The sequence below is a fragment of the Cornus florida genome, unplaced genomic scaffold (assembly GCF_030987335.1).
Source record: "Cornus florida cultivar Cherokee Brave unplaced genomic scaffold, ASM3098733v1 CherokeeBrave_3.0.0_Hap2_Chr10, whole genome shotgun sequence".
Classification (NCBI taxonomy): Eukaryota; Viridiplantae; Streptophyta; class Magnoliopsida; order Cornales; family Cornaceae; genus Cornus; species Cornus florida.
In genome coordinates, this window is record NW_026775580.1 from 112,741,834 (window position 1) to 112,813,922 (window position 72,089).

The window sequence follows — 72,089 nt, forward strand, 5'->3', positions numbered from 1 at the left end:
ATTCTCCTAGATCTCTATGGGTCGAAGCCGTTAGCACCTCATGCTATGTTATAAATAGAGTCATTATTAGAAAACTCCTTAATAAGACTTCTTATGATCTTTGGAACAAAAGAAAGCCAAATATTGGATACTTTAAAGTCTTTGGGTGTAAATGCTTCGTGTTAAATGACAAAGATAATCTAGGAAAATTTGAACCTAAATCAGATGAAGGTATTTTTCTAGGATATTCTTCTCGTAGCAAAGCATTTAGAGTGTTTAACAAAAGAACACGAGTGGTTGTGGAATCAATACATGTTGTATTCGATGAATCACCATTACCCCCTCTTAGACGTTCATTAGATGATAATGAAGATGTGATTGAGATTGAAAAGAATATTGAAAATCTTGATTTAAATGGTTCTTCTCTTGAAGATAGCTCCAAAGATGTTCTAAAAGAAAGTCTCTCTCATAAAGACACTCTTCCTAAGGCTTGGAAGCAAGTGCCTAATCATCCGATAAATCAAATCATTGGCGATCCATCTAAAGGAATAAGCACTAGGTCTCAAACGAGCAACATCTGCAATTATGTGGCTTTTGTTTCCCAACTTGAACCAAAAAATATTCATGAAGCCGAAAATGATGAATCTTGGCTCTTGGCCATGCAAGAAGAACTTAACCAATTTGAAAGGAATAAAGTCTGGAATTTGGTTCCAAAGCCTAAAGATAAAACTATCATTGGCACAAAATGGGTATTTAGGAACAAAAAGGATGAATCGGGAATAATTATGAGAAACAAGGCACGGCTTGTTGCTCAAGGCTATAATCAAGAAGAAGGAATTGATTTTGAGGAGACCTTTGCCCCCGTAGCTAGACTTGAAGCTATAAGAATGCTCCTTGCTTTTGCATCCCACAAAAACTTTAAATTATACCAAATGGATGTAAAAAGTGCTTTCTTAAATGGATTCATTGAAGAAGAAGTATATGTAGAACAACTGCCGGCCTTTGAAAGCTACATTTATCCAAACCATGTTTACAAATTATCAAAAGCTTTGTATGGTTTGAAACAAGCTCCAAGAGCTTGGTATGAAAGATTAAGTGGTTTCTTACTTGCTAATGGTTTTGTTAGAGGAAAAATTGACAATACTCTTTTCACTAAAACCATTGATAGCAACCTGTTGGTTATTCAAATTTACGTTGATGATATTATCTTTGGATCAACCAATAGTGTACTATGTGAAAAATTTGCTTCTAGCATGCAAAATGAATTCGAAATGAGCATGATGGGTGAACTTACTTTCTTCTTAGGATTGCAAATCAAACAAACACTTGATGGCATTTTTGTTTGCCAATCCAAGTATGTTAAAGATTTGCTAAAGAAATTTGGCTTGAAGGAAGTCAAACATGCCAATACTCCAATGAGCTCATCCTTGAAACTTGACAAAGATGAAAGGGGCACTAATGTAGATATTAAAAAATACAGGGGTATGATTGGTAGTCTTTTATACTTAACCGCAAGTAGACCGGACATCATGTTTAGTGTATGCTTATGCGCTCGTTTTCAATCTTGCCCTAAAGAATCTCATCTATGTGCCGTTAAACGCATCTTTCGCTATTTAAGTTTTACTACATTCTTAGGGCTTTGGTATCCTAGGCATACATCACTTGAGCTTGTCGGTTACTCGGACGCTGATTTTGGAGGATGCAAAGTTGATAGAAAAATTACTAGCGGAACTTGTCATTTCTTAGGACAATCATTAGTATCTTGGTCCTGCAAGAAACAAAATTCCGTAGCTCTATCAACGGCAGAAGCTGAATATATTGCAGCCGGTAGTTGTTGCGCTCAAACGCTTTACATTAAACAACAGCTTGAGGATTTTGGACTTTACTTTGATCATGTTCCTATTATGTGTGATAACACAAGTGCAATATGTATCTCAAAAAATCCTATTCAGCATTCAAGGACAAAGCATATAGAAATTAGGTACCATTTTTTTAGGGATCATGTCTCAAAAGGAGACATTGAGCTTGTATTCATTAATACTGAAAAACAACTAGCAGATATTTTCACAAAACCACTCCAAGAGGACAGATTTTGCTTGCTCAAAAGAGAAATAGGTATGTCTGCAGAAGAAGAAATATTAAAGTAGCTTTAGCAGCTAAAGAGCCAGCTCCATTCAGAAAAAGAGCTGTCTCCACACAAAGCAGAGCAGGCTTCACAAATGATTTCAAAGTGCATACTCTCGGGATCTCTATGTTTTCAAGAAAGAGCAGTTTCTACAAACTAAGAGAGCAGGCTCTATAAAACAAGAGACGGCTCCTAACCTAAACCATAATCTGCATACACTTTTGTTGCTCTCAGGATCTTATGCAGATTTCAGAAAGAGCAGTCTCCAATTCTACAATGAGCCGGCTCACACACACTCTTTTAAACACTCAACTCTCGGGATCTCATGCAGGTTGTAAAGAGACGGCTCCAATTTTGCTTGAGCCGGCTCAATACACATAAATGGAGACGTCTCTCTTCAGAAGGAGGAGCCTGCTCAATTGATGAGTTTCATCTCATTGCTCTCGGCATCTCACATCTGCACTTGGATGCAGGGCCAAAGAATGAAAGAGCCGGCTCCATGAAATAGAAGAGCCGGCTCCAAGAAACATCATTGAGCCGGCTCTATGAACTAGTGAGCCGGCTCCAAGAACCTTCATTGAGCTGGCTCTATGAACTAGTAAGCCGGCTCAATCAATGAAACCCACAGATTCTCGGTTTCATTTTTAAGTGCACAGTAGGCTTTCATATTCCATCTCGGCACCTTCCCTTCAGCACACTGACTCCATTCTAGACATAACAGAGGCTTATTCCAGAGCACTCTCTCGGCTAGAATTGAAATATTTCATCCATTGGGCATCTTCACAGGTAACTCCCTTCCTCAAATTCCATCTCAAAGTTATGAGTTCTTGCATTTTAGTTGATCTATTTTCAACAAATTTCAGAGTTCATTGCTTTTTCATCTCTCATCCATGAAACCCTTGATTTCACTGTAGACTATCTCCTCACATGGAAAGAACATAATTGAGTAGAAATGGCTACTCTCTTGGTTTGTTAATTCAATTTTCTAGTAGTTATGCATTTGTCTTGTGATTAATCTATGAATTTATTTTATCAAATCTTAGAAATATATTGCATAACTTTGGTTATCAAACCCCTTTTAGTTTGAATTTATCTTTGAATAATTTGTTTATAATTCATCTGGGCAGTACATTTCAAAATTCTGTTGAATTTCAACTTTTAAGATGAATTTGTAAACTTTATTACATAGATCATATTATTTGATTTTTTTGTTTTTTTTTTTTAAGTATAAAACTTAAATTGGTACATTGGTTCAAAATCATTCTCAATTATAATCATTAATTCTCAGTCAAAACCAATTTGAGCTTTGAAATTTCCAGTATATGATAATTGAATTTTTTTTTTTTACTCCAAACAAATTTAAGTGAATTTTTCTTTAGATATGTGTTCTAAGTATTCCTTCTGAAATTTCAGTTTCAATTTCTAGAAATGTCCACGGCTTCATCCTCTCGTAGAAAGAATCCTCCTCGTGGTCATAAATGGAACTCTCAAAGATCTCAAGATGTTGGTTCAAGTCCTAGTCCACAAACTCAAATATCTGTTACCATGCTTTATAGAAACCCCACCTACAAAGTAGCATTTGACACTATCTATCAACATAGAAAATTGGCCACAGCAATGGTATTGTCCACAAAAATTTGCGATGATCTTCATCTCAACACCTATAGATTGTTTGACGAAATTGGCCTAGGAAACTTTGTTGGGTTGAGTACCAAATACTATCCAAAATTCGTAAAATTATTTTACACTCACCTTGAAGAAAGTCCTGGAGAAGACAAACTTAATTGTTATGTAGCTGGAGTTCACTTTTACCTTGATAGAAGTAACATTGCTCGAATTTTCAAACTTGAGGATGGCATCTAATTCTATTCTCCTTCCAAATGGTTTATTGGACACGGCTTTGACAAACTCACAGCTATTCAGCAAATGAGTTATGATTCCTGTGTAACCAATACAAAAGTGGTAAACACCAGGCAATTAACCATGGAAGCCCGATTGATTCACAAGATCATCATGTACTCCATTCTTCCAAAATCCGGCAGTAGATCCAAAGTCACTCACATGGACGTCTTCCTTATCTGGTGTGTCTTAAATGGAAAGCCCTTTGATCTTGCATACATAATATTTCATCATTTGCTTGCTTGTAAGAGAAAGAAAAAGGTCTCTCTTTATTATGCCATGGTTCTCACTCACATATTCATGGATATGAAAGTTCCGCTAGATAGTTCTGAAGCAGTTAAACCAGGGTCAAGACACATGCTCACTGCTTTAAATCTTACGTCAATGGGGCTAAAAAGGGATTCAAATGGTATGTGGTTCTATCCTAAGCAACGGAGGTTTGAAGAGGCTCGAGATAGAGGAGAAAAAATTGAGGAAGTTGATGATGAGGATAAAGAAGAACATGACAGTGATGACAGTGCTGAAGAGGATGAAGTTCCAGCTGAAAATTGCACCAATCGTGATCTTTTATTGAAAATTCTCGAAGCTACTCGTCAAAATCAAGCCACTCTTGAAGAACAACAAACCACTCTTGCACACCAGCAAAGACAACTTGACAAAGTGCATATGTCCATCACTTATCTTAATGAAGATTTTGAAGCATTTCGCAAAGGAAATAGACCTCCTTCTCCTTAGCACAGTATCACCCCCGTCTAAAACCTATTTTTGTGGTCTCATTTGCTATATTTGCTTTAGAGAATCATATTTTTCGATATGTTCTATTTACTTATGTTATTTCATTTTGAACTCCTTATCATGAACTCTGCTTTTATCTACTCATATGGTAGTTGTCTTCTAATTCTCCTTCTGTTTTCTATACACTGCCATCTTTGCTATTTAATTGCTCTTTTCTTTATCCATTTTGATATTTCATGCAAAGGTCAGTATTTCCCATTGATAAAGGAAGATTTTTTTTTGATATGACAAAGGGGGAGAAAGATGTGTTCTATGCTATATTGTGGCTATATTGTGTCTATTCTATTACATTGCTATTTTTGATAGACGCACATTGATAGGGGGAGACATATTTTTCTTCAAATATTTGTTGTTGACATGAATTCAAGATATGCTTATTGATAGGGGGAGCATTATTTCAAAATGCAACTCCACTTTGACAATAAACACATCAATGTTTTGTCATCATCAAAAAGCGGGAGATTGTTGGCCTAAGGATTTAATCTAAAGGTCAATCTTATATTTTGATGATTACAAACCATTAATGATGTTTATGTACTAATATTTTCCTTGAGTGCTATATAGTTGATCAATTAATTCAATCCTCAATATTGAGCCAGAAGCATTCCAAGTACTCAAGCAATGGATTCAAGGAAGCATTGAAGTTGCAAGAAAAGATTATTCAAGTACTCCATCAAAGGCTAACCGATCATGGTCAAAGATTGAAGAAAATGGTAGATTAGATGGTGAGAGCTTAAGATTTAATGTCAAAGTTAATTTGAATATATTTGAAGCTCAAAATTCAATCCATGCATTGCATTCCCATTTTATTTCTCAAAGAAAATAAAATCAGCTCATGATCACATTCACAGGACTTAAAGAATTTCATATTAAGTATCATAATGTGAGATGGAGAAGGCTCCATAAAACAAAGAGAAGGCTCTTTTCTCTTATTCAGTGAGCTCTGAGAAGATTCTTTTCTTTAACTCCAGTAAGTCTTTGAGAAGTATTTAAGAAAAAGAGAGGGCTCAATCAAAAGAAAGAGAGGGCTCTTTTTGTTCCAAGAAAGCTACGAAAATGGATCTTCAAAATAAAGAGCAGGCTCACGTTTTTATTGAGCAGGCTCTTTCCAAGGAAAATGAACAAAGAGCAGGCTCTTTGGTTTTCAAGAAACGGCTCTCTTTAGGGTTTTGAACTGTAACGTAAACATTTTCATTAAATGTTCTCAACAACCTCTAACAGCTATATTGAACTCTGTTTATTCTATAAATACTGAGGTTGGTCTTCAAACTAAATGATCTTTTTTAACAGAGAACATTCTATCATTCCTTGAAAAGCATTAAAGAAGTTTTCTGAGCTTTCATTCCCTCTCTGTTATTTCATATCACTGTAATAATTCTGAGCTGCACGTATATTCATCTTTTCAATAGTTGTGAGCTAAACTCTGTAATCTATCTTTGAGAGATTCTTGTACACTTGTTTCTTCAAATTTCAAAGCTATTGTAAAGGGTTGGTGTAACCCAAAAGAAAGCCTAGGAGAAGGGTGTTCTCCTAGCAAAGAAGAGAAGCAAGATCTTGTTTTAAAAGTGAAGGTTTGCTCTCCACCATTAAGGAGAAGCTCTAGTGAATTTGGGAAGTCTCAAGGGGGATCTTGAGCCGAGGAGTAGGAGTTTCCGAACCTCGCTAAATCACCGAGTCATTGTTTGCAATCTCTTATCTCTATCTCTCTTATTTTTGTGCTTTATTTTGCTTGAATATTTCAATAAACTGATATTCAACAGCTTGGTAGAAATATAATTTTTAAATTGAAAAAATTGCTCCTTGACTCTATTCACCCCCCATCTAGAGTCAATTAGTGACTAACAGACTCATTTGAGAATGATAAATTGCTTTGAAATGTCCAAAAATCAGAGTTGGAACTCTATTTAGATGAACCAAAAATCAATAAGAATACGAACTTTGATGTGCTTACCTATTGGAAAGCCAATCAGTTTAGGTATTTAGTGCTTGCTCAAATGGCTCGTGATATATTGAGCATTCCAATCACAACAGTTGCTTCTGAGTCTGCGTTTAGTGTTGGTGATCAGGCTCTTGATCAATATCGTAGTGTACTTAAACCAGAAAATGTGGAGGTTTTGGTATGCACGAGGGATTGGCTTTTTAGTTTGAAAGGTAAATGACTTATAATAAATTTCAAACTATATTTTTATTATTGCAGAAAATAGTGAAGTAATAAATTTTTTGTGTATGTTTTACTATAGATACAATAAAGCTTCAAATGGATGACTTGATTGATAATGTGATAAAACTTAATATCAATAATGATGACCCTGCTGAAGGCCAATGTTCCTCCAATGTTAGCGTGACCGAACATTAAAATCCAACTAGGTAAAAAAGTCATCTGCATTTGTTTTATTTTTCACATAATTTGTTGCCTGCATTCTTTTATATATATATGTATATATATATATATTTTTAATCTAAACTTATTTTACACTTACCTATTTTGTAAGAATTTCTACTTTTTGGTGTTTCAGAAAAGAGTGCATGCAAATTCCAGAAGGAAGTTTTTGAGTTGTGGATCTTTGGTTTTTAAGAAGATTGCATGTTACCCTAACATTTTTATTAAATATTTTTATTTCGGTCTGTAATAACTTATGACTTATCTTTATTTCGGTCTGTAACTTATGACTTGTGACTTAATCTTTATCTTTGGCTTTTAATCTCTCTTTTGGACTACATCACTGCAGTACAAATTTTCTAGTAATGTTTGCTAGTATTTTAATCTTTGGCCACTTTAAACAGGTTAAGTGGGTAAACACCATAAATAGGTTAAACGGGTAAACATGTTAAACGGGTTACACGTGTCGTGTCGTGTTACCCGTTTAATAAACATGTCGTGTTCGGGTTTAGGATATGTGACATAATTATTAATCGTGTCGTGTTCAGGTTGACTTGTTTAGTGTTATATCCCTAATTCGACACGTCATGATTATGACACGCGAACCCAAATTGCCACCCCTACAGGTTTTGTCCTAATGGATTTTCCTGGCAAAGTTTTATTGAGGCAGTTCAAAATCATGCAATAATTTTTCAAACACACAAGAATATTGTACTCTTCTTCCTTCGCTCAGGTTTTGTCCTAGTGGATTTTCCTGACAAGTTTTTAATGAGGCATATTCTTAATATAATATTATGGACCCCAAGGGGGAGTTTTATAGTCATGGGGCTCACAAGTATGCAAATGAATTGTGGGCTACAATTTGTAGAAGTAATAATTACAACAAAGTGACACAAGTATATTACTTAATCTATATGCAAGTGGTAATGCTATTTGTAGGCTAGCATGCATTACAAATAAACTTTTATCATTTATAGTATGGGATTAGGGATGGCAATGGGGCGGGGATCGCATTCCCCATCCCCATCCCCATCCCCATCCCCATCACAGCTGAATTTTTCAATCCTCATTCCCGCCCCTATCCCTGCTTAAAATTTCATCACCACCCCCATACCCGCCCCCGACCTCTTATCCCCATCTCCGGCCCCGGCCCAGATTAACATATATTATTTATAAAAAAAAACATAATTTTTCTTGTTTTCATATATATAATAAATCTAATTTAGTAATAAATTGTTAAATGTAAGGGTATATTAGTAATTCAATACTTAAACGGGGCGGGGCGGATTTACCCCATCCCTGGCCGCGGCGGGTTTTCAAAATTTACCCTCATTTTCATCCCCATTACATAAAAGGGTTCCCATTCCCATTATAAACGGGACGGGACTGGCGGGGATGGGAAATTTGCCATTCCTATATAGAATCAATCTTTCCCATTCGTGCAAGTTGGCAAAAGATGCTCTTTCTCATCCTATAAATATGAATCATATTGTATCACTGACTTCATACTTTGAACGAGATCTCACAAATGTCTTTCTTTGTTTCTTTGATTGTGTATGAATATATTTATTCTTATATTTATAACAATTTTACTTGTGTTACGATGTGATATAGGATTTGATTTCCCAAATCAAGTCAAATGCCTGTTATGGCTCATTGGAACTAACACTTGATCATTGTGAAAAATTGGTATGGTTAGTTAAAATATTGTGTGACGGAGGTATGAGAGAGAAGGGTGGCAAATTCAGCTAAAAAAAAAAAACTCTTTAAATATTAAAAATTTAAATAACATGAAAAATGAAAATTTCGTGTGAAAGCAACTTTTCTTAATACCTAACTTTCATGTAAAATTTCATTACAAAAACACAAGAAAAAAATTTAATTTTAGAAAATACAATTATACCTACTTTTACCTCACAAATAAAACATGTTTATGAATAACTTTTGATAAGAATGGTATAAATATCTTTATGTCCTGCAACTTTTTTTTTTTTAATTTAAATTCTTATATTATTATTTGTTTTTCAAAATACCTAAAATATTTGTTTAATATAAATTAATTTAGACCGAATGTCCTATTTAATAAAAATAAAGACAATTAAGTGAACCGTTATATTTTCTATTCACTTTAATATTATCCAAATAATAAAGTAATACTTGTTCACAACTTTCATAAAAAAAAAAAATTTAGAAACAAATAAATGAATCCTCAAAAATTTATTCACCTTTCATTCGCTTCACTTTTTAACGCATTCCACTTTCTAATATCGATTTCCAAAAGGACTATGGTAAATACAGGCCAACTATTTTGAGTGGGGAAAACACGGATGGTCAAGCTAAACCCTGGTCAAAAATGGGTCAGAATACGAGCATCCATATTCAACCCGCATCCGGCCCGAGAGCCAGAAGTTTAACGACTCTAACACCACCTGCACCTCGGCTCCATGATTTCCCCTCCTCTCACTCTGTCGCAGATTTCCCATCGCCATTCTTCTCCAAATATTGTATCGAGCGAATTGTGAAGATCGTACGTGTGAAGAATCGGCTTAGGGTTTGAATCGCTGAAGAGAAAACCCATTCGAAGTGTAGATCAGGTTCTCTTCTTTTTGCTCATCCATGATGTATATATCGAGATTTGTAAGACTTTGTAGTTGTTTTGATGAACTGGGTTACTATGGGTTTCTTTAGTTGTTACAGGTTATATATATACGTTGATCTTAAAACGTGTTTCTTGATTTCTGACTTCATTTGGTTAACTGGGTACCATGGTTTATTTTTGATAACCCATCACTCCAAGATTTGTTCCAACTCTATAATTTGTTCAAGAACAGATTAATAATGTACTGATAGAATTGATGAAGAAAACCTACAATATCACACTGTTTAAATTTGCCTAACGTATGCCTGAATCCAGTGAAATTCGGATCCGAATTGAATACCAACTTTAAATTGGCAAATTTTTTTTAAAGGATATGTTTGACCATCAATTTGGAACATCCAGTCAAATTCCAATACATTTATGTATGTGTGTCATTTAAAACACTAAGATGGAAAAATGATTTATTTTGATATTATTTTTAACCATATAGAAGATGTACTTGTCTTTGAACTGAGAATACTTTAAGTTTACGAATCTTTAATTTAATGAGAATTCATGGTGTACAAGATGGTGTTAATTTTCTTTTTCTTCTGCAATGGCTATTTTTCTGCTACAGGGGATGCATTATGAAGTATTGGAGTGTGGATTGACATAATTGAGATGTTAATTGCAACACAATGTAGGTGTAAAAATGAGCAAAATTAGATGCATTTATAGATATCAGTGAGATGTCATTTACCCACAAAGGGAGAAAAAAAGAAAGTTAAATCTACCTAATGGTACAACTATGTGATGGATATATGAAAGGTGACTACATATATTCTTGTCAACCAAATTGAGTATTGGTGATCGTCAAGTGATGTTTGTTTAAGTTTGAGCCGAATGATGAGTATGTGTATGTCCCTTATTATTTTCCAACTGTGGATGTATATTATTTTGTTTCTGATTTTTTTTTTGCTCCCTCATGGATAAGATGAAAGAGAGTAGAGATAGAACTAGGAGTGATGGATTTTCAAGATCTTCAGCTGCTAACTCTGTTCCACTTGAGCTAGACGTAGATGACTTTAAGGTAAGGGCTCAAACTTCGTCAATTTCATGTTTGTTTGTGTTAAGTGTCTCTGTAAGTAGATAAGTAGTGGTACTATGCTCCACTGGTATATACGAAAACTTTTGGCATTTGAATGAACATTGAGTCTATTTATTTATGTTATTTTTGAATTTTTTTAATGTAGGGGGACTTTTCATTTGATGCCTTATTTGGAAACTTAGTAAATGAGCTGCTCCCTTCGTATCAAGAAGAAGAAACAGATTCATTAGAAGGGCATAGTAACGTTGGTGATGATTTGCCAAATGGGAATATGCGAATTCCCTCTGATGCGGGAAAATCAGCACAAGGGCCGTCAAGCCCTTTATTTCCAGAAGTAGATGCTCTATTGTATTTGTTTAAGGATTCTTATACAAAGTTAGTTGATCTTCGAAAACAGGTATTTATTTGGGACTGTGATAAATTCTGCAAACTCAATAAGACTATCTGTTGGGGTGTTTTCTAAAAAAATATTTAATATATTATGTTTTGTTAAAGATTGATGGAAAACTTTACAATCTCAAGAAGGACGTTGTTGTCCAAGATTCTAAGCACCGCAAGACACTTGCTGAGGTTAGTTCTTAGAGTGCATTTATGGATTACTCCATTGTTTTTGAAAGTTACCAGATAAACCTAAAAATTTATATAAAGGAATGAGGTTTCTACAAGCAACCTGAAGTCGGCACCAGTTTCTTTATTTTTAAAATTTTTGAAATGCCTTTTCAGAATTAACTTTTCACACCAATTGCTGTACATCTCTTTATAGTTTCTGATAATCCTCATTTAACACTAATTGCTGTAAATCTCTTAATATAAATCATGGAAGTACGTTGTGCTATGAACGGTTTCATGAACCTGAATTTAATGCGTACTTATTATTAAGATACACTTTCACTTACCTTTCATGTTTATCTCACTCAATGTTCAGCTGGAAAAAGGTGTAGATGGCTTGTTTGATAGCTTTGCACGGTTGGATTCGCGTATTACTAGTGTTGGACAGACTGCTGCCAAAATTGGAGATCATCTGCAGGTAAAGTTTGTGTAATGATTGATTAATTAATGCTTCAGATACCATATGCACTTAAGTTAATCTAATTGTTATTTTGCTATAATTTTTGGGCTATATGTGATCCTTGCTTTAATTTATTTGAGCATTTTTTTTTCCAGAGTGCAGATGCTCAGCGTGAAACTGCAAGCCAGACGATGGATCTCATAAAGGTATTATTAATGACTGCACATACTGATTGAAGTCATTTGCTTATGATTCTCTAACACTGTTTGGTTGATTTATTTCTTCAGTATTTGATGGAGTTTAATAGCAGCCCGGGCGACCTAATGGAACTTTCACCTTTATTTTCTGATGATAGTCGTGTTGCTGACGCTGCTTCAATTGCACAGAAATTGCGTAAGATGGCATTATTTTCCTGCAAAGCTTCATAATTATGCATTCTTATTTCTTACAAACTTCCTTACTGCCTTTCATAACCAGAATGATGTTCATTATTAACTTGTCACTCATTATACCAAGCTGTTTTTTCTTTCTCCCCCTCTCTGACTACTTGAAAGCTGAATTAGTGGGCGAGAAGATATATACCAAAAGCCATGGTTATTGTATGATTTCACTGTCACTTATCAGGATAATCTTTCTTCAAATCTAAGTCCCTGTTATTTGTTTGTGCTAATGTATGTGAATCCAATAGTCCTGTTTTATTGAGTCCATGTACATATCTTCATTCTTTCTACATCATTCTAATGGCCATTGTTTTTTTTTTTTTTGATAAGTATTTTTAATGGCCATTGTTACTGTAGGTAAATATCATTAAACGAGTCCTTTTTGCCCTCTCATTCCAAATCCAAAGTGTTTATAATTTTACCTTGCTGAATCGATGATCGATTACTGTTTTCAAAATTTTAGTTGACTAATCTAAACATTTATTTATACTAATAATCTTGCTGGATGTACCATTGCTTTTGCGTGCTGACAACTTCGCTTCATTATGTGTGGTTTCTCATTTGCTGTAATTTTGTTGCTTTTCCTTTTCTTTTTTTCCCCTTCTTCTTTCTTGTTTCTATTTGTTTACTTTCTGTTTCAATGGAGTATACTTTTTGAAATGGGGAACTCAAGCATGGGAGAGAGAGATTTTCAACCTCTCTTCTGGGCTGCAAGTAGGTATGATGGCAACGGGGCGAGTTCGGGACTGGTTTGGCTAAACCCTACTCCGCCCATTGAAAATTCTTCCATACCATCCCCGTCCCAACCCTGGGGCGAGTTTGTACTCCTAGTCCCATCCCCATCCAGACCCTATAGACATATATAGATATATTGATTTATACACGCAAGAAGATATGATTCACATGAAAAATAATCCTAGATACATACATTCACAATTATATATAAGTAGAGAGAGAAAACCTAGAGCCGCACAGGAATGGCAAGTACGAACTGGATTAGCAAGCTGATTTGAATTTGGGATGAGAAGAAGTAATCGGGATAGATGACCAAGTTGCGTGGAAGAGATGACTGTAGAAAATGGAAAGAACACCTTCAAGAGCAATTGGAAAATAGCGTGGCTGGTATAGTCGGTGGTCGGAATCTCTGTTCTGATGGAGCGTCCTGGACTACCGATCGTTGTTCTGATCGGTGGCCGGCATTGTTGATCAGTACAATAGCAAGCGTCCTGGACACTGCGTCCATGGCTTAGTGGACTGCGTGTGAGGGCAGAGTGGGCTGCGACTACCAAACCCTAAGAGGAGAGTAGATATATGTGTGTATAAGGGTGTTTAAGTAGTATTAAGTTAATGTAAGGGTGTGGGTGTAAATATGCTATATAATCAGGGCGGCGCTGGGAAACTACATATCCATCCCCTCCCCTCCCTGATTCAGGTTAAAGCTTCTAATCCCTTACCTGCCCCTAAAACTTTTAAAGATTTACTATCCCCGTCCCATTCTCTGTGGGGGGGGGGGGGAGAGATCAGAAACTAGCCATTTGCTTGGGGTGGCTAAATTAAGTTTTTCTCCATTCTTCTTGAGCTAAAAAAATTCCAGTTAAAAAAGAATAATTGTTGCCTTTTTTATTGATAAAACAAATATAATATAATTGAAGAGGTGAACACAAATTTACACCTACATGCACTTCCTTTTATATTAACCAAATTTATTGGATGTCAGCTCCTTCAGTATATGGGTATGTTGTAGAAACAAACTTTTTTTTTTGTTGTTCTGATACAATCAACACTTACTGACAGAAATGCATTTACACGTTCCTGGTAGATGGCTGTCCTCTTTCTTCTTCTTCTTCTTCTTCCTGCTACTACTCTTCCCACACCCCTTTTTAATATATTGCATTCATGCTTTTTCAAATTTCATTCTTTATCTTCCTCATTTAGCACACTACATCCTTGGTTTCTCTGATTTTGTACTCCATCATCATAAATTTATTGAGATGAGTGCATTACAGTTTGAAGGAAGTCATGGCATTTGCTCCATCTTTCTTTCAAACGGTAATGCACTAATATGGCAATGTTGGATGAGTTGCACATACTTATTTTAATATATAAATTTGTTTATAGATATGTAGTTTGAATCCTTGAACTATTCACTTTATTTTCATCTCCATAATTTTTACATTCTAATGTTTTGTTGCAGAGCTTTGTGAACAAGTATAACTTTTTATGCTGCTACTGTTGATTTAGGGTCTTTCGCTGAAGAAGATGTTGGAAGACAAGGGATATCTGCACCGTCAGTTGTGGGAAATGCAACTGCAAGTAGAGGCTTGGATGTTGCTCTTGCTAACCTTCAGGAATACTGCAACGGTTTGTTATTATTAGTTATTTTCATTTATTTATATTAATTGGAGCAAGGAGAAAATTTTTGGAGCATCTAGATGTAGCATTGAAAGCAAAATTTATCTGTTGTATTTTACATATATTTCAAACATAGCGTATGGAAGATACAATTTCATTTTTGTTGGCACTAATCCTAACTTTCCATCTATTTGAACCGTTGCATCTTGGCTGAAGGGTCTCATTATTATTTATATTTAATTGGGACAGATATTACTTCTTTCCCCTCCTAGTCAGAAGGATTGGGGGGCCATGGCAGTTGACTTGCTAGCTATCCCAAGTATATTTTGTGAAAAGTGATCATTAAGAAGATTTTTCCATTTTTATCAGTTGGTGATTAAATGCCTCCAGTGGGCTGTATATATACCTACCGGAAAAAAGATGTAGAGATGTGACCATCTTATTTGACCGTCAACTCTCTATGATTTTTAGGCACAGCTTTCATTTGGTTCTCAATTTTGTGTATTCAACTGCATTTTAAGGCACAACTTTCTATGACTTTTTGAATATATTTTTTGGGACTTCAAAAGTCCGTTTCTCTCTCCTTTATTGATCTTTCATTGTTCTCCCTCTACTATACAGTTAATCAAGAATGTGGTAAATTTTAATCTCAAATATAAGGGACTTTAAGCTGAACTCGCACCTTGTATTGGCCAAAAGAGGAACAATAGTATAATGAACAAAGATTTGTTATATGTGCAGAACGATTTCCCCCCCTATTCTTGTAAAATCATCTGTGCAAACATTTAGGATTTGGAAGGGTAGCCTCCTTAAGTCCCTTGTTTTTTAATGATATTTATTGTAAGTTGACATATTGTTGAGCTTTTTTGCCTTTTATCATTTGTGTAGAATTGGAGAATAGATTGTTGGCTCGATTTGATGCAGCCTCACAGAGGAGAGAATTGTCTATTATGGCAGAGTGCGCTAAAATTTTATCTCAGGTAATTTATGTGAACTTCATATTACCCTTTGGTTAATTACATTTACTATGGTTGTATTTGTAAATGTTGTGCAAATTTAATGCTAGGGAACCAAAAAGTATGTTAAAAAAGGAAAAATATACCGGGCCTTGATTGTTGATGTATTTAATGTTGTCAACTTTGAGTCACATATATTGGCATATGTATCATGTCATGTGCTGAGTGCCTGAGAAATATAAAGTATCACATTTTTTTATTTTTTTATTTTTTAAATCTTATTATTTGGATCACTTGAAATTATTTGATTTGTGGAAATTTAAGAGGTAACTTCTTTTATACGTGCAATGTTCTTTTCCAGGAAACAAGCTATTTTTGACTAAGTTAATGTTTTGGGGCTGTATTTGGAATGGTTGTAACTTTTTTTAGGTATGTACCCTGAAGGGAATCGGTAATTTAGTAGACTCCTAATGGATTCAAAATTCTATAAAAATCTCTGATAGTGCATTAATATGTTTTTCATTTCACTTGAAAAACTACCCTCAAACTACCCCCAGGATAATTTGAGGAGGAGAAATCAGGTGGTGGTCAATTGTTGTTACTTGTGTCTTCGTGATGAGGAGACAGTGGATCACCTTCTTTTACATTGCAACATGGCCAGGGACTGTTGGCATTTGATGCTTGGTTTGTTTGGGATTCTTTGGGTTATGCCTAGATCCCTCTAGAGGGTTGATTGAGGCTTGGAGAGGTTGTACAGTGGGGGCTCATATTCAGGATGCTTGGAGGGCTACGCCTCTATGTGTGTGGTGGTGTATTTGGCTTAAGAGGAATAGGAGATATTTCGAAGGAAAGGAGATGCCTATTACTATGCTTAAGTTCTCTATTATTTCCACCCTTTTTTGTTGGGTTTCAGGGAGAGATTATATATATGTAGAGGAGATTGTTGTTTTTTTGGCCTCTTTGAAGGCTTAGAGGCTCTTTTTGCCCTTGTGTGTTTCTCTTGGGATTCGCTCCCCTTTTGAGCACTTTTTATTCAATTTTACTTATCAAAAAAAAAAAAAAAAAAAAAAAAAAAAAAACCTACCCTCAAACTATATTATCTTACACTTTGTCATAAACTACAGAAAAACCCATATGTGAAACCAAAAATTTTTGGAGAAGGAAAAGAAACCCTAAACTTGAAGTTTAAAAAACTAAAGAATTCAAAGCCTAAATATAGAACCCTTTAAACCCCTAGCTCTAAAATTTGAACGCAACCCTAAATTTATTAAAACCCTAAATACACCATAACTGTTGAGGCCTTAAAACTCTTTTAAGCATTTAAACCACAAAGATCCCCAAATTTAAGAAAGCTAAATCTCGAGCTTGTAAAAGACTAAAAGTTAATGTGAATTAATGCATTTGTACAGGGTTAATTTGTGCACTTGTTTCTTTGGTTGATGTATTAACAAGTCAGTCAGTGAAACAAAGAGCTTACGTGGGAGTTGACTTGTGCCAGCCAGGGGCTTGGCAAGTGCCTGGAAAAGAAACTATGAACATGCATTTCTCAGATGCACACATTGGCTGATGGGATTAGTAGCTCTTAGTTGACACTTGTTGGTATTAATGTCCAGATCTATATCTACGTCGTCGTTGAGAAGATGATTTTGTTCTGAAATCAATGTGATCAAATGCTTCTGGAATTTTTTTTTTTTTACCGAGTTTGCCTGCTACTATTTTACAAGTTTTTAACCATCCACTCTAATATAGTAGTACTACGTAGTCTATAATTCTTTATTCATTGTAACTTTTCACCAGGTAAAGTTTTTAGATGGGACTTGCTTGTTGATGAGATCCAGTCTGCTCATTTTGGTTAGAAACAGCTATAAAAGATGATACATGGCTGAGTTCGTGTTTCATTGACAATTGAGTCATTTGTGTTTGACTTGAAGAAAAAAGTTCAATCTATGCACATTTATTGTTATTTTCTTCTTAAGTGATGGATGTGACAGAAATGAGAATTTTGAGATGGATGTGTGACAAGACAAAAATGGAGCTTGATGAACACATATATGCATAACTAATATGGATATTTTTAGGAAAGTGCTATTTGCGCTCCAGATTTATGCTCAAGGCATTTCACCTTAGAATTTCTTACATTTAAATGATAAAATTGGCCTTGTTCAAGACCGCTTCTGCTACATATTGGCTCAGAGTTAGATGAATGGAGTCTCCAACTATGTCTTTTGCATCTATTCAATGGTAGTTTGTATCTTTGGCCGTGGAATTTCCATTTTTTTTTTCTTTTTTTTTTTTTTTTTTTTCTTGTGAATGAGGGGATTCCCTACATCTTTTGTATTACTTCTCTGCAATTTTCTTCGGATAGGATCAAGCGTTTTTGATACATCTATCATTATAAGCGGATCATTTCGAGTTATACCCCATCTAGTTTAAGGATGAAACTGGTTCGACGATAAAGAAATCTTGGTAATTTGTACACCTTCTTACCTTCTTGTTTTTTTCCTTTTACAATGCAGTTTAATAGGGGAACAAGTGCTATGCAACATTATGTGGCAACACGTCCAATGTTTATTGACGTGGAGGTCATGAATGCAGACACTAGATTGGTTCTTGGTGACCAGGGTACATTACCTAGTCCTAGCAATGTTGCACGTGGGCTTTCTTCATTGTACAAAGAAATCACAGGTTTGAAGGCTTGCAATTTATCTCAATGAAAGGGTGTTAGGACTCAATGAATTTGATGTACTTGTAATGATTGACCTACAGACACTGTTCGTAAAGAAGCAGCCACAATAATGGCTGTATTCCCTTCTGCAAATGATGTTATGTCAATTTTGGTTCAGGTATCTGATCTTCAACTCACTTATTCTCTTTTCTGTTCCGTATGTGTTTAGTGGCAATGCATCAAATGAAGTATAGATACTAGGATCATATTGGTTGGTAATGTTACAATAATGACGAGTTTCCTCCTGTGGTTTTCGTGCAGCGAGTTTTGGAGCAACGAGTTACTACACTTCTTGACAAACTGTTGCAGAAACCATCTCTTGTTAATCCACCTCCTATGGAAGAAGGCGGACTTCTGTTAGTGAGTTGATTACTGAGGCTGCAATTGTTCTTTAATACCTACATCAATTATGTTAAAGTTGGATTTTGACCCCAGTTGTGTTTTCCTGATGTTTCAGTATCTTAGAGTGCTAGCAGTGGCATATGATAAAACGCAGGAACTTGCTAGAGACCTACGTGCTGTGGGGTGTGGTGACTTGGAGGTTGAAGGTAACAGTTAAGAAAACATTGCTAGCTTCTTTTTAGATCAAATACCTGAACTCCCTGCCTGTGAGTTGGTTCTACATTGCCATGGTTACACTTGATTAAATGGTACATAAGTTATGTTTATATTAGGCAGCTTTGTTGATTCAATATGGCCGTGATCTGTTCTCTAAGTTTATTTGAGGAGAAGGATAGCGAAAGAGCTATACAGTACATTAAAAAGGCTTCAATATTCATGATGTTGGTGAAGGAAACATGAAAGTTGCTTTTCTGGGCATGGTTAGATTGCACCTTGTGTAAAGAAGCTTGGCTGGGTTTAAATTATATAAAAAATTAAAAATTAAAAAATACCACAAAGTTTTCCAGCCCTAAAAGAAGGATTGAGACCATTTGCATGCAATACTGTAACTGGGATTAACCTTGTCGATTTGTTCCAAATGCTGTAAAGGTAATTTTGGCTGCTTTTTGATTGTTAGATTTGCTCCAATAATTGAACTGTTCAATCATAGAGTTCTGTGTTTGCTTTTTTGTTTCTGTTTCTGTAAAATACTTTTCTTTTCGCTAGGAACGTAAAATAATTAGCTAGCAGGATAGAAAAGGCAAAATGCATGGTTTATGGTCATATTTTATGAACGAAGTCCAATTTTTGTTTTCTCATTTTGCCAATTTTAGTAGTGAAGGTTGCACTTTCCAACTTGTTAAATAATAAATATTCATTCAGTTTCGATTTGTTGTAGAGAGTTTATTTATAACAAGTTAATGAAGAACAGTCTTGATATTTTCAAATGAAAGCTAACATAACTGAATTTTTCTTTAAATTTCTTATTGGTTGAATTACACTGTACTGAAATTTATTTCACGTAGTTCTTTCACTTTTGTCCTGAAATCAGCTTTCTTTTTTGATACAGGCCTAACAGAGTCTTTGTTTCTTGCTCACAAAGATCAATATATTGAGCATGAGCAGGCCTCTCTGAGACAACTCTATAAAGCAAAGGTTTAACTCTCTCTCTCTCTCCCCCCCTCCCCCTTCTTTCTTTGGCTGTTGTTGACTTCGTCTTGGTGTTGTCATTTCCCTACAACCAACTTTAACATGCAGATGGGGGAACTGCGTGCTGAAAACCAGCAATCATCCGAGTCAACTGGGTCAATTGGACGCTCAAGGGGAGCTTCGTTAGCATCTTCCCATCAACAGATATCTGTTACTGTGGTGACAGAATTTGTGCGGTGGAATGAAGAAGCAATTACCAGATGCACTTTGTTGTCATCTCAGGTAAATTTTGTCTAGGCATTTGATGTTTCTTTTACTTCTGAAAGTTCTAACGTGTTTACACAATTGGTGCCAACAAGTGAATTCAAAATGCCTAGTTAAGCATTTCTGCCATCCTGAAAAGTTGAGAGACTTTACCATGTACCTTGAAGTTCACTTTGTGATAATTCACTACGACATTTGAGCCTCTTGTAAATTATAGCATTTTTTTCCCCAAAAGGTTGTGTGTTATAAAGATCAAGTTACCATGCATATATTAAGTTATATATCCATCATGGAAATGTCATAATTTTGAGATGTATGTGTATCTGAATCCTTAACAAATGTATTGCATTTTTTATTTGGTATCTGATTCTCTTTGATTTTTTTGGTATGGAATTCCTTGGCAATACAATGTATTACGAGAATGACGTATCGTATCTATTTTCTTTCTTTGAACCAAGGTGCACCAGTTTCACAATGTATTAGCCAACAGGTTTTGTTCCTGTCCATGGAGAGACCAGAATAGAGTTTCTTTCTTCTTGTTATTCTATTCTTGTGCATCCCTCTTTCTGCCTCTGTATTCTCTTCGGCTGTAAGCCTTGCTCTTGTGTCTTCAGCTTTCCGGAAGGCAAGGACCATATATAAATTCTTAAAAGAAGATCTATTACCATTTACCAGTGGCGCTCCCACTTACATGTTGTGTTAGAAGATACAGACGAAAGACAGGTTGAACCATTTTGAGTCAGGTGGACGGTGGAGGTTCGCTTTAATTGCTGATGATTTATCTTCGTCACTATGTAGCACAGATTTGTACAGACATGCTGAAATTACTCTCAGACCTCTTGAGGTTACTCGAAATTACTTAGATTGAAGTTCTGAAAAGAATTGTGGTCAACCTCCCTTGAGGTGTTACAAAATCACCGCAACCACCACTGTCATCAACTTTTAGGTCAATCGAAAGAGTAGATAATATGAAGTGAAATGACGTCAATGACTCTATTAACTTTATAAATTGACTGTTTTAACCAATTTTCCTTAGATATATAAAATTATTATGTAATATCCAAATCATAAGATTTCATTTTCTTTCTCTTCCCCCAACGGCCCTTCTCCCACTACACCCTCCACACCACCAGTCACCACCCATTGTTAGGCCTTTACCTCTCTCTCTCTACCCGCTAGGACAAAAAAAAAAAACACAGAAGGACTACCTCCGGTTTGAATTTTCCTTAAATACTATGAAGTGAAATGACAAAAATGACTATTAACTTTATAAATTGACTATTTTACCAATTTTCCTAAGATATAAAAAATTATTATGTAATATCCAAATTATAAGATTTCATTTTCTTTCTCTTCCCCTAACGGCCCTTCTCCCATTGCACCCTCCACACCACCAGTCACCACCCATTGTTAGGCCTTTACCTCCGGTTTGAATGACCCGGCTGATGATGGCTAGAACAACGTTACCTCCGGTTTGAATGACCTGGCTGATGATGGCTAGAACAACGTTTGGAGGGTACTGTGGGTTTTTTGGAAGATATATTAATGGAGGAATTGCCCATTAATTTGAAGTGGTGATGGAGGTAAATAATGATATATTAGTGGTGTTTGAAGCCATATGTTGTGACCATCTATGTCTCCTTCAACATGCAATTAAGCTAGCTTTCTCTCTCTTGCATGTTACACAACATTTATGACGAAGTAAAAATTTTCAATAACTTATATAGGACAATTTGGAACAAGTAATATCGAGTTTTGAGTGATCTAAATAGTACAATTTTGTAATTAATGAAAGATGTGTGTTTATATATATGTACTGAATATGACCCCAATGTATAAATGGCTGTAGAGATTGTATGAAAAGTAGTGGCATGCTTCCAGTGCTTGTTGTCGGACATGTACACACAAATTTCGTATCTGCAAATTAAAGAATGAAATATGGGGCAAATAATAATTTATTGATTTATGAAAATTCGAGTATAATCCTCTGAGGTATTCTTTACAAAAGAAAGAAAGTATCATCTGATTCGATCTCCTTTGTTGGTTGGATCCAAGGGCTGTTGGAGCTTGATCTTGAATCGGGTTGTTGACAATCTTCTTCAAGTATTTGTAGTTGTGGAAGATCGCCGATAATTTCTGATCGAGGGTTGACGAAGCTTGATCTCGAACAGTGTTTAGTGATTCTTCAAACTTGTTAAATCACGGAGAAAAGAACGGCACGATTTTGATGTGCTTGTTTTTCTTTGTTGAATTTGAGGAAGAACGGCACGACTTTGGATGTGCTTGTTGTTCTTCGTCTTCAAATAATTTGTTGAATTTATGGAAGAACGACATGATTTTGGATGTGCTTGTTGCTCTTCTTCTTCAAGGATTGGGTGTTGGGGATGAATGTCGGTAGAGCTTCTGTTTTTTTACTCTTGAATTATGGACTTCCGAGTCTCTGAATTTCTGTACACCTTCTTCCTTCCTCCATGCCTTTATTTATAGACTTCTTAGATGAATAGGATGATGACGTGTGCCCTTTCTTGATAAGGACACAATTATAACTGGCCTGGGCCGGTTATATTGTGATAATTATCCATTAAAATAATTATTCCTAAATATATTTAATTGAAAATAATTATATTTTTATTTAATTAACTGGGCTGGGCTAATTAAATAATTTAAGTTGACCAAGTTTGGGCCAATTAAATAATTTAATTAAATATGAGACCCATATTTGATGGACCAATTTGTCAAAACAAAAGCCCATGAAATTTTAGTGTCTACAGGACAAATTCGAATGGGCTGTGGGGTTTCAATTTGGGTGGATTGGTGGTGGAGGACGATGATTTGGATTGGCGGCGAAGGAGGAGAATTGCTCAATTAGGAGTGCAATGGTGACAGTAGTGCCTAAGCTGATGATGGCAATGAGAACCGCTGGGTCAGTTTGGTAAATATGGAGGGTGAGTAGAGGGGGTGGTGGGTTCTGTTCATTTTAGGTCTGTCCAAATGGGTCGCTGCAGCCTGCAGTGATGGTGAAAAAAGGATTGAAAAGAGAGAGAGAGAGATGATGGTGGTTGTGCGTGTCGCGCTGACGGCGGCGGCGGCGGCGGCAGCAGCAATGGTGGTTGTGGCAATGGCCGTATGTGTCGGTAGTGGTGGCATTGAGGAAGAGGAGAGAGAACCACAGATGGAGGAGACGGGGGTGTAGAGAGTTTAAGAGGGTAAATTGGTCATTTTTTGCTACATTTCTTAAATAACCAGTATGGTAGTAAATTATAAAATTCAGTCAGTAGTTTGATAAATGCACAATGGATTTTTAACTTGTTAACGGTTCCCAACTCGGAGGGGGTGTCAAAGTGATCTTTCAAAAACTTAAATCTGATGGTAAATTTGAAAAAACTGGGGGGGTGGGGGAGGAGCACCAAATGTGGGAGGTGAAAGCTGTGGACACAATAATAAGTTGTTATTTGCAGCTGGCATTGAGTTTTTCTGTCATCTCCACTGGATAATTTAAAGTGTTCTTGCAATACTATATTCAAGTACTTTCTTTATTGTTTTTTATTTTTTATTTTTTATTTAGATGTATTCCTGTCTAATAGTTTAGATTCTTGTGTGCATACTTCTATATTGAATTTCATCAGCATTATAGTTTTAGATAATTTGCAGTGTTTTTGCTTATTGATTCTTCAAATTGTCTTTGTATAGCCTGCTACACTTGCAGCCAACGTAAAAGCTGTATTCACTTGCCTGCTTGACCAAGTAAGTTGGCTGACCTAATTTCCATAGTCTGAGTTTTTAACTGTATATTGTGGCATTGATTTTATCTATGTCATGGGCACATAATTCTTTTTTTCTTCTCGCCTTCCCTTTCCTTTGTCCTTCTGCAGGTTGGTCAATACATAACAGAAGGACTCGAGCGAGCTAGAGACAGCCTGACTGAAGCTGCAGCTTTGAGGGAAAAGTTTGTGCTGGGGTCAAACCTTACTAGGAGGGTGGCTGCTGCAGCTGCTTCTGCTGTAATTACTTGATCAATCCTTTTTCTTTTTTTATTTTCTTTTGGTCCATGCATTCGGAATAGTCTTTTGTCTGTACTATATAAATTCACTAAAATAAGTTCTTTTTTAAAATTTGAGAATAGTTTGAGTTATGATAGATGGTTTGGTCATGCGTAGGCAGAAGCTGCTGCTGCTGCTGGTGAAAGCAGTTTTAGATCATTTATGGTGGCTGTACAACGTTGCGGAAGCAGTGTGGCTATTGTTCAGCAAGTATGATTTTGTTACCAAAGCTTGTGGGAGAATGTTCCGATTCTTCTTTGTAATAAAAATTGATTTGAACTTTTCTTCTGCAGTATTTTGCAAATTCTATATCTCGGCTTTTACTACCTGTTGATGGTGCACATGCTGCTTCCTGTGAAGAAATGGCAACAGCTATGTCCAGTGCAGAGGGTGCTGCTCACAAAGGGCTTCAACAATGCATTGAAACTGTTATTGCTGAGGTTTGTGATTTAATGAATTTGCCTAAAAAATATTTAGGTGTATGGCACATGCTCTTAATAAAGCCAATTTTTTAAGTGTCAGCTGTATGTTATGGTGGTTACTTCTAATATGGTAGTTTGTATTTTTGCTATTCTGCTGATGTTTGGATTTGTCTTTATTGTGATGATCAAATATTCTTTTTGACTCGAGGTCCTCCATGTATGCTTGAGGTATATTGTTGTTCATCCTCATGCTAGATATTCAAATATATTTTCTTATGGAACTTGTGCAGGTAGAGCGATTGCTGTTAGCTGAACAGAAGGTAACAGATTATCGGTCACCTGATGATGGTATTGCTCCTGATCATCGCCCAACAAATGCTTGTACAAGGTATATCTGAGTATACAAAGTCTGAACTTGTACTTGAATTAATATAAGTCAATTTGTGAGTGTTCTATTCCAAAACTGCATGGATGCGTAGTCAACCCGTGATGTTTCACGGACCATCTGATGTGAATCAGTATTATTCTCATGGCATTTGAATTGTAACTGCTACTTTTTTCATAACACTGACAAGATGCAGTCATTTCTTCATTTCCAGGACCTTATGTTTTTTTACCTCTCATCATTTTTCTGGTTGGCTTATTACTCCACTCTTCATGACAGATCTGCCCCTTATTTGATATGTTGTTTCCATTACCAATTAACCTCTCTCTTCGCTTGGCCAGAGTTGTAGCATACCTTTCTCGTGTGCTTGAATCGGCATTCACTGCACTAGAAGGTCTTAACAAGCAAGCTTTCCTTGCTGAATTGGTACAATGTTTTTTCTCTCTGTTATCTTTTATTACACATAAGTCTATTCTATGTTACTCTCCAACTTTTTCTGCCTTATTCGGATAGCATGTGTGCGTATTTCGTATGCAGAAGTCCGTAAGTTTGAATGATGTTTGAATGTCTTATCTTTCATGATCTTGCATAGATGATATTGTCACTGCTAATTGATACAATTTTCTTTCTTCTGGTTATGATCGCATCTATGCAAATAGGTTTCTGCATGCATTTGTCATTAATCGAATAAACATGTGTTGCACATGCTAATCCATAAGCATACATTAATGCATTGTTTGTTTTTTTGTCTAATGATTGATAAAACAGGACGACCATTAAAAAACAAAAAACAAAAAAATTGACAAAATACATGAAGCCACCAAACTATGGTCATAATATAGTATAATTGAAAGATCCTGTTCAGTTAAACAGCGACAAATAGCTTGAATTAATAGACACCTACCTTTCCTACATTTCTGAGTCTCTGTTTGCAATGGTTTTGATTTGGAAATTCATCTTCTGTTATATTTTTCGGCAAATTTTCCTTTTGTGTTCACTTTTAACATGGTGAATCTGTCGATAGGGTAACCGCTTGTACAAAGGGCTGCTAAATCATTGGCAGAAGTTCACTTTTAACACCAGGTAAAGCCTCGCTCTTATCTTTCATAGTTTATTATTATTATTATTGTTGTTGTTGTTAGGGTAAAGTGCAAGAAAACCCCCTTCAACTATGGCCCTAGTTCAACTAACCCCCCCGAACTACAATAAACCCCCCTAAACTAATGATTTGGTGCAGGTAACTACAATCTGGTCAATTGCTGTTATCGGAATTGTTAAAAGACTATTTTACCCACGATCAAGACGCCACCGTTTCACTCAGCAACTCCAGTGAAAAAAAAAATCTCAACAACCGGTTATATGCCGACACCTCACCCAATTTAATATAAAGAGAAACTGTGATATTTGAATATTCAATTATTCGTATATAAGCCATATGTGTGTGCGTGTGTGTATATATATAGATATCGGGTGAAATATAAGGGTCAACCGACACGAAGGAATTTCTCTCTACCACTCTCTTTCTCTCTGTGATTCTCAATGGATCTCTACCACCTCCAATGACGGTGAAGCAGCAGCGACAACCAACAGATCCCACGAAGGCAAAGATTTGGCGAGGAATATGATGGTGACAGATTTTGATGGCGGCAGTAGGAATCAGTCCAGTGGCGACAACGGCGAAAGGCTTAACCAACGAAGATAAAGGCCTGATAATCGGCAATGGCGATGGCTGTGAGAATGCTGTGATGGTGTTTTGACAGCGAGACCCGCCGACGTGGCTTTTGTAGTGGCAGTGGTTTCAATTAAAGCTTTGTTATATGAGTTTGGTGATGATGGGTGACAAACATATTGATGGAGTTTTGCGATTGGGTTTTGCTTGGTGATTGGTGACAAAAAGATTTCATGGAGAATTGCAATTGGGTTTTGCGTTGTGATTGGTGACAAAAAATTTCTTTGCAATTGTAGTGGCAGTGGTTCTTTGCAATTGGGTTTACCTGACAAAAATTTTCATGGGATTTTGCGATTGGGTCTTGGGACTAGATTTTGGGGTCTTGTGGTTGGGTTGCCGACAATCGTGATCCATGGCTTGTATCGGAGAGAGATGACAGAGCGATATTTTGTTGAATGACTGAATGATACACTATATATATATATAGGAAGAGAGATGGGAAATGCAATGGCTTAGTCCGCAGTTCCCCATCTCTGTCCATTGATTGTGTACGAACAAAATACGAGTCCACACTCGCAGAGAGAGAGAGAGAATTGGAAGGTTCAGTCTGATCGAGCAAGATGGATTTGGAAAAGAGAAATAGGGCATGTTTGGTTGGGGTTTGGGTTTAATGGAAATAAGAGGGGTATTATGGTCTTTAAGCTTTTGTAAGGGTTGTATGGACATTTAGTTAAAATTGGTTTGTCAGGTGATAGGCATGGGAGATTCCGACTGCCGGAATGGGCAATTTGCACCTAAAGTTGATATTTCAGGGGTTTTTTCTGCCACTTTTGTAGTTTAGGGGGGTTATTTGCCATATGGGTCATAGTTGAAGGGTTTTTTTGGCACTTTACCCTATTATTATGTTAATGTATGCTTACAGATAAGGGGAAAAAAGAAAAAAAGGGTTGCATGCCTATTGACTTGCCAAAATTATGTCTGCATATTGATTATTGTTGTTCTAGTTTCCCTACGACAGAGAAGTGATCTCCATATTGAGGAAGTGCATCTGTAAATGTTGGTATTAAAGAAAAAGAAAGGAAAAATTTTGAAACCTCCTTTTTTTTTTTTTTTGCAAAACTAGATAAAAAAATAATTATAATTGCTGTTGTATGCAATAAGGAAATTTGGCATCAGAAGTGACTCGTGTGTTTTTCCATATAACTTAAAATGGTGATTAATTTGGACAATGACAGTTTTTTTTGGTTTCCCCATGAGTTCTATTTTTCTCGTTAGTTTGGAAAGTATCAAACATTGATCAATTTATTATTACTTTGGAGGCAATTATTACAGTCCCTTGTTATCAATCTTTCTCTTGCTCACTCCCTCTCATATTCACATGCACCAGTCATTTCTGATGCATTCTCCATGTTATTAGTCTTTTTTCTACATGTTTGTTTGTTAACGCACCTAACATCGAAGTTTGATGTCCCCTCCCAAGGTTTGTCCTTAGCTAAAGTTGAGTTAGAAACATTTACTTGGAGAGATTGTTGGAAAGAAACCACTGTATTACATAAATCCCTACTGATATTAACTCTTCTTGATCCCATTAGTCTGAGTTTCTCCTGCTGGAAGAGCTAGAGGCTGAGCTAGAACTTCTTTGTTGTATGAACTTTTCAATCACATGGATTTTGACATGGTGAACGAAAGAAGGTATTCGATCACTCCCTAGCTCCCTCTGTCCCAAAATACTTTTCCCTTTTAGGGATTTCAACTTTGAAAGGGACATGCATTTAATGCACGTCTCTCTTTGAAATTCTAAATTTAACCTTCAAAACATAAAAGATTTTACATTGTTATTTTTTGGGGAAGTTTTCAAAATCTAAGGATAATTTGGATAGCTGAAACCTTTTCATTGATTGTTCAAAAGAGGACATGTACTATTGGACATTCCAAAATATAAAGAGGGTTTGAAGATTACTAAAGGGGACATTTACTATTGGAAATCCCAAAATATAAAGAGGGTCTGAAGATTATTAAAGTGGACATTTACTATTTTGGACAACCCAAAATGAAGGAGGGTTTGAAGATTATCTTTGGTGTGAGCATTGCTTGACAAAAGTCAGGTTTTCTGCCAACCTATTTTTACTTATAAATGACTTTTCTCAGAAATATTATCATCATCAAATGTGCAGCAATTATTGTTCAATGTGTGTGCGTGCATAAAAAAGTATATTTATCCACCCTATTTTGATTTGGTTCTGCTGAGCACATTTGCATTTTTGTTACTTTTCTTTGCTGGTGTAAGCAGTTCTAATTCTAGTTCTGACTAATCTCGAAAGCAACAACAATTAGGCTGTATTTGTAGTATGAGAAAAATGATCCTATAATGGTTTCAAATTATTGTCAGTTTGTCACTATTGTCTTTGTTGTGGAGTCAAATGGTATGGCCTTCCTTAAATGAATTAATGTTTGGTCAATAGGACTTAAGTTGGTAAATTTAGTACAAAACAGAGTCTGTATTTTCAATTTCAAGTTGGTGTTTCTAAAAGTTGTTGATTGAGTTAGGTGTTACAACAATCCAAGTACTTTATGGAGATTCCAAAGATTCAGCAAGGTAAGAAAGTAATTTCCGCACTCAAGGATTCGCCCACCAAAATAGGATTTCTAATCTTACATTGACGTTAATGTATCCTTAAAATTGTGTTCTGAATGCATCAAAGTATTTTAATTTGAAAAATCTAAGTAAAGGGGCAATGATCAATTGAAGACATCGATTGACCCTCACTGGTGTAGGTTGTATCAATCGAAGTTCAGTCGGATTGGTCAAACTCTGCAGATGGCACAATGGCAGTTTTCAATTTGATTTCAAACACTTAAAACCCTAGTTCTTTTTGGCTTTGCAATTCCCTAAGTTTGTGTAAACATAGAGGCATATAGAGGCCACATAGAGCATCCAAAGCATATTGAGATTTGAGAGCATAGGCAATTGATTGCATATTGTTTTCTTTTATTCATCATCATTGCATACGGGTGGTGAGTGTTTGTTGGAGTGTTGATTATCTACAATCAAAGTGCTTCAAAGAGATCAACACCAAAATTCCACTCTAAACAGAACTTTTTTGGACAATTAGTGGAGATCAAAAATAAAAGTTAATGACCGAATTTTGTGAGTAGCGAATTCATAGATTGTTGGCAGCAGATCCAAAGAACATCTGACGTGAGTCTGAGTTTGAAGCAACTAGGTATTTTTTGGGTTTTAGAAACTGATACCTAAATTGTGAATGAATGTCTTTTCATTGATCTGCATGAACTAGCTCTTGTGGTTTTTACCCTATGTCTTTTTTTTTTTTTTTTTAATTATTATTATTTTTTATTTGACGTAATATCAGTGTTTTCATGTAAATTTCCATTTGCTTTATATGTTTTTGCACAATGCTGATTATTGCTGTGGTTTATGATTTTTAGTTAAGATTTTAATTTCAATTGAAACTAGTTACGTAAAATTTAAATTTCTGTTTTAAGTCATCAATAAAATTTCAAGACCCATTCATTCCCCCTCGCTTGTCTAAGGGCAGTTTGGGGTTTAGCGTACTTTGACGTATCAGAGCTTAGTCTCTTACAAAGAGTTATTAGTGTTGTAGGGATAGGTAAGAGCAGATTCGATCCCATTATGGGTAAAATTTCTAGTAAAAATTACTATTGAGTCCCTACTTTTCTCATTAAAAGACAAATAAGTCCTACTTTTGAAAAATAAGTCCTATGTATTCCTTTTAGTTTTTATTAATTAATGGATATTGCATTATGAGTTTAAATAATAATTAATTTAAATGAAACTCAATTAAGAATCTTATTATATATTTTTTTTAAAAAGAATTGTAAAGTTTTTTTCTTTTCTTTTTATTTAAATGTTATATCTAATATTATAAAGTTATAAATGGATGATTTGAGCCCAAATTTTATATCTAATTTAGCAAGGGTGTAAATGAAATATTTAGCAATTTAAAACTTAAATAGAAAAAGTTTCAAAAGTATGACTTATTTGTCTTTTAATGGATAAAGTAAAACTTGGTTGTAATTTTTACAAATTTGTATCATTGCCATCTATCATTGAGCTTCTTTTTGCATTATTTTTTTTTTTCGCCGGAAGTTTCTTTTTACATCATATTTTATCTTCAAAACAATTAGATTGAATTGACTGCTGTTATAATTCTGAATTTTAACCAGTCAACTTATTTGCTGTTGTTGTTCTCACCATTTTGCTTCACTTAATTGGCCGTTGATTTTGTTTATAGTGGAGGGCTGAGGCTGAAGCGTGACATAACCGAGTATGGTGAATTTGTGCGTCGTTTTAATGCTCCTTCTGTGGATGAGAAATTTGAATTGTTGGGCATGTAAGTTGTAGGGGTTTGTTAGATCTCAGGCTTTTCATTTATCACTCTATTATTATTTACTGATTTAATTTTGCCTCCAGCATGGCCAATGTCTTTATCGTTGCTCCTGAAAGTCTCTCCACCCTATTTGAGGGTACCCCAAGTATTCGGAAAGATGCACAGAGGTAAATGTAATATTGGCGATTTTTTATATATTAAAACCCAAAATGAGTAGCACTGACTGCAGAATTTTTGTAGAACATAATGACTTCATTTCTATGGCACAGTTTTTCCACTAATTAAAATGCATTAAAGAAAATCTCTCACTATTACTTATATCAACTGTTAATTTGTGAACAATACAACTTTAGGAAAAATCATGGGTTGATTTACTCGCGTTCAACTACAATTATAGTCCATAGCTGAATGCTTCAGGAAGGAATCACATACTGCAGTTAGGGTTTTTAGGTACATAACTTGTATCAGTAATGTGTTAGGGGGAAGAAAAAGAAAGACAATGACATCACACCTTTAATGTCTATAAATTATCTATTCTTTTCTTAGTTGGCGACTGTCTCCTCCTGTACCCATATTCCCTTTATGAGATGGTAAACTTTTGAATTGACTGCAAATTCAGGTTTATCCAGCTTAGAGAGGACTACAAGAGTGCAAAGCTTGCAGCCAAACTTAGCTCCTTGTGGGCTAGCTCTAGTTAGTGCAGTGGCATGATGAAGTTAAGTTCACACTCCACGTTACTTCGACTGTTTATGTCAAGGCGTCGTGCTGGTGAAGGAGTTGCTATCTCAATTTTGATGGCTTTTCAATCATAATAGACCAAGTTGGGAACAGATTGGTGGATAACAGAACTGTGAGGTTAAGGAGCTCATTCTTGAACAGGATCGGTATATTCGCCATTGCATTCTAGTTTTTCCTTCTTGTTGTTGTAAATCAATCATTTTAGGAATGATTAACGACTTTTTGGTGTAATTGTTGTGAGTGCGGCTTGAGTCAAAACAGTTATAGTGAAGTGGTTCATGATCAGGTATTAAACCTTTGTAAAAATCATTTTAGGAAGGATTCATGTTCAGGTGTTAGTTTTGGAATGCTTAATGACTTGAATGGCAGTGTGGAGAATGGATTCTTTTGTTTGGTAAGCAAATTAAATTTCATTAGAATGGTCATTCACACAAAAAGCTTGACCATTTTTTTTGTTTGGATCTAAAGAATGTCAATTCTATTCTAACTCATCTTGACTTAAAGAATGACCATCCTACTCTTAACATAAAATTTAAGGAAAAATAGGATACAAGAAGAACGTTTGATAGTTGGCCTTTCATGCCACATGCTTTCTGCTCTCACAACTGAGAACATGTTGCCTGTGATTTGATGTATTTATTTCTCCAGGAACCAGTAGGTATTGCTGAGCATCAAGAACTTCAACAAGCCCTTCATTCCTGTACCCCAGCTCATGTTAACCAGTAATTTGCTCCTTCCAATGCCTGTGATTTAGTAATGTGAAGGATTTAGATCTTCAAGATCATTGCGAGGGTTCTCTGTCAAGAAAGTTGCTCCATAAGAAACATCAGGTTCGGATATACTCGTGTACTAGCTCCATCCCTAGAATATTTCCCACAACAATCCGGAATCAAAAAGACGATACTAGTTCTTCAATCCACCTTGTGGTGAAGTAGAACAATAAACTAAAATATAAGAAAAACAAAAAAAGGATTATAACTGATGTCTAAAAGGTGATTTTTGTTGTTCCAGTCAAAATAGTATTTAAGGTGCATAAAACATCCTAAAAACCTAATGGCTTCTGAGTTTGCAGCTACGCGAGCCCACAAATATAAAAGTGGATGTAGGGTTAGTTACCTATGGAGGGGATCTATGGAGTATGGACGACTCCTGTATTTGCTAATGCAACATACTATATTGATATCTTAAAAAATAATAATATAACTTACTGGTTGTATAAGCCTTGTATTATTATTGCAAAAGCAATATAAAAACAAATGACCATATGATAGGCCACGAATGCAATGGCACAGTAAAGCATTCGGTTTCGTGGAATCAAAGGTTGGAGAGTCTTGTAACTAGTCAAAGAATGAGTCTAAGAGCATCCGCACCGAAGGCCCTTTCCGCGAGCCAAACAGACCAAGGTCACTCCAACAGCCTCGCTGAACTGAGCGGGGCCCACAGCAGCTCGCGAAATACCGTGAGCCCAGGCCTCATCGTGGAATATATTTTTTTGTCTTTTCTCTTAGCAAAACGACGTTGTTTTGCCTGAAGCGTTTTTTTTTTTTTTTTTTTTTCCTTCAGGCTGCCAAACAGTGCCTAGTTTTTCCTTAAGGCACTGTTTGGCAGCCTAGTTTTTTTGGAAAAACCCAAAATATGTTATTTTGAGCTCATTTTTTAAAAAAAATAAATAAATAAAATTCAGTAAATAAAAAATATATTGTTTAGGCACTGTTTGTCTCAAAAAAATATATATTTTTGTGCCAAAAATAAATTAAAAAACCTTTTTTTTTCCCCCTTAAAATTTGATTTTTTTAAAATTTTCTTTGCTTTAATTTTAAATTACGGCCATAAACAGTGCATTTGGCCATTAAGGCACTGTTTGGCTAACACAAACAGTGCCTTAAAGGCTATAATTTTTTAAATTTTTTTTTAAGAAAATTAATTTTGTAAAACTTTAAAAGAAAAAAATTAAAATTAAAATTTCATTTTCTTATTTCTGTAGGATTTTGTAATTCTTATCCTAATTCATTATTTTTAATCTTAAAATTTAATTTAATTTAATTTTTTTAAAAAAAATTTTTTGGAGAGCAAAAATTTGAAGAGCCTGATGAAATGCATATTTTTGGAAAGCGAAAATTACTAACTTAACTTTTGAAATTATTGACGTGACTTTTGAAAAAACTAAAGTGGCATTTTTAAAGAGTCAAAATCTGGAAAGGTTGGTCCAATGGACTGTATAGGAGGGATTTTTGCCGGCTAGTAGTCGGTATTGCTAAGATTTGTAATGGTGTAAGTGGCAAAACCCCTCTGTGGAGGGAAAAAAACTCCCTCCAATAAAAAGCGCACACTTCACCACTACCCATATCTACATTCCAAGGACATATAAGGCCCATCATGCTCAAGCCCAAATTGAGGGTATTTACAGCCCAAGACCATTGTTATTTGTCCTCCAACCTCTATCAAGGCCGAATCAAGAAGTCATCAGCCCAGCTTGTTAATATTTAACATCCGGCCAGCCGGATCAAAATATGTTCAGCCCAGCTATTCAAGAATGCACAAGTCCTACCAGTTGAAGGATTTACTGTAGAAGGAAAATTCTGAGATAGGAAGTTCTGTACAAGGCAAGTTCTATGTATGGAAAATTCGACAATGGAAAGAACTCTATTAGTAAAGAATGTTTATATAAAAAGAATTGGAAGGCAAGCAACGCGAGTCCTACCATAATTTTGCAATCTTTTGTATATAAATAGAGGCTAAGACCTCCAATAAAGGGATCAAGCAATTCTACGCTTCTCTATGCACTGTTCTTATTTATTCTTATTGTTTTTTCAAAGTGTGTTGTTTTATTTTTCTCAATCATTATTGGTTGAGCGAAATTTTGCACCTACACTTTGGCGCCGTCTATGGGAACGTATAAAAATATACTCCCACTTGTTCTTCAAATCAAATCCTTAGTCGTATCTGGAATGTCAAACGGAGAGTCAGCAATGAATCAACAGATAGAATTGGTGCAAAAGATGCGAGAGGAGTTCTTGCACCAATTTGAGACACTCCGGCAAGCAAACGATACGAGTGTCGCCCAGATAGCTGCGCTTCAGCAGCAGACTCATGCGCTGCACACGGCCATGGCCAAGCTAACGCCACAACCACCACCAGGCGATGCTGCAGCACCACCCCCCACCCAGAATTTACCTCCAGTTCACGAGCCTCCAGCCAACAAGACACCACCCAACGGGGCTCGACCTAATGAGGTTCAGCAAAAGCAAGGGATGAGGTCCGAGGCGGTTGCTTCAGATAATCTCCCGCGTCACACACAGGACGAACAGGCCGAGTCCAGCCATAGGCTTACGGTATGGTCCAATGGCGTTCCAGATGGCGCACGCGTACAAGATGCCTTCGACGAAAAAAAGCTCTTAAGAGTTCAGACACCAGCCGAGATGGATAGAGAGCACAAAAGCTCCTTGATCAAGACCCCCTTTACGGACGAGGTGTACCTTGTGGAGAGACCAAAGAAGTTCACTATGCCATCCTTCACCCAATTCGATGGGGCAGGAGACCCCTCTCGGCATCTCGATCATTATGCGCAAAAGATAGTACTGGACGATCATAACGATCCGTAGATGTGTAAGGTTTTTCCTACCAGTTTAACTGGAGCAGCGTTAGAATGGTTCAGGAATAGGCCACACAAGTCTATCCCTGATTATGAGACCTTGTGCACTATGTTCTTAGCCCAGTATTGCGGAAATAAGAAGCAGAAGAAAAGTATCGCCAGCCTTGTCACCATAAGGCAAAGGAAGGGAGAAACTCTGCAAGATTTTTTATCCAGGTTTAACATGGAGGCCTCGGAGATAGCAGATTGCCACCCTGCCACGGCAATCGAAACATTTAAGTTGGCAATGATCCAGGGAACCAAGTTTCACACATCCTTGGTCAAATATTCCCCCCCGGATATGCAGACTTTGAACGCTAGGGCACAAATCTACATTCGGTTGGAGGAAAACGTAGCCCACCGTGCATAGCACGCAACCCTCGTCACAGTGGAAAACAAGTCTCGAGAGAAAACTGCGAGCATAAGGATGCAGAAGGTTCCTCATACCGCCACACAAGTCACCTAAGCGTCTGAGAAAAGGCGAAGGACAGAGGACAGGCTTACCCCTCTCCGTACTACCTTGGCGCGCCTATTCCAAGAGAATAAGACGAGGTTCGCAACTCCTCGGCCCATGAAACAACCCTTGGAGCAGAGGGACAAAAGCAAACATTGTGCCTACCATAGAGACTATGGGCATACCACCAATGACTGCAGGTCACTTCAGCGACAGGTAGAAAGCATGATAGCGAGAGGAGAGTTGGTGGAGTATCTCGCCACGAAGGAGCACGTAAAACCTCGGGAGGTTAACCCTCGACGGGTAGAGGGCGGTCAGGTAAAGGTTATCCATGCTATACACGGAAGGTCAGAGGATGATGAAGAGTCTGAAGAGTTGTACAGATCCAGGCTGAGAGAGGCTCATAAGTTACGAAGATTGTCTTCGGTGAACACAGTTGCACCAGGCAGCATCAACATTGGATTCGGTAACAATGACCTTTCTAGAGTCCAGCGCCCGCATGAGGACCCCTTGGTCATCAGCCTCCTGGTAGCGAATTATATGATCAGGAGAGTGCTGATAGATCCGGGAAGTAGCGCCAACATCATTACAAAAGCAAACATTGTGCCTACCATAGAGACTATGGGCATACCACCAATGACTGCAGGTCACTTCAACGACAGGTAGAAAGCATGATAGCGAGAGGAGAGTTGGTGGAGTATCTCGCCACGAAGGAGCACGTAAAACCTCGGGAGGTTAACCCTCGACGGGTAGAGGGCGGTCAGGTAAAGGTTATCCATGCTATACACGGAAGGTCAGAGGATGATGAAGAGTCTGAAGAGTTGTACAGATCCAGGCTGAGAGAGGCTCATAAGTTACGAAGATTGTCTTCGGTGAACACAGTTGCACCAGGCAGCATCAACATTGGATTCGGTAACAATGACCTTTCTAGAGTCCAGCGCCCGCATGAGGACCCCTTGGTCATCAGCCTCCTGGTAGCGAATTATATGATCAGGAGAGTGCTGATAGATCCGGGAAGTAGCGCCAACATCATTACAAAAACAGCTTTTGATCAGTTGGGGGTTTCACCATCGTCCATCAGGCCAACTTCCAGCCCCCTAATGGGATTTGATGGTACTAAGGTATATCCGCTTGGGGTGATCGATCTTTCCGTTACTGCAGCAAAGAGGACTCTGAAGGAGAACTTTGTCGTGACGGAGATTCATCCGTCTTATAACCTTATTATGGGGAGAGGTTAGATCCATCGAATGAACGGAGTCCCCTCTACCCTTCATCAAGTAATGAGGTGTTTATCCCCAGATGGCAGGGAAGTCATCGACCTCTGGGGAGACCAGGTGGCTGCAAAAGAATGTTACATGCTAACGCTATATGAAGCAAAAAAGGCGTCGAAATCACCTCAGTTAGAGGCGAATCCCAAAGGCGCAATCAAATAGCAGTTACAATATCCTCTGCCCAAGTATCTCAAGTCAGAGGAAGAAGCCGAGGCTGAAGCACCTGCCCAGGAGTCCCTCGAAGCTATAGAGGTAGTCCTCGGCGACCCTCAGAAGGTCACCTACATTGGCTCATCTTGCACAGCCGAAGAGAAGGAAACAGTGATCAAGGTCATTCGGTGCAATTCAGATGTCTTTGCCTGGGATCACTCGGACATGGTGGGGATTGATCCTATGGTCTCATGCCATAGTTTGAGGGTTAACCCAGAATTCAGGCCGGTCAAGCAAAGGCACCGACGGTTCGCACTTGAACGGAATCGCATAATAGCCGAGGAAGTAAATAAACTATTACAAGCAGGATTCATTCGAGAGGTGCAGTACCCACAATGGCTCTCAAATGTAGTAGTCGTTCAAAAGAAGAATGGGAAATGGAGGGTATGCGTAGATTATACCAACCTTAACAAAGCTTGCCCAAAAGATAGCTTCCTTCTGCCCAAAATTGATCAAATGGTGGATGCTACGACGGGTTATGAGAGGCTCACATTCCTCGATGCATACTCCGGCTACAATCAGATTCCCATGAATCCTGAAGATGAGGAGAAAACCGCTTTCATTACAGAGACGGGCACTTACTGCTACAGAGTGATGCCCTTCGGCCTAAAGAATGCCGGAGCCACCTACCAGCGACTTGTCAATAAAATTTTCAACAATCTACTGGGGAACACAGTTGAAGCCTATATCGATGATATGGTGGTCAAGAGTATATGGAAAGAGGACCACCCGAAGCACCTCCAGGAGGTCTTTGATACTCTCAAGAGGTATAATATGAAGCTGAACCCCACCAAGTGCTCCTTCGCCGTCTCATCAGGATAGTTCCTCGGGCACGTCGTAAATAAAAGAGGAATAGAAGTAAGCCCAGCTCAGGCAAAGGCACTTATACAGAACCAGGAGCCAAAAACCCGCAGGGAAGTGCAAGTTCTAACCGGCCGAATTGCGGCTCTCAGCCGGTTCATATCCCGATTATCTGATAAGTATAAACCTTTCTTTGATGCTATTCGATCCAAAAGCAAAGATATGTGGGGACCTCAGCAGCAGGAAGCTCTCAATCAATTGAAAAGCTACATGACGAAACCCCCGATCCTATCTGCTCCAACGCCCGGAGACACTCTCATCCTATACTTAGCAGTATCAGCTGTAGCAACGAGCGCCGTGTTGATCAAAGAAGGAGGCAAGTTTCAGCACCCAATCTTTTACACAAGCAAAACGATGACGGATGCCGAGACACGGTACAGCAAGACGAAAAAGGTAATCCTGGCGTTAATTTATGCTAAAAGGAAACTTCGACATTACTTCGAGTCTCACAGCATAGTGGTACTTACAAATCACCCTATACGAGCTATCCTAGCTAAAGCAGACCTGTCTGGTCGAATTACAAAATGGGCTATTGAACTTAGCTCTTTTGACATCACCTATGCACCGAAGGTATCTCACAAGGGGCAGTCAGTAGCGGATTTCCTACTAGAGTACGAAGATCAACCTGAGGAACCGACACTTCAAGAGCCATACTGGGAGTTACGGGTTGATGGCTCTTCCAACCGGAAAAGGGCAGGGGCCGGGATTGACACACAACACCCGAGGGTACCAAGCTGCAACAGTCAATTTTGCTAGATTTCCCATCTACTAATAACGAGGCCGAGTATGAGGCGTTGCTTGCCGGACTTCGGCTAGCTAAACAGCTATAGGTACGGTGTTTAAAAGTTTTGAGTGACTCACAGCTTGTGATCAATCAAGTGACAGGGCAATATTCTCCCAAGGAGGAACGTATGAAGTCATACAAAGATGCTGTAGAGAGTGCTATCCGGGAGTTCGATCAAATCGAGTTCCATCAGGTACCACGAGATGAAAATGCCGAAGCAGATCGATTGGCCGCAGCCGCATCATCTTCAGATGAAGAGTTGATTCGGCTTGTTCCAATCGATGTTCTCGAAGAACCCAACATTAATCCCCGGCAAGAGGTGATGGTGATCCCGGAAGTACCACGCGAGCCCTGCTGGATTGATCCAATCGAGGCCTACCTCAAGGAAGGAGTTCTCCCGAATCAGAAAGCTAAGGCAAGGAAGCTTAGGCTTACCGCGGCTAAGTACGCAATCATCAATAACCAGTTGTACCGAAGGTCATTCTCCGGTCCTTATCTCAAGTGTTTAACCCCTACTGAGGTTCTCACAATTCTAAAACAAGTTCATGAAGGAGATTGTGGAAACCACTCCGGAGGAAGATCCCTTGCACACAAAATTCTAACCCAAGGTTATTTTTGGCCATACTTGGCTCGGAATGCCGAGGAATACTCAAGAAGATATGACAAGTGTCAGTGCCATGATCCAATAAAGCACCAACCTGCTGAAGGTTTGCACGCCATGGCTAATCCATGGCCGTTCGCCCAATGGGGGATTGATATAGTAGGACCATTACCCAAAACCATGGAAAAAAAGGAGCATGTGCTTCTGGCTACGGATTACTTCACCAAGTGGGTGGAAGCTGAAGCCTTCTCTAGCGTCACCCACGAAGAAGTAAAGCATTTCATTTAGAGCAACATTATTTGCCGGTTTGGGGTACCAAAAGTCATCGTAATGGACAATGGTAAGAACCTCGATAACAGAAGTACAAGGAAATTCTTTAGCGAACATGGAATCCTGCAAAAATTGGCTGCAGTTAGTCATCCACAAGGCAATGGGCAAGCTGAAATAACTAATCGCACGATATTCGGGTGTTTAAAGAAAAAATTGGAGAAATTGAAGACAAAGTGGTACGAGAATCTCCCTCAAGTGGTCTGGGCCTATCGAACCACTCCAAGACGACCCACGGGAGAAAGCCCATTTGCTATGGCATATGGATCCGAAGCTGTCATTCCTACCGAGTCCATAATCCCAACCTTTCGGACATCCTTGGTACTGGAGGGGAACAATGAGCAACAACTCGAACATAGCCTTGATCTTGTGGACGAAAGGAGAGATGCAGCAGCAATTCGTCTCGCGGCATACCAACAGCAGGTGTGTAACAGTTATAACAAACGCGTCAGATTCAGGAGCTTTGTGGTAGGCGATTGGGTTTTGAAGCAGGAGACAGCTCATGTAAAGAAACTGGAACCTAATTGGACCGGACCCTATAGGGTTACCGAAGTAGTGGGGAAAGGAGCATATCGTTTGGCCGAAGCTGGCGGACGTCCCATTACGCGTCCTTGGAACGCAATACACCTGAAAAGGTATTTCCATTAGTTAAGTTTGTCAATTTTGCTACAACTTCTTCACAAATAAAGCTGCGTATGTCCACAGTCAGCCAAACTTTTCTTTATTTTGTTTCTATATTCAGTACAACTTTCCTCTATTTTTGTTTCTTTTTATAAATATGGGGGGCCATACTACTCTATGATTATGCGATTTTTATGCATGCATGGCATTCGTCACGATGATTTTTTCAAAAAAAAAAAAAAAAAGAAAACAAAACATGAGTTATGGCCTGTGCTTAAAACTTTCTGTCCCACATCGACAAAAAAGTATGTGCTACATTCTGTTATATATGGAAATATTCAAATAGTTAATTACGGTGTAAGGAGGGCCCACTGGTATTTAAGGCTGTCAAGCTCAATACCAGAGGCATTCCTTACACCGACCTTTTTGACAAAATTTAGTCTATGTCCCACATCGGATAGAAATAGAAAAGAAATACGGTTCATATATGCGTGGTCCACAACATTTGGTTGCCAAGAAGGGAGTATCAGTGGAGGAGGCAAGTCTCCAAAGTCAACAAATGGAAAACTTCACAGCCACTGTTACTCGCTTTCTTGGCCTCTTATCATTTTTGAATTCTCGGCCTCATGATAAGTGGTTTGAGGAAAAATATAAAACAAACTTCCCTTCAGGCTCAGTGCCGGGGAGTAGTTCATTCGCCTCGGACCTTGAGTATCCGGTTCGGCAAAACCTCCCCTCAGGCTCAGCGCCGGGGAGTAATTCATTTAACCTCTCCTCAGGCTCAGCGCCGGGGAGTAGTTCATTCGCCTCGAACCCTAAGTGTCCGGTTCGGCAAAACCTCCCTTCAGGCTCAGCGCCGGGGAGTAATTCATTTAACCTCCCCTCAGGCTCAGCGCCGAGGAGTAGTTCATTCGCCTCGGACCTTGAGTGTCCGGCTCGGTAAAACCTCCCCTCAGGCTCAGCGCCGGGGAGTAGTTCATTCGCCTCGGACCTTGAGTGTCCGGCTCGGCAAAACCTCCCCTCAGGCTCAGCGCCGAGGAATAGTTCATTCGCCTCAGACCCTAGGTGTCTGGCTCGGCAAAAATCTCGCCTCGGACCCTAGGTGTCTGGCTCGGCAAAAATCTCGCCTCGGACCCTAAGTGTTCGGCTCGGCGAAAATCTCGCCTCGGACCCTAAGTGTCCGGCTCGGCAAAACCTCCCCTCCGGCTCCACGCCAGGGAGTGTATAATTCGCCTCGGATCCTAAGTGTCCGAGACAGCTTTGGACCCTAAGTGTCCTATTCAATACTAGTCCTCCACGACTCAGTGCCGAGGGACAATTCGCCTCGAATCCTAAATGTCCGAGACAGATTTGGACCCTAAGTGTCCTATTCAGCAATATTCCTCCACACTCAGTGCCGAGGAATAATTCGCTTCAGACCTCTGGTGCCCGGATCAGAACTCTTTCCTCCGGATTCCAAGTGTTTAATACCCTATAGATGTGGATATATCATAAGTTCATCATGATCCACCCCACATCAGGAACACACGAGAAGGAAAGAGTATGTATACGTCTACTGCAGGCAAGTAAAAGGTAAGGAGGGTTCATTTAACAGTTAAATCATTGTCCATATGAATCATCCTGAGATATCAACTAAACTGTTAAAAGGATCTCCTTCTTCCCACCATCCTTGCTTTTTCGCGGATAGCATAAATCCGAAGCATAAAGATAATGTTTATTGTTTAAACACATTACCAGTCAAAGAAATATGAACAGTATCAAAAGCATACAGCAAAAACAAGTCAGGTAAGCCTGAAACAAAAAATTATATTCATTATCCCAAACAGGCTGTCCATAAAAACAAAATACATGATTCTACTTCCTCTTCGGATCGAATGGAGTAGATTCAAAAGCATCCACTACAGTAGGACTTGGGGTAGGAGGGATTGAAGCCGCAGGAGCAGAAGAGCTAGGAGTACCCTTCAGGTGCCCCTTCACCATCTCGGCAAAGCGAATTTCAGCTTCCAAAGCCTCTGGCCCTTCATTGTATGGGAAGTGCACCCCCACCTGCTTGTCAAAAGCGTCCGGATCCATCGTCTTAGGGCCTGAGCCCTGATTATAGCCAGACCGGAACGCTTTAGCACTAACCAGGTGTGCCAGACAGGAGTAGCGCCACTGCATTTGCTTCCCCGCCTTGAAGCAAGTAGTAAGAGCCTCGGTCAGGCGTTGAACTTCGGCCTAAAGAGAAGCCACCTTAGCCTCAGAGGCTGACAACTGCCTCTTATACGCATCCTTGGCTTCAGAAGCTATCTTCAGATTGGTAGAGGAAGTAGTGGCTCTCTTCTCTGCATTGTCAAGATCCTTTTCCAGCTTCTTGATGGAGAGGGATTGAGCTTCAGTAGTGGCGCAGAGGGCCATGGTGTGGTATAGACTCTGTTTAATAGGGGAGCAAATATAAGCATAAGTAGAAACATAAGCAAGCAAGAGTAACATAATTCTGAAGGAGCAATGCGAACCTCTATGGCCCGGACCGGGGCAGAGGGGAGTAGTTGTTTCAACCCCATTTGGCTGATGGCTTCCTCGTCCTTTGGGAGCCACATTCCTCGAGCCACCGCCAGTGCAGCTGAAGGGTCTGTAATCACAGAATCCCCTGAGTGCAGGACTGACCTGTCAGCCCTGGTGAAGGAAGGAGTCCAACGAGCCCCAGTCTCAGCCAGAACAAAGGCCCTGACTTCATCTTCAGGTTCGGCCTCTCCAGCCTTTTTCCCTCTGCTCTTAGAAGGGACTTTGCCCTTGCCAGAGGATGAGGGGTTGAGGCGAGATTTCTTCATTGGTGGTTCCTCATCCTCCACCTCATCCTCAGTTGATCTAATAACAACCAAAGGTTGGGCATCTTCGGCTTTCTTTTTTAAAGCCTCAGCCCTCCGTATCTCCTCCTCAGTCATGGGGAAACTGTCAAAGGATGGTAGAGACAGATCCATGAGGTCTGCAGCAACAGCACTGGAGGCAATATCCTTGAGGTTTGAAGAAGTTAGCAGGTCCTCGATAGGCGAGGGGTCACTACAGACTCGTTCCTCAAGAAAAGAAAGTCTGTTCCTTGCTGCGGAGGATGGGAATGTAGCTGAAAAAACACCAACAAACTCATAAGTACGGCGAAACATTAAGACTTGGCAAGGAAAACAGCCAAAACACTTGGTATGAAGGGAGGTTAAGTGTTCTATACCTAATTTCCCGAACTTGCGCGGGATGGGGAGCGTAATTGATTGGGGCACGAACCATTTTCCTTTAACTATAACCATCCTTTCTTTCCACTTCTTTTCGGATGAAGGAAGGTTCGTGCATATCCTCTGATGAAGGGGAGAGGTAAAAAAGAAGCGACCAGGCTCGGTCCCATGCTTAGATATATTGTAAGTAAGCAGAAGGTCGGCAAGGGTCAAATCCAGAGGCTCTAATTTCCGGCGCACCAACAGTGCCGAAAGGATGCGAAAGAAATTAGGATTTACCTGAAGGGGGGCAAGACCCAGCTTATAGAAAACTAAATGATAGAAGGGATGAAGAAGGAATCGGAGGGCGTTAAGATGCCCTACCGAAAGAAGCAACTCATCCTCCTCAATTCCCTCGCCGGAGGTAAAATCGGCACCCTCGGGATATTCTGCAATTTCTACTCCCTCAGGAATATCAAATTCTTCCATTACCGAAGCAATAGAGAACTTGATGCGGCGAATAGAGATAATTGCTTTCTTCTCTTCATGAGTAAGAACATAATCAGAGCCTGAGGTGGATGTCTCGGTTGGAAGAGGGGAAGTACCTAATGGATTCAACAAAAGGAGATCTGTAGAAACCCTAGGAGGGGGAGCCCTAATGCGAACGGGGGAAGATGAAGGTGTGTATTCAGAATCCCCAAGGTCTATACGTTCGGGAGTAGATGAAGTACTCATAATGAAAGATTGAAGAGAAAGATGTGAAACTAACCTGACAAAGCGATGGAATGAAGAACGCAGAAGTGCAACAAGGGTAAATGTAACTCTTGCAAAATCTTGTATGACGGAGTAATAATGAAAGACCTCGAACCGTTTCTGAAGCAAAGTAAAAAACCGGTTTCAATTCCCTCTTTAATAGGAGCCGTCACTCAATTAAAAATGAAATTTAGGGCAAAGTGTGAAGGGAAAAAAACTCCCTCCAATAAAAAGCGCACACGTCACCACTACCCATATCTACATTCCAAGGACATATAAGGCCCATCATGCTCAAGCCCAAATTGAGGGTATTTACAGCCCAAGACCATTGTTATTTGTCCTCCAACCTCCATCAAGGCCGAATCAAGAAGTCATCAGCCCAGCTTGTTAATATTTAACATCCGGCCTGTTACTCAAGCCAAGCCGGATCAAAATATGTTCAGCCCAGCTATTCAAGAATGCACAAGTCCTACCAGTTGAAGGATTTACTGTAGAAGGAAAATTCTGAGATAGGAAGTTCTGTACAAGGCAAGTTCTATGTATATAAAATTCGACAATGGAAAGAACTCTATTAGTAAAGAATGTTTATATAGAAAGAATTGGAGGGCAAGCAAAGCGAGTCCTACCATAATTTTGCAATCTTTTGTATATAAATAGAGGCTAAGACCTCCAATAAAGGGATCAAGCAATTCTACGCTTCTCTATGCACTGTTCTTATTTATTCTTATTGTTTTTTCAAAGTGTGTTGTTTTATTTTTCTCAATCATTATTGGTTGAGCGAAATTTTGCACCTACACTTTGGCGCCGTCTGTGAGAACGTATAAAAATATACTCCCACTTGTTCTTCAAATCAAATCCTTAGTCGTATCTGGAATGTCAAACGGAGAGTCAGCAACGAATCAACAGATAGAATTGATGCAAAAGATACGAGAGGAGTTCTTGCACCAATTTGAGACACTCTGGCAAGCAAACGAAACGAGTGTCGCCCAGATAGTTGCGCTTCAGCAACAAACTCATACGCTGCACACGGCCATGGCCAAGCTAACGCCACAACCACCACCAGGCGATGCTGCAGCACCACCCCCCACCCAGAATTTACCTCCAGTTCACGAGCCTCCAGCCAACGAGACACCACTCAACGGGGCTCGACCTAATGAGGTTCAGCAAAAGCAAGGGACGAGGTCCGAGGCGGTTGCTTCGGATAATCTCCCGCGTCGCACGCAGGACGAACAGGCCGAGTCTAGCCATAGGCTTACGGTATGGTCCAATGGCGTTCCAGATGGCGCACGCGTACAAGATGCCTTCAACGAAAAGAAGCTCTTAAGTGTTCAGACACCAGCCGAGATGGCTAGAGAGCACAAAAACTCCTTGATCAAGACCCCCTTTACTGACGAGGTGTACCTTGTGGAGAGACCAAAGAAGTTCACTATGCCATCCTTCACCCAGTTCGATGGGGCAGGAGACCCCTCTCGGTATCTCGATCATTATGCGCAAAAGATGGCACTGGACGATCATAACGATCCGTGGATGTGTAAGGTTTTTCCTACCAGTTTAACCGGAGCAGCGTTAGAATGGTTCAGGAATAGGCCACACAAGTCTATCCCTGATTATGAGACCTTGTGCACTATGTTCTTAGCCCAGTATTGCGGAAATAAGAAGCAGAAGAAAAGTATCGCCACCCTTTTCACCATAAGGCAAAGGAAGGGAGAAACTCTGTAAGATTTTTTATCCAGGTTTAACATGGAGGCCTCGGAGATAGCAAATTGCCACCCTGCCACGGCAATCGAAACATTTAAGTTGGCAATGATCCAGGGAACCAAGTTTCACACATCCTTGGTCAAATATTCCTCCCCGGATATGCAGACTTTGAACGCTAGTGCACAAATCTACATTCGGTTGGAGGAAAACGTAGCCCACCGTGCACAGCACGCTACCCTCGTCACAGTGGAAAACAAGTCTCGAGAGAAAGCTGCGAGCACAAGGATGCAGAACGTTCCTCATACCGCCACACAAGTCACCCAAGCGTCTGAGAAGAGGCGAAGGACAGAGGACAGGCTTACCCCTCTCCGTACTACCTTGGCGCGCCTATTCCAAGAGAATAAGACGAGATTCGCAACTCCTCAGCCCATGAAACAACCCTTAGAGCAGAGGGACAAAAGCAAACATTGTGCCTACCATAGAGACTATGGGCATACCACCAATGACTGCAGGTCACTTCAGCGACAGGTAGAAAGCATGATAGCGAGAGAAGAGTTGGTGGAGTATCTCGCCACGAAGGAGCACGTAAAACCTAGGGAGGTTAACCCTCGACGGGTAGAGGGCGGTCAGGTAAAGGTTATCCATGCTATACATGGAAGGTCAGAGGATGATGAAGAGTCTGAAGAGTTGTACAGATCCAGGCTGAGAGAGGCTCATAAGTTACGAAGATTATCTTCGGTGAACACAGTTGCACCAGGCAGCATCAACATTGGATTCGGTAACAATGACCTTTCTAGAGTCCAGCGCCCGCATGAGGACCCCTTGGTCATCAGCCTCCTGGTAGCGAATTATATGATCAGGAGAGTGCTGATAGATTCGGGAAGTAGCGCCAACATCATTACAAAAACAACTTTTGATAAGTTGGGGGTTTCACCATCGTCCATCAGGCCAACTTCCAGCCCCCTAATGGGATTTGATGGTACTAAGGTATATCCGCTTGGAGTGATCGATCTATCCGTTACTGCAGCTAGAGGACTCTGAAGGAGAACTTTGTCGTGACGGAGATTCATCCGTCTTATAACCTCATTATGGGGAGAGGTTGGATCCATCGAATGAACGGAGTCCCCTTTACCCTTTATCAAGTAATGAGGTGTTTATCCCCAGATGGCAGGGAAGTCATCGACCTCTGGGGAGACCAGGTGGCTGCAAAAGAATGTTACATGCTAACGTTACATGAAGCAAAAAAGGCGTCGAAATCACCTCAGTTAGAGGCGAATCCCAAAGGCGCAATCAAATAGCAGTTACAATATCCTCTGCCCAAGTATCTCAAGGCAGAGGAAGAAGCCGAGGCTGAAGCACCTACCGAGGAGTCCCTCGAAGCTATAGAGGTAGTCCTCGGCGACCCTCAGAAGGTCACCTACATTGGCTCATCTTGCACAGCCGAAGAAAAGGAAGCAGTGATCTGGGTCATTCGGTGCAATTCAAATGTCTTTGCCTGGGATCACTCGGACATGGTGGGGATCGATCCTATGGTCTCATGCCATAGTTTGAGGGTTAACCCAGAATTCAGGCCGGTCAAGCAGAGGCACCGACGGTTCGCACCTGAACGGAATCGCATAATAGCCGAGGAAGTAAATAAACTATTACAAGCAGGATTCATTCGAGAGGTGCAGTACCCACAATGGCTCTCAAATGTAGTAGTCGTTCAAAAGAAGAATGGGAAATGGAGGGTATGCGTAGATTATACCAACCTTAACAAAGCTTGCCCAAAAGATAGCTTCCTTCTGCCCAAAATTGATCAAATGGTGGATGCTACGACGGGTTATGAGAGGCTCACATTCCTCGATGCATACTCCGGCTACAATCAGATTCCCATGAATCCTGAAGATGAGGAGAAAACCGCTTTCATTACAGAGACGGGCACTTACTGCTACAGAGTGATGCCCTTCGGCCTAAAGAATGCCGGAGCCACCTACCAGCGACTTGTCAATAAAATTTTCAACAATCTACTGGGGAACACAGTTGAAGCCTATATCGATGATATGGTGGTCAAGAGTATATGGAAAGAGGACCACCCGAAGCACCTCCAGGAGGTCTTTGATACTCTCAAGAGGTATAATATGAAGCTGAACCCCACCAAGTGCTCCTTCGCCGTCTCATCAGGATAGTTCCTCGGGCACGTCGTAAATAAAAGAGGAATAGAAGTAAGCCCAGCTCAGGCAAAGGCACTCATACAGAACCAGGAGCCAAAAACCCGCAGGGAAGTGCAAGTTCTAACCGGCCGAATTGCGGCTCTCAGCCGGTTCATATCCCGATTATCTGATAAGTATAAACCTTTCTTTGATGCTATTCGATCCAAAAGCAAAGATATGTGGGGACCTCAGCAGCAGGAAGCTCTCAATCAATTGAAAAGCTACATGACGAAACCCCCGATCCTATCTGCTCCAACGCCCGGAGACACTCTCATCCTATACTTAGCAGTATCAGCTGTAGCAACGAGCGCAGTGTTGATCAAAGAAGGAGGCAAGTTTCAGCACCCAATCTTTTACACAAGCAAAACGATGACGGATGCCGAGACACGGTACAGCAAGACGAAAAAGGTAATCCTGGCGTTAATTTATGCTAAAAGGAAACTTCGACATTACTTCGAGTCTCACAGCATAGTGGTACTTACAAATCACCCTATACGAGCTATCCTAGCTAAAGTAGACCTGTCTGGTCGAATTACAAAATGGGCTATTGAACTTAGCTCTTTTGACATCACCTATGCACCGAAGGTATCTCACAAGGGGCAGTCAGTAGCGGATTTCCTACTAGAGTACGAAGATCAACCTGAGGAACCGACACTTCAAGAGCCATACTGGGAGTTACGGGTTGATGGCTCTTCCAACCGGAAAAGGGCAGGGGCCGGGATTGACACATAACACCCGAGGGTACCAAGCTGCAACAGTCAATTTTGCTAGATTTCCCATCTACTAATAACGAGGCCGAGTATGAGGCGTTGCTTGCCGGACTTCGGCTAGCTAAACAGCTATAGGTACGGTGTTTAAAAGTTTTGAGTGACTCACAGCTTGTGATCAATCAAGTGACAGGGCAATATTCTCCCAAGGAGGAACGTATGAAGTCATACAAAGATGCTGTAGAGAGTGCTATCCGGGAGTTCGATCAAATCGAGTTCCATCAGGTACCACGAGATGAAAATGCCGAAGCAGATCGATTGGCCGCAGCCGCATCATCTTCAGATGAAGAGTTGATTCGGCTTGTTCCAATCGATGTTCTCGAAGAACCCAGCATTAATCCCCGGCAAGAGGTGATGGTGATCCCGGAAGTACCACGCGAGCCCTGCTGGATTGATCCAATCGAGGCCTACCTCAAGGAAGGAGTTCTCCCGAATCAGAAAGCTAAGGCAAGGAAGCTTAGGCTTACCGCGGCTAAGTACGCAATCATCAATAACCAGTTGTACCGAAGGTCATTCTCCGGTCCTTATCTCAAGTGTTTAACCCCTACTGAGGTTCTCACAATTCTAAAACAAGTTCATGAAGGAGATTGTGGAAACCACTCCGGAGGAAGATCCCTTGCACACAAAATTCTAACCCAAGGTTATTTTTGGCCATACTTGGCTCGGAATGCCGAGGAATACTCAAGAAGATGTGACAAGTGTCAGCGCCATGATCCAATAAAGCACCAACCTGCTGAAGGTTTGCACGCCATGGCTAATCCATGGCCGTTCGCCCAATGGGGGATTGATATAGTAGGACCATTACCCAAAACCATGGAAAAAAAGGAGCATGTGCTTCTGGCTACGGATTACTTCACCAAGTGGGTGGAAGTTGAAGCCTTCTCTAGCGTCACCCACGAAGAAGTAAAGCATTTCATTTGGAGCAACATTATTTGCCGGTTTGGGGTACCAAAAGTCATCGTAATGGACAATGGTAAGAACCTCGATAACAGAAGTACAAGGAAATTCTTTAGCGAACATGGAATCCTGCAAAAATTGGCTGCAGTTAGTCATCCACAAGGCAATGGGCAAGCTGAAATAACTAATCGCACGATATTCGGGTGTTTAAAGAAAAAATTGGAGAAATTGAAGACAAAGTGGTACGAGAATCTCCCTCAAGTGGTCTGGGCCTATCGAACCACTCCAAGACGACCCACGGGAGAAAGCCCATTTGCTATGGCATATGGATCCGAAGCTGTCATTCCTACCGAGTCCATAATCCCAACCCTTCGGACATCCTTGGTACTGGAGGGGAACAATGAGCAACAACTCGAACGTAGCCTTGATCTTGTGGACGAAAGGAGAGATGCAGCAGCAATTCGTCTCGCGGCATACCAACAGCAGGTGTGTAACAGTTATAACAAACGCGTCAGATTCAGGAGCTTTGTGGTAGGCGATTGGGTTTTGAAGCAGGAGACAGCTCATGTAAAGAAACTGGAACCTAATTGGACCGGACCCTACAGGGTTACCGAAGTAGTGGGGAAAGGAGCATATCGTTTGGCCGAAGCTGGCGGACGTCCCATTGCGCGTCCTTGGAACGCAATACACCTGAAAAGGTATTTCCATTAGTTAAGTTTGTCAATTTTGCTACAACTTCTTCACAAATAAAGCTGCGTATGTCCACAGTCAGCCAAACTTTTTTTTATTTTGCTTCTATATTCAGTACAACTTTCCTCTATTTTTGTTTCTTTTTATAAAAATGGGGGGCCATACTACTCTATGATTATGCGATTTTTATGCATGCATGGCATTCGTCACGATGATTTTTTCAAAAAAAAAAAAAAAAAACAAAACATGAGTTATGGCCTGTGCTTAAAACTTTCTGTCCCACATCGACAAAAAAGTATGTGCTACATTCTGTTATATATGGAAATATTCAAATAGTTAATTACGGTGTAAGGAGGGCCCACTGGTATTTAAGGCTGTCAAGCTCAATACCAGAGGCATTCCTTACACCGACCGTTTTGACAAAATTTAGTCTATGTCCCACATCGGATAGAAATAGAAAAGAAATACGGTTCATATATGCGTGGTCCACAACATTTGGTTGCCAAGAACGGAGTATCAGTGGAGGAGGCAGGTCTCCAAAGTCAACAAATAGAAAACTTCACAGCCACTGTTACTCGCTTTCTTGGCCTCTTATCATTTTTGAATTCTCGGCCTCATGATAAGTGGTTTGAGGAAAAATATAAAACAAACTTCCCCTCAGGCTCAGCGCCGGGGAGTAGTTCATTCGCCTCGGACCTTGAGTGTCCGGTTCGGCAAAACCTCCCCTCAGGCTTAGCGCCGGGGAGTAATTTCATTTAACCTCTCCTCAGGCTCAGCGCCGGGGAGTAGTTCATTCGCCTCGAACCCTAAGTGTCCGGTTCGGCAAAACCTCCCTTCAGGCTCAGCGCCGGGGAGTAATTCATTTAACCTCCCCTCAGGCTCAGCGCCGAGGAGTAGTTCATTCGCCTCGGACCTTGACTGTCCGACTCGATAAAACCTCCCCTCAGGCTCAGCGCCGGGGAGTAGTTCATTCGCCTCTGACCTTGAGTGTCCGGCTCGGCAAAACCTCCCCTCAGGCTCAGCGCCGGGGAATAGTTCATTCGCCTCAGACCCTAGGTGTCTGGCTCGGCAAAAATCTCGCCTCGGACCCTAGGTGTCTGGCTCGGCAAAAATCTCGCCTCGGACCCTAAGTGTTCGGCTCGGCAAAAATCTCGCCTCGGACCCTAAGTGTCCGGCTCGGCAAAACCTCCCCTCCGGCTCCACGCCAGGGAGTGTATAATTCGCCTTGGATCCTAAGTGTCTGAGACAGCTTCGGACCCTAAGTGTCCTATTCAGCACTAGTCCTCCACGACTCAGTGCCGAGGGACAATTCGCCTCGAATCCTAAACGTCCGAGACAGATTTGGACCCTAAGTGTCCTATTCAGCAATATTCCTCCACACTCAGTGCCGAGGAATAATTCGCTTCAGACCTCTGGTGCCCGGATCAGAACTCTTTCCTCCGGACTCCAAGTGTTTAATACCCTGTAGATGTAGATATATCATAAGTTCATCATGATCCACCCCACATCAAGAACACACGAGAAGGAAAGAGTATGTATACGTCTACTGCAGGCAAGTAAAAGGCAAGGTGGGTTCATTTAACAGTTAAATCATTGTCCATATGAATCATCCTGAGATATCAACTAAACTGTTAAAAGGATCTCCTTCTTCCCACCATCCTTGCTTTTTCGCGGATAGCATAAATCCGAAGCATAAAGACAATGTTTATTGTTTAAACACATTACCAGTCAGAGAAATATGAACAGTATCAAAAGCATACAACAAAAAAAAGTCAGGTAAGCCTGAAACAAAAAATTATATTCATTATCCCAAACAGGCTGTCCATAAAAACAAAATACATGATTCTACTTCCTCTTCGGATCGAATGGAGTAGATTCAAAAGCATCCACTACAGTAGGACTTGGGGTAGGAGGGATTGAAGCCGCAGGAGCAGAAGAGCTAGGAGTACCCTTCAGGTGCGCCTTCACCATCTCGGCAAAGCGGATTTCAGCTTCCAAAGCTTCTGGCCCTTCATCATATGGGAAGTGCACCCCCACCTGCTTGTCAAAAGCGTCCGGATCCATCGTCTTAGGGCCTAAGCCTTGATTATAGCCAGACCGGAACGCTTTAGCACTAGCCAGGTGTGCCAGACAGGAGTAGCGCCCCTGCATTTACTTCCCCGCCTTGAAGCAAGTAGTAAGAGCCTCGGTCAGGCGTTGAACTTCAGCCTGAAGAGAAGCCACCTTAGCCTCAGAGGCTGACAACTGCCTCTTATACGCATCCTTGACTTCAGAAGCTATCTTCAGATTGGTAGAGGCAGTAGTGGCTCTCTTCTCTGCATTGTCAAGATCCTTTTCCAGCTTCTTGATAGAGAGGGATTGAGCTTCAACAATAGCACAGAGGACCATGGTGTGGTATAGACTCTGTTTAACAGGGGAGCAAATATAAGCATAAGTAGAAACATAAGCAAGCAAGAGTAACATAATTCTGAAGGAACAATGCGAACCTCTATGGCCCGGACCGGGCAGAGGGGAGTAGTTGTTCCAACCCCATTTGGCTGATGGCTTCCTCGTCCTTTGGGAGCCACATTCCTCGAGCCACCGCCAGTGCAGCTGAAGGGTCTGTAATCACAGAATCCCCTGAGTGCAGGACTGACCTGTCAGCCCTGGTGAAGAAAGGAGTCCAAGGAGCCCCAGTCTCAGCCAGAACAAAGGCCCTGACTTCATCTTCAGGTTCGGCCTCTCCAGCCTTTTTCCCTCTGCTCTTAGAAGGGACTTTGCCCTTGCCAGAGGATGAGGGGTTGAGGCGAGATTTCTTCATTGGTGGTTCCTCAACCTCCACCTCATCCTCAGTTGATCTAATAACAACCAAGGGTTGGGCATCTTCGGCTTTCTTTTTTAAAGCCTCAGCCCTCCGTATCTCCTCCTCAGTCATGGGGAAACTGTCAAAGGATGGTAGAGACAGATCCATGAGGTCTGCAGCAACAGCACTGGAGGCAATATCCTTGAGGTTTGAAGAAGTTAGCAGGTCCTCGATAGGCGAGGGGTCACTCCAGACTCGTTCCTCAAGAAAAGAAAGTCTGTTCCTTGTTGCGGAGGATGGGAATGTAGCTGAAAAAACACCAACAAACTCATAAGTACGGCGAAACATTAAGACTTGGCAAGGAAAACAGCCAAAACACTTGGTATGAAGGGAGGTTAAGTGTTCTATACCTAATTTCCCAAACTTGCGCGGGATGGGGAGCGTAATTGATTGGGGCACGAACCATTTTCCTTTAACTATAACCATCCTTTCTTTCCACTTCTTTTCGGATGAAGGAAGGTTCGTGCATATCCTCTGATGAAGGGGAGAGGTAAAAAAGAAGCGACCAGGCTCGGTCTCATGCTTAGATATATTGTAAGTAAGCAGAAGGTCGGCAAGGGTCAAATCCAGAGGCTCTAATTTTCGGCGCACCAACAGTGCCGAAAGGATGCGAAAGAAATTAGGATTTACCTGAAGGGGGGCAAGACCCAGTTTATTGAAAACTAAATGATAGAAGGGATGAAGAAGGAATCGGAGGGCGTTAAGATGCCCTACCGAAAGAAGCAACTCATCCTCCTCAATTCCCTCGCCGGAGGTAAAATCAGCACCCTCGGGATATTCTGCAATTTCTACTCCCTCAGGAATATCAAATTATTCCATTACCGAAGCAATAAAGAACTTGATGCGACGAATAGAGATGATTGCTTTCTTCTCTTCATGAGTAAGAACATAATCAGAGCCTGAGGTGGATGTCTCGGTTTGAAGAGGGGAAGTACCTAATGGATTCAACAAAAGGCGATCTGTAAAAACCCTAGGAGGGGGAGCCCTAATGCGAACGGGGGAAGATGAAGGTGTGGATTCAGAATCCCCAAGGTCTATACGTTCAGGAGTAGATGAAGTACTCATAATGAAAGATTGGAGAGAAAGATGCGAAACTAACCTGACAAAGCGATGGAATGAAGAACGCAGAAGTGCAGCAAGGGCAAATGTAACTCTTGCAAAATCTTGTATGACGGAGTAATAATGAAAGACCTCGAACCATTTCTGAAGCAAAGTAAAAAACCGGTTTCAATTCCCTCTTTAATAGGAGCCGTCGCTCAATTAAAAATGAAATTTGGGGCAAAGTGTGGAGGGAAAAAAACTCCCTCCAATAAAAAGCGCACATGTCACCACTACCCATATCTACATTCCAAGGACATATAAGGCCCATCATGCTCAAGCCCAAATTGAGGGTATTTACAGCCCAAGACCATTGTTATTTGTCCTCCAACCTCCATCAAGGCCGAATCAAGAAGTCATCAGCCCAGCTTGTTAATATTTAACATCCGGCCTATTACTCAAGCTAAGCCGGATCAAAATATGTTCAGCCCAGCTATTCAAGAATGCACAAGTCCTACCAGTTGAAGGATTTACTGTAGAAGGAAAATTCTGAGATAGGAAGTTCTGTACAAGGCAAGTTTTATGTATGGAAAATTCGACAATGGAAAGAACTCTATTACAAGCAGGATTCATTCGAGAGGTGCAGTACCCACAATGGCTCTCAAATGTAGTAGTCGTTCAAAAGAAGAATGGGAAATGGAGGGTATGCGTAGATTATACCAACCTTAACAAAACTTGCCCAAAAGATAGCTTCCCTCTGCCCAAAATTGATCAAATGGTGGATGCCAAGAAGGTGGACAATACCAATCACAGCAGGTAATATATTTGTTGCTAGTCATAAACGGTCCCACATGCAATTAATTGTCAACAATTGTTTCTTTCTTTACAACTGCTGTATTTTTAATTTTAGAAAGGCTATGTTTCTTGTATCTTCTTCTTTTTTTAACTTGCAATGGGTATGTCAATTAACAAAAATAAATAATAATATTTGAAAAAAAATTAATAATAAATTTTATGGGCTACAAAATGCAAAAAAAAATATTTATAATTTTGATAATTCTATTTTTCGATTATTATTTTTTAAAAAATATGTATGATTTTTATTTGTTTGCCTTTTGAATTTATTTTCTTTAAAATGTGTCAACAAATATATGAGAAAAGGATAAAAAAAAAAGAAGGAAACAAATATATGAGACACAAAAAAATTAAAATTAATATTTTATTCATCACAAATAATATAAAAAATTACATTTTACTCGAATACTATTCCATTCAAATATTAAAAAAAAAAAATCAAGTGATTAAAAAAATAGCTGTTGAAAAAAACACAAACACACAAAAAAATAAATATATTTTAAAATTCTTAAAAAAAATTATATAGTGATTAGTCATGCTATAAAAAAAAAAAAATGGTAGCAACACATTATTACTAACGATGTCAGCACAAATTGGTAACAAGCCACGTATACATTACTAAGCCGGTATTGCTAATGCTATACGGGCTGCCCTAAGGCTATGCTTAGTACGATGAGAAAGAAAAGAAAGGATAACATTAGTTATGAAGGAAATGAAAAGGAAAGGAATGGAATAATAATTTTAACCCGGGTTAAGTGCATTAAACCTCCTCAAACAATTTTCTCTTTCTCAAAAAACCCCTCTTGAACTATTAAAAAGATACTTAACCACCTGAACTATTCAGTTTGTTGCAAAATATTAGTTAGCCGTTTGAAATATAACGGAAAGAAAGGCACGTGTATCATGTGACTTGGCAAATATTCAGAAAGACAAAAATAACCTTATAGTTATTAAATGAATATTATATATACGAATATATATCTATACTATTATTAAATGTGCAAAGTGTTTCAGTGTTTCAGTATTTCAGTATTTATTTATTAATTGATATAAATTCTAAACAACTTAAAATTACCTAATAAAATTAAAATTAATTCAAATTAACAAAATATAAAAAGAGTTTAATTAAAATTACAAAGTCCTACATTGGTTTTAAGTAAAAAAAATTACATGAAAGCCTCTTATAAAACTATAGAGCTAAAGAAATAATAATCACACCTTCTCGTCTTTTGACTAAGATCAAGTGTAGTACTAAATTTTTTTAGGTCGGCCTTTTAGCTAACATTTCTTGGTCTTTTGGCTAAGATCAGTGTAGTACTATTTTCTCGGCCTTTGTGCAAACAGTTTCAGTATTTGTTTATTAATTAATATAAATTCTATAAAACTCAAAATTTCCTAATAAAATTCATATTGATTCAAATTAACAAAATATAAAAAGAGTTTAATTCACAATAAAGAGCTCTCATTAATTATTATATCCCCCGATATATAAAATAGTATTTCAGTATTTAAATTACCTAATAAAATTAAAATTAATTCAAATTAACAAAATATATAAAAAAGTTTAATTCAAATTACAAAGTCCCACATTGGTTTTAAGTAAAAAAGATTACATGAAAGCCTCTTATAAAACTATAAAGTTAAAGAAATAATAGTCACACATTCTCGGCTTTTTAGCCAAGATCAAGTGTAGTACTAAATTTTTTTGGGTCGGCCTTTCGGCTAAGCTTTTTTGGTCTTTTAGCTAAGATCAAGTGTAATACTACTTTCTCGGCCTTTGTGCAAAGAGTTTCAGTATTTATTTATTAATTGATATAAAATCTACATAATAAAATTTAAATTAACCTATTTATCTATTTATTATTGTGAATTTTTTAATAAAAAAATCTAATTAGACAAAAGTTATTAATATAAAAAATATTTATTAATTGATATATAAAATAAAATAATTTTTATAAAACTCTACCACAAATTAGCTTTTATTATGAGTTTCTTAATAAAATTAAATCTAATTAGACAAGGATATATTTAAAGAAAATAAAATAATTTATATAAAACTCTTTCACAAATTACCTATTTTATTTTCAATAAAACTCTATCAACAAAGATATATTTAAAGAATTTCTATAAAACTCTAACACAAATTACCTATTTATCTATTTATTATGAGTTTTTTATAAATGGAAACCTAATTAGTCAATAATTATTAAAATAAAAAATATTTATTAATTAATATAAAAAGAGTTTATATTAAACTCTAACACAAATTCCCTATTTATTTATTTATTATAAGTATTTTAATAAAAGAAAATCTAACAAGACAAGAATTATTAATATAAAAAATATTTTTTAATTGATATAAAAAATAAAATAATTTTTCTAAAACTCTACCACAATTACCTTTTATTATGAGTTTTTTAATAAAAGTTAATCTAATTACACAGGAATTATTAAAATATAAAAATATTTATTAGTTCTTATAAAAATAATTTTAAAAATATTTTCTATAACGCTCTAACACGCATTACATATTGCAATTTTTTAATAAAAGAAAATCTAATTTTTAGAGTAAAATACAGAAACTTTACTAAAGTGTTTCAGTGTTTATTTATTTATATAAAAATATATATATTAATTCATATAAAAAGAGTTTTTCTCTATACTACTATTGAATGTTCAAAGAGTTTCAGTATTTAAGCATCTATTAATATTAAAATATATTTATTAATTGATATGAAAAGTGTTTTTCTAAAAATAAAAAAAACTTTATCAAACTCCAAAATCTATCTAATAAAATTTAAATTAACCTATTTCTCTTTTTATTATTACGAATTTTTTTAATAAAAGAAAATCTAATTAGACAATAATTATTAATATAAAAAATATTTATTAATTGATATATAAAATAAAATAATTTTTCTAAAATACCACAAATTAACTTTTATTATGAGTTTCTTAATAAAATTAAATGTAATTAGACAAGGATATATTTAAAGAAAATAAAATATTAAATGTGCAAAAAGTTTCAGTATTTCAGTAGTTATTTATTTATATATAAAATATTTGTTAATTGATATGAAAAGAGTTTTTATATAAAAATAAATAAATAAACAAAAGAAAAAAAAACTCTATAAAACTCTAAAATCTACCTAATAAAAATAAAATTAACCTATTTATTATTATGATTTTTTTAATAAAAGTAAATCTAAAGTTTCAGTATTTATTTATTTATTTTAAAAATATTTATTAAATGTGGAAAGAGTTTCCGTATTTCAGTATTTATTTATTTATATAAAAAAGTATTTATTAATTAATATGAAAAGAGTTTATATATATATATATATATATATATATATATATATATATATATATATAAAACTCTATAAAACTCTAATATCTACTTAATAAAATTCAAACTAACCTATATATTATTATGAATTTTTTAATAATAGAAAATCTAACTTTCACAGTAAAATACAAAAACTCTGTCAAGGTGTTTAAGTATTTATTTATTTATATAAAAAAATATTTATTAATTGATATAAAAAAAGTTTTTATCTATACTATTATTAAATGTGCAAAGAGTTTCAGTATTTAAGTATCTATTTATATATGTATAAATATTTATTAATTGATATGCAAAGAATTTTTTTAGAAAATAAAAAAAAAGAAGTCTATCAAACTCTAAAATCTATTTAATAAAATTTAAATTAACATATTTATCTATTTATTATTATGAATTTTTGAATAAAATAAAATCTATTTAGACAAAAAATATTAATATAAAAAATATTTATGAATTGATATATTACAAAATAATTTTTCTAAAACTTTACCACAAATTAACTTTTATTATGAGTTTCTTAATAAAATTAAATCTAATTAGACAAGGATATATTAAAGAAAATAAAATTATTTATATAAAACTCTATCACAAATGACATATTTTATTTTCAATAAAACTCTATCACACTAAACAAAGATATAATATTTAAAGAGTTTCTATAAAATTCTATCAAAAATTACCTATTTATATATTTATTAAGAGTTTTTAAATAAAAGAAAATCTAATTAGACAAATATTATTAATATAAAAAATTATTTATTAATTGGTCTTAAAAGTGGTTTTAAAAGTGTTTCTATAAAACTCTAACACAAATTACCTATTTATCCATTTATTATGAGTTTTTTAATAAAAGGAAATTTAATTAGATAAAAATTATTAATATAAAAAATATTCATTAAGAATTATTAATGTAAAAAATATTTATTAATTGATATAAAAAGTGTTTTTAAAAGAGTTTCTATTAAACTCTAAAACAAATTACCTATTTATTTATTTATTACTAGTTTTTTAATAACAGAAAATCTATTTGGATTAGAATTATTAATGTAAAAAATATTTTATTTTCAATAAAACTCTATTACATTAGACAAAGATATATTTAAAGAGTATCTATAAAATTATAACACAAATTACCTATTTATCTATTTATTATGAGCTTCTAATAAACAAAATCTAATTAGACAAGCATTATTAAGATAAAAAATTATTTATTAATTGATATAAAAAGAGGTTTTAGAAGAGTTTTTATAAAACTCTAACACAAATTACTTATTTATCTATTTATTATGAGTTTTTTAATAAAAGGAAATCTAATTAGACAAGAATTATTAATATAAAAAATATTTATTAATTGATATAAAAAGAGTTTTTTAAAGAGTTTCTATTAAACTTTAACACAAATTACTTATTTATTTATTTATTATATATAGATTTTCAGAAAATAAATAATTTCTTTAAAACTGTACGACAAATTATCCATTTTATTTTATTTAAAACTCTATCACGTATAACATGTTTTTATCTATTTATTATGAGTTTTTTAATGAAGGAAATCAAATTAGACAACAATATATTTAAAGAAAATAAAATATTTTTTTAAAAGAGTTTAATAAAACTCTAATACAAATTACCTATTTATGTATTTATTATGAGTTTTTTAATAAAAGAAAATATAATAACTAGAGAAGAATTATTAATATAAAAAATATTTAATAATAGATATAAAAATAAAATAAATTTTCTAAAACTCTACCTCAAATTACCTTTTAGTATGAGTTTTTTAATAAAAGAAAATAAAAACAAGCTATATATGGATATATTTAGAGAAAATAAAATAATTTCTATAAAACTCTATTACATTAGACAATGATATATTTTAAAAATATATATATAATAATATAATAATACATATAAATAAAGTATAAAAGTGTAAATTTTTTAGCATTTTAGTATTTATTTTTTAATATAAAAAAATTTATTAATTAATTTTAAAATAAAACTCTATTATATATAACCTATGTATTTACTTATTTATTATAAGTTTTTTAATTAAAAAAAAATTTAATTAGATAAGAATATATATAAATAAAATAAAATAATTAAAAAATATATAAAAACAAAAATTTCATAAGTTAAGTAACATTCATAACGTGCATCGCATTGCATTTGCCTTTTACTAGTGTATATATATACACAAACGCGTGTCCACCCTCTCTCTCCAACCACCTTTGCTGTCCATCGATGACCATCACCTAGACCGTCAGTCCATGGTTGCCACCATCACCGCTTGCCGCTGTCGCCACTGCCATCGCTCTCTCGCCCTCACAAAGATTCTTCTTCCCTAACAACCACATCCACCGTCTAAACCCACTACCACCGCTATCTCTCTCCAATCCACCTCCCTTTTTTTTTTCTTTTTTTCTCTTTAACCTCCAACTCCGGCAATGACGAGAATGACGAAAAGGTGAAAAATCATTCAACAAAAATTATTTATTGTAAAGGTCAGTGTTTGGAAGGGAATTGATTGAAAGAATAACGCGTATTTTTTGGGCAGTTGCGATTGGGTTGGTTTGGTGATCAGCCACAACAGATTTTTGGGGCTTTTGTGACTGAATTTGTAACTTTTATGATTGGGTCTTGCGGCTAACCCCAAGTTGCCAACACATTTGATAGCAGTATATAAGTTGCAGGATTATTAGGACAAAGCTTCACAAGCTTTTGCAGTAGCCGCTTGACCATGAACATGGGTCTGGATCGGATCTGTTCCACTAGAAGGTGCGGCCGCGAATGGTGGAGCTGAGGAGGAGGAGGGCTGCTTTGTCGGCGGCAAGGGCTTCATGGACTCTGGCGACCATGGCCTCTATAGATTCCGGCAACGATCCGCAGTGTAGTTTGGGAGATTTGGAGAGGTTCGTAAAGAGGAGATTTATATATGTTGGAGACCCAGATATCCCAAAAAGCTTGCACCGAATGTTAGCTCCCCCACACCGCTGCCATGTGCAGAGATGGAAGAGAGCGAATGAACCAAGAAGGAAGAGAAACACTGTTGTGCATCCGGGCCACTTCAGCTTTTCACGTGGGTCAATTTTAAAGTCCGGTGATTAAATGTATTTTACCATTTCTCAATTTTTTGTCCACAGTAAAATTATTAATGATAGGATGACTTGTCAAATTTTTATTGGATATGGAGATTACAAAGGCCACATCAGCAACTAAAGTTGGATATGTATAATGGGTAAAACGGTAATTTTAGTTTTTAGTCAACTGTTGTTTAACACCTTCGGGTTAAATGCAACATTGTTATAGTTTAGGGAGTATTTTTTAGTTCGGAAGGATTTCTTGCAATTAGCTCACAATTGAGGGGGGTTTAATGCACTTAACCCTTTTAACCCCTATTTGGTTGATTAACGAAGGAAGAGATAGGAAATGAAACTGTTTTAATAAATTTACTATTATACCCCTTTATTTTTTAAAAGATAAATTTATAGATTTAACCATGTAATATAAAAATAAATAATAATTTAATAAAAACATTATTGTTCTTTTGAATTTATATTATACCTTTAACTTATATGTTAGATAGACAAAAAAAAATATATACTAGATAGACAAAAGAAATGTTATTATTTTAATACAAATGAGTTAAATTAAAAGTTACCAATAAAAGATAAACTAGAGGACAACATGATATTTACGTGACAAATGTATCAAAAATATGAACCAATTATTTCAATGACAAATTATATAAACTTCTAACAAATAGAATGCAGAAACATTATTTCAGTAATAAATTGTATAAACTTCTCACAAATATAATGCAGAAACAATTATTTATGGGCCTCAAAATTTATATTTCAGTAATAAATTATATAAACTTCTCACAAATATAATGCAGAAACAATTATTTATGGGCCTCAAAATTTATAGGCCCAAGAATGATGGGCCACCAGAAAAAGAAAATGAAAAAAATTTAGGGCAAATTATTTCAGCCTCCCCAATCGGCTCCATCTATCTCTATTCCCGTTTTCAACTCTGAACTTGCCCTCAGTCACTCACTCTCTCTCTCTCTCTGCAACTGCAAACTACAAAATCTACAAGAATCAGAAGTTCAAAACCCATATATTTCAGTTTATCTATCTGTCTGCAAGAATCAAAAGTTCAAAACCTATTACCTATATCAAAACCCACATCGGCGTATCATTTCAGATTGTTCAAAAAATCAAAACCCATATCTTTCAGTTTCTATCGCCCGCTGTTCCAGTTCGGGTTCGCCGTTCGCAAGCTTCAGCCGCTGTCTCTCAACTCTCAAGCTTCCCCCCCCCCCCCCCCTCTCTCTGCAACTGCTAACTTGTGTATGTATGGGTTTTGTTTTAAATTTTTTTCTAAATCAACTAATCAAGGTCTGTAATTCTTGTTTTGCAAACTAAATCCTATTCAGGGCAAATCATTTCAGCCTCCCCAATCGCCTCCATCTCTATTCTCGTTCTCAACTCTGAACTTGCCCCCCCTCTCTGTGTAACTGCAAACTACAAGAATCAGAAGTTCAAAACCCATATATTTCAGTTTATCTATCTCTCTGCAAGAATCAAAAGTTCAAAACTTATTACCTATATCAAAACCCATATCGGTGTATCATTTCAGATTGTTCAAAAATCAAAACCCATATCTTTCAGTTTCCATCGCCCGCTGTTCCTGTTCGGGTTCGCCGAACTTGTATGTATGGGTTTTGTTTTTAATTTTTTTTCTGTAATTATTGTTTTGCAAACTAAAATAAAGTATAATCTTAATTTTATGTAAGGTTAAATTTAGCATTAGAAATAATACATCAAATCTTTTATATTCTTTCTTTTAAAAAATGAAAGGATAAAATAATTACTATTTAAAAATTGCAATATGCTTTCAAAATCATCCTTTTCTTTCTTTCCAATCATTTATGTCGAACATAATTTTTTAATTGTCCTCCGTCACCTTTCCTTTCCATTCCTCCCTTGTCCATTGCACCAAACTGACCCTGAGGGTGAGTCCTGACTGGTGGCCTAATCAAGCAGCTGATAAGTAGAAGTCGTGGCCTCTCAGCTCATTCCAGGCAAGGCACAACAAGAGCAAGGTCACATGATCTCTCAACATAATTTTATGCTATTGAAGTCTATTTCCTGCCAATTCCTATCAAAACCACTTCACTTGTCAACTACTACTAACTCATACTTCACAAGACTCACCAAGAAAGCATGTATAGACATCCTTCGAAACAGCAAGTCCATGAAACAACTCAAACAAATCCAAACCCAAGTTTTCAGGATCGGTGTACACCAAAACAAAGACACCCTCAGCAAGCTCATGGTCTTCTGTACACATCCATCTCTTGGAAGCTTATCCTACGCCGAGAAGATCTTTGATTACATTGAAGACCCGAGTTTGTTTGTTTACAATGTAATGATCAAAGCATATGCCAAGAAAGGTAGCTTTCTAAAACTCTTTTTTTGTCTGATCAATTGATGATGCATGGTTTGTGGCCAGATAATTTCACCTACCCCTTTGTTTTCAAGGCCATCGGATGCTTGCGGGAGGTTTTAATAGGCGAAAAAGTTCATGGGTTTGTTGTAAAGAGTGGGGTTGAGTTTGATTGTTATGTCTGTAACTCACTCATGGACATGTATGCAGAACTGGGTTATGTTGCGAAATTGAAGAAGTTGTTTGATGAAATGCCTGAGAGAGATGTGGTTTCTTGGAATGTCTTGATCTCTGGATATGTTAGATGTAACCGATTTGAGGATGCTGTTGATGTTTTTCGGCGTATGAAACGGGAAAGTAATCTGAAGCCTGAAGAAGCTACGGTTGTAAGTACTCTTTCGGCCTGTACAGAATTGAAAATTTTGGAACTTGGTAAAGAAATTCACCGGTATGTTAGCCATGAGCTTGGATTTACCACTATAATTGGCAATGCCTTGTTGGATATGTACTCCAAGTGTGGATGTTTAAGTATAGCCCGACAAATTTTTGATGCGATGCCAGAGAAAAATGTGATTTGTTGGACAAGTATGGTGTCTGGGTATGTGAACAGTGGTCAGTTGGATGAAGCTAGGGAGTTGTTTGAGAGAAGTCCAGATAAGGATATTATTCTTTGGACGGCTATTATTAACGGGTATGTGCAGCTCAACCGTGTTGATGAGGCACTAGCTTCGTTTCGGGAGATGCAAATCAAAAGAGTTAAGCCTGATAAATTCACTGTGGTTGCTCTCCTAACGGGCTGTGCCCAGTTGGGAGCTCTGGAACAAGGGAAATGGATCCACGGTCACATAGATGAAAACAGAATCACAGTTGATGCGGTTGTTGGTACTGCTCTGGTAGATATGTATGCAAAATGTGGGTGCATAGAGAAATCCTTGGAGATTTTCAATGGGTTGAAAGAGAAAGACACAGCCTCATGGACTTCAATTATTGTGCGCTTGCCATGAATGGCAAAACCAAAAAAGCACTGGAACTGTTCTCAGGTATGAAACAAGCTGGATTTAAACCTCATGATATCACATTTATTGGTGTTTTAAGTGCTTGCAGTCATGGGGGACTGGTAGAGGAAGGCCGTTGGTACTTTAATTCAATGAGAGAGATGTATCAAATTGAACCAAAGTTGGAACACTATGGGTGTCTAATTGACCTCCTTGGTCGTGCTGGATTATTAGATGAAGCGGAGGGATTGATCGAAGATGTACCAGACAAAAATAATGAGATTATAATTCCACTTTATGGTGCTTTGCTGAGTGCCTGCAGAATCTATGGTAATGTTGATATGGGTGAACGTGTGGCTCAAAGGCTTGTGGAAATTGGATCTAATGATTCCAGTGTCCATACTCTTCTGGCCAATATCTATGCTTCTGCTCACAGATGGGAAGACGTGACAAAGTGAGAGACAATATGAAAGCTCTAGGAGATGCGTCTCACCCACAAATGAAAAAAGTTTACTTAATGCTGAATAGTATGGCTAAACCATTGTCAGGTTTAGAGGCAAATGAAATGGAATGACATTTTACATAGTTCCAACATTTTTGTGATGAATAAAACCTTATTTCACGAGTTCAAATTTGATCTTCCGAAAGATTTAAAAGATTGAGAATTTTCAGTTTGCTGCATATCATTCAATGGTTTAAGCACTGATTTTTAACCCAAAAGTTCCCTCAGGTGTGTGGCTCCAGTTATTCAAACACAACTTCATGAGAAGAGAAGGGGCAGTAAGGAGGTATTACTCTGATGTTCGGAGAGTGAAGGGTACTCGTATGGAAGTGTTTGAAAATCTGAAAGGCGCGTCTGACAGATGCTTGGGAAGTTTCAGCACCTCAGCCGGGTGAGCAAGAAAATGGATGTGAGACATTCTGAAGGAGTTACCGCTAAGCATATCAGGAAGTGCATCAAATCAATTTTGTAACCAAAAAGGTCAGACCTAGTATGCTCGTATGGTACACACTTTGTCGTTATTTTACACAACTTATAGATATGCTTTGTATAGCATAGGGGGGAAATAAAAAATGAATTTTATGAATTTCAATATGAAAATCTGAGTGACACTTGTGTACTCTGCATTTGTTGATTGACATAAAAAATATGCCTAATCAGATATGTATTGCTTGTCAACTTTTCTGTAGCAGCTACTAAATGACGACATAAGTTTGTAACCTTGATTTTGGGTTATGTAATTAGATTACAGAGGTAACTAAAGGAGAGACTGGTTCCTTGATCTGCATAGTAAGCTTGAAATACTGAAGGTCTAACTAAAGACACTTTTATCTGAAATTGTGTTCAATTGCTAATTGGTGCACAGAATTCTTTTTTTGAACAGTGATTTACTCAAAAACCTTAAAGAGTGAACACACAGTAGTGTTATTATATAAACTAAAAGATACCACCAAATGTACATGTACCTGCATGCACGCACACATAGGTATTGTGGTACCCTCTGTTATTCAGAATTCTACCTTAAACACAGTAGAAGTGCTCTTGGATCTTTTGCATCTCAAAAGTTTTACCAAAAAAATTGTTATGATTCTCACATTGCCTGGGAGTCATTTGAATTAGTCATAATCTCCATCATCGTGTTAATTGACCATCTTTTACCATGCATTTATGCAGCAGGGCATAATCATAAAAATCATCACTATATATATATATATATATATATCACTTTCTCCATCCGCATGATTCTAATAGCATTTGGCTATGCTTAATTATAGAAAGGAAGAGGAAGTGTTGGGCTCGTTTCTGGCCCTAGCAAGTCACACAAGGAGTGTGGAGTGAGGCTTCAAGGGTGTGGAGTGAGGCTTGAAGGCTTCAAGGGTGTGGATGACCCTATTCTTGTAAAATCATCTGTGCAAACATTTAGGATTTGGAAGGGTAGCCTCCTTAAGTCCCTTGTTTTTTTTTTTAATGATATTTATTGTAAGTTGACATATTGTTGAGCTTTTTTGCCTTTTATCATTTGTGTAGAATTGGAGAATAGATTGTTGGCTCGATTTGATGCAGCCTCACAGAGGAGAGAATTGTCTACTATGGCAGAGTGCGCTAAAATTTTATCTCAGGTAATTTATATGAACTTTATGTTACCCTTTGGTTAATTAGATTTACCATGTTGTGCAAATTTCATGCTAGGGAACCAAAAAGTATGTTAAAAAAGGAAAAATATACCAGGCCTTGATTGTAGATGTATTTAATGTTGTCAACTTTGAGTCACATATATTGGCATACGAATCATGTCATGTGCTGAGTGCCTGAGAAATATAAAGTATCACGTTTTTTTATTTATTTTTAAAATCTTATTATTTGGATCACTTGAAATTATTTGATTTGTAGAAATTTAACAGGTAACTTCTTTTATATGTGCAATGTTCTTTTCCAGGAAACAAGCTATTTTTGACTAACTTAATGTCTTGGGGCTGTATTTGGAATGGTAGTAACTTTTTTTAGGTATGTACCCTGAAGGGAATCGGTAATTTAATAGACTCCTAATGGATGCAAAATTCTATAAAAATATCTGAAAGTGCATTAATGCATTGTTAATATGTTTTTCATTTCACTTGAAAAACTACCCTCAAATTATATTATCTTACACTTTGTCATAAACTATAGAAAAACCCATATGCGAAACCAAAAATTTTTGGAGAAGGAAAAGAAACCCCAAACTTGAAGTTTAAAAAACTAAAGAATTCAAAGCCTAAATATAGAACCCTTTAAACCCCTAGCTCTAAAATTTGAATGCAACCGAAAATTTATTAAAACCCTAAATACACCATAACTGTTTAGGCCTTAAAACTCTTTTAAGCATTTAAACCACAAAGATCCCCAAATTTAAGAAAGCTAAATCTCGAGCTTGTAAAAGACTAAAAGTTAATGTGAATTAATACATTTGTACAGGGTTGATTTGTGCACTTGTTTCTTTGGTTGGTGTATTAACAAGTCAGTCAGTGAAACAAAGAGCTTACGTGGGAGTTGACTAGTGCCAGCCAGGGGCTTGGCAAGTGCCTGGCAAAGAAACTATGAACATGCATTTCTCAGATGCACACATTGGCTGATGGGATTAGTAGCTCTTAGTTGACACTTGTTGGTATTAATGTCCAGATCTATATCTACGTCGTCGTTGAGAAGACGATTTTGTTCTGATATCAATGTAATCAAATGCTTCTGGACTTTTTTTTTTATACCGAGTTTGCCTGCAACTATTTTACAAGTTTTTAACCATCCACTCTAATGAAGTAGTACTACATAGTCTATAATTCTTTATTCATTGTAACTTTTCACCACGTAAAGTTTTTAGGTGGGACTTGCTTGTTGATGAGATCCAGCCTGCTCATTTTGGTTAGAAACTGCTGTAAAAGATGATACATGGCTGAGTTCGTGTTTCATTGACAATTGAGTCATTTGTGTTTGACTTGAAGAAAAAAGTTCAATCTATGCACATTTATTGTTATTTTCTTCTTTAGTGATGGATGTGACAGAAATGAGAATTTTGAGATGGATGTGTGGCAAGACAAAAATGGAGCTTGATGAACACATATATTCATAACTAATATGGATATTTTTAGGAAAGTGCTATTTGCGCTCCAGATTTATGCTCAAGGCATTTCACCTTAGAATTTCTTACATTTAAATGATAAAATTGGCCTTGTTCAAGGCCGCTTCTGCTACATATTGGCTCAGAGTTAGATGAATGGAGTCTCCAACTATGTCTTTTGCATCTATTCAATGGTAGAAAAATCTGCAATCCGGTGTCCGCGGTTCGGTTAACGGATTGGACCATGAGAAATCCGATCCGAACCGAACCGTTAACAATCCGAACCGTTAGGAAAACCGAACCGTTAACCGTTACTAAATAATATATTAATATATTATATATATATACAATATATGAATATAATGATATATCGTTTTTTTTTTTTCTTTATTCATTATTTTTTAATGTTAACCTAACCCTAACTTAGTGTCTCAGCCTCGTCTCTTCATTACGACATTTCAAGTTGTGCCTCCCTCACTAACTCAGCCAGTCAGCCTCTTCTCTTCACCCTCTTCGCCTCTCCCAATCTCTCGCCTCTGTGACTGTGAGTCTGTGTCTCTGTGACACTCTTCGCCTCTCCCAAATTCCCAATCTCTCGCCTCCCAATTTCTCGTCTCTCAATCCTACACCTTTCCAGTTTCAACCATCGTTCATCTGATTCGAAGCAACGACGACGTCAGTGTATCGAAGAAACGGCGACCTCTTCGACTGGATCTACCTCTTTTCCGGTGAGTTCACAAGATTGTTGAACGAATCTACTTATTCTCCTCTTCTCTGAATAGTTTTTACATGGATCTACTTAATTTTATGATTTTATCTACATATATATGTATAAATGCATATTTCTAATTTTTTATGCTTGATCTTTCTTCCTTCTTTTTCAGTTTTTTGTTTATATGGAGTGTTTGGTTGCTGAGAAAATGTTTTAAAAAGGGAAAATTTAAGTTTCATTCTTTAACTTATATGTGCAATCAAACGAGAGGTTAAAGTTGCTTTGATGCGTTCTTTCTGTTCGTCTTCTCCAATATTCTGCATCTGTTCTTGGGAATTAAACTTTTTAAAATTATAGATAAAATTGTAGATCTTTTGACTTCTAACACGTTAGTTTTTCATTTTTTATATTAATTGCATTTATAATTAACGAGTGATTCTTTCCTGTTTGTGGAAGCAATAACATTTTAGTTCTGGAGGTTCTTTATTTCGTAATTTGTAATATCACAATTTCTTCTTGTATGCTCGTTGAGCTTTTTCTTCCTTTTGTTTATATGTAAATGAAATCTTTTAATTATCTCACTAATTTATATATTTGTTCACATTTATTTTTGGTTAGGTAAATGGTTTAGTTGACACTGATATTATTTCAATTTTTTTTCAAGGTATTGTATGTGAATTGGGTTGCAAATTTAATTTCTTCCTGTTCTGTTTTGTTTTTTCTTCTGTTTCATCAGATGATTGATTTTCAAAACTGGGTTGCAATACATTGTTTTTTCTTCTGTTTCATCAGTAGATTATAATTACTTTATGGCAATCTTCCACTAATTTTTTGTAACAATTTCTTTTCCTGGCAGATGACAACCAGAGAAGATACTAATGTTCCAAGGCCTGAAGTTGCTGCTGGCACCAATGATGATGATTTAAATACGCAGGTATGTCCTACCAAAAAACGTTTCATATCTGTAACTGTACTAAGTCAAAATGTAATGTGAAATGCAACTATTGTAGTGCATCTTATTCATGGTCTAGTGGAAATGGGACAAGTACATTGAGGAACCACATAAGTAGATGCCAACAATATCCATTTAATGTTGACAGGAAACAAAAACTCATTTCGTTTCAGTCAACTACTGAAGGAGAGGGTGTTAAGGTTTCTTGGAAATTTGATCAGGAGTTGTGTAGACAAGCACTTACTAAAATGATTATCATTGATGAATTACCTTTCAAGTTTGTTGAGCGTGAAGGTTTTCGTTATTTGCTTAGTGTCTTGCAGCCAAAATTCAAATTGTTGTCACGTTTTACTGTGGTTAGGGACTGTTTGAAATTGTATGCTATAGAAAAGAAGAGGTTGAAAACCTTAGTGAATCAACTCAATCAAAGAATTTGTTTCACCACTGATATATGGACGTCAATTCAAAATCTTTCTTATATGTGTCTCACGGCTCATTTCATTGATAAGAATTGGACCTTACACAAAAGAATTCTGAATTTTTGTATAATACCTAGTCACAAGGGTAAGGAAATTGGTCGTGCAGTTGAGACTTGTTTGCTTGATTGGGGTATAGACAAATTGTGTACACTCACGGTTAAATAATGCTAGTTCAAATGATCTTGCGGTTGCATATTTAAAAGAAAAGAAGCTTGCTAGGAATGTTGGCTCTTTCCTTTTAGGTGGTGAATGTTTTCATATGAGGTGCTGTGCACATATATTGAATTTGATTGTGAAAGATGGTTTGAGTGATGTAAATGGTTCAATAGTTTGAATTGTGAGGCTGTGAAGTATGTTTAGGAGTTCTCCACAACGGGGAGAGCGTTTTCAAGCATGTGTGAAGAGGGAGAATATAACATTTAAGTCACATTTGTGCCTAGATGTTTCAACTAGATGGAATTTGTAACGACCTACTCCACCACATGGTATGATATTGTCCGCTTTGGGCCTGAGCCCGCACGGATTTGCTCTTGAGCTTTACCTCAAAAGGCTTCATACCAATTGGAGGTGACACACTTACATATAAGTACTTCACCTTTCCTCTACCCAGGCGATGTGGGACTGTGCACCCGTAGCTCGCCAGTGTGGTAGCCTGACAGTGTCTCTCGCACCCGCCCACGGCACACCCGCCCACAAGGTCATCACAATAAATTTAATTTAACTGAAAAACAAATGGTATCAGAGCCTGACCCAACGGGAAGTGTGCTGATGGGGACGTCGGGCCTCCAAGGGGGTTGGTATCAGAGCCTGACCCAACGGGAAGTGTGCTGATGGGGACGTCGGGCCTCCAAGGGGGTTGGATTGTGATGACCTTGTGGGCGGGTGTGCCGTGGGCGGGTGCGAGAGACGCTGTCAGGCTACCACATTGGCGAGCTACGGGTGTACAGTCCCACATCACCTGGGTAGAGGAAAGGTGAAGTGCTTATATGTAAGTGTGTCATCTCCAATTGGTATGAGGCCTTTTGGGGTGAAGCCCAAGAGCAAAACCGTGCGGGCTCAGGCCCAAAGCGGACAATATCATACCATGTGGTGGAGTGGGTCGTTACAGAATTCCACATACCTTATG

The 72,089-nt window shown here is 37.8% G+C and overlaps 2 protein-coding genes and 1 pseudogene across 11 annotated transcripts in view; all 3 read left to right on the top strand.

Annotated features, from left to right (window-relative positions):
- The first annotated feature begins 9,593 nt into the window (after positions 1-9,593).
- Positions 9,594-32,234, top strand: LOC132277242 (exocyst complex component SEC10b-like). 6 transcript variants are annotated; one of them, XM_059779032.1, is made up of 26 exons: positions 9,599-9,772; positions 10,394-10,456; positions 10,751-10,846; positions 11,010-11,261; positions 11,360-11,434; positions 11,790-11,891; positions 12,029-12,079; positions 12,161-12,266; positions 14,555-14,674; positions 15,554-15,645; positions 18,138-18,306; positions 18,388-18,464; positions 18,608-18,706; positions 18,804-18,900; positions 19,797-19,882; positions 19,985-20,158; positions 23,831-23,884; positions 24,013-24,141; positions 24,298-24,390; positions 24,474-24,620; positions 24,893-24,990; positions 25,329-25,413; positions 26,012-26,070; positions 30,931-31,029; positions 31,110-31,193; positions 31,646-32,234. In XM_059779032.1, exons 3-26 carry the CDS (start codon positions 10,751-10,753, stop codon positions 31,722-31,724), a joined length of 2,523 nt encoding a protein of 840 aa, XP_059635015.1. In that variant the 5' UTR covers positions 9,599-9,772; positions 10,394-10,456; the 3' UTR covers positions 31,725-32,234. The 6 variants fall into 6 exon arrangements, 5 of the variants coding, with proteins under 5 accessions (XP_059635015.1, XP_059635014.1, XP_059635018.1 ...); XM_059779031.1 differs by lacking the exon at positions 10,394-10,456; XM_059779035.1 differs by lacking the exon at positions 10,394-10,456 and having other exon boundaries at positions 18,804-18,894.
- Positions 32,235-63,104: 30,870 nt separating this feature from the next.
- On the top strand, positions 63,105-67,160 carry LOC132277248 (pentatricopeptide repeat-containing protein At1g31430-like; annotated as a pseudogene).
- A 4,733-nt stretch (positions 67,161-71,893) lies between these two features.
- LOC132277249 (exocyst complex component SEC10a-like) overlaps positions 71,894-72,089 on the top strand; it is a 4,131-nt gene continuing 3,935 nt past the window's right edge. For all 5 annotated transcript variants that reach the window (XM_059779054.1, XM_059779055.1, XM_059779052.1 and 2 more), the window contains exon 1: positions 71,894-72,089. This exon is cut by the window's right edge and continues 937 nt beyond it. The gene's annotated coding sequence lies outside the window, so the exon portion shown is untranslated.

Coding starts and splice junctions, on each gene's coding strand:
- LOC132277242 (XM_059779032.1), top strand. CDS start 10,751: ATGAAAGAGAGTAGAGATAGAACTAGGAGTGATGGATTTTCAAGATCT. Junction 18,307..18,387: donor ATTGTACAAAGAAATCACAG/GTTTGAAGGCTT, acceptor ATTGACCTACAG/ACACTGTTCGTAAAGAAGCA. Junction 19,883..19,984: donor GACAACTCTATAAAGCAAAG/GTTTAACTCTCT, acceptor TTTAACATGCAG/ATGGGGGAACTGCGTGCTGA.